We start from the raw sequence: 70710 nt of genomic DNA, 5'->3' as shown, positions 1-70710 counted from the left end.
GGCAACTGCTGTCATCTCCCTGTACTTGTGGAAGGCTTTTGACATGTTCCCACATTGCGTCCTTCTCTCTGAGTTGGAGAGAGATGGATTTGAAGGCTGAATCATTCTGTGGGTAAATAATTGGTCTGATGGTCACAGCCAGAGGTTGTTATCACCGGTTCTGAGTCCGGGTGGAGGCCAGTCGTGAGTGGTGTCCCCTAAGGGTCCATCCTGGGACTGGTGCTCTTCAGCATTTTCATCAATGTCATAGGCAGTGGAAACAACACACGGAGGGTGGTGAGGCACTGGAACAGGTTGCCCAAGGAGGCTGTGGATGCCCCATCCCTGCAGGCATGCAAGGCCAGGCTGGATGTGGCTCTGGGCAGCCTGGGCTGCTGGTTGTGACTGCACACAGCAGGGGGATTAAAACTATGTGATCATGGTGTCCTTTTCAACCCAGGCCATTCCATGATTCTATGATTCCATGACACAAGTGTACCCTCAGCAAATTTGCTGATGATACCCAGTGAGGTGGTACAGCTGGCAGAGTAGAAGGGAGGGATGCGATCCAGAGGGACCTCCCGGCATGGAGTCCCCAGTCACTGAGACAGTGCCGGGCAGCGGTGCCCAGCAGCTGCTCCCTGGCAGGGGCTCTCCCTCAGCTGAGGTCATTCCCTGCTTGGAATTCCGCATGGAACCGGAACCCCAGAGCCGAGTGCATCACAGAACATGCTGCGTTTGGGGGCCTGCAGGGCTGCCCTGCGTGCTGCCTGGTCCCCAGCCATTCCCTGTGAGGTGACACTGCGCTGTGATGTCACAGTGGTACCTCGTGCGCCCTCGTGGCAGCGGTGGGAGCGGTGGCTCAGTCCGCTTGTGGGACCCGCAGGAAGCGGAACCAGAGAGAGCGTTGCGTCTACCTGGAGATTTCCTGCTGTCATGGAGCGGCTGAGAGCCCTTCGAGGTGAGTCCCTCCACCTCTCCGCACGCCGTGACGCCGCCCGAGCGCACGTGTGCCTCCAGAGTCAGTTCAGGCCGCGCCGGCAGCACCGTCCTCGCTCTGCTGAGCGCAGCTGCCCGCCGTGGTTTCCCCGGCACCCCAGCAAGGGGAAAGCTCCCTCCCCCGTCCCCGCCAACCGTGGGGCTGGAGGAGCGTTCCTCCCAGAGCCGGCCGGATGCTCGGCCCTGGCTCCGAGCGACACCGGCGGCAGCTGCTCCGCTCTTTGCTTCCAGGTCTCTTTGCCTGTGTGGGCTGCGTGCCCAGACGTACGCGTCGCAGGGAGAGAAGCAGGGTGCCGAGCCCTGTCCCTGTCTCCGCTGTGACTGTGCTGCAACAGCGCCTGCAAGACCGGGAGGTGAGCTGGGGACGTCCGGCCGTGAATCCTTGCCGTGGCGCAGTGCCGTGGTCCTGTGGGTGCCGGGCCGCGGCACCACACCGGCACGGTGATGGGTGGCAGTGGGCGGCTCCCCGAGAGCAAGGGCAAAGCAAAGCATGACTGGTCCCTGTCCCCAGGGTGATCGAGCACAGGTGTACCGCGAGCTGGAGGGCGCCCTGTGGGAAGACGACAGCCGCCCGCCGTGCGGAGTGGTGAACCGGCTGCTGGCAGAGGTGTCCCGGGACCTGACGGCAGCCCAGGTGAGGGGTTACAGCCAAAGGCAAAGGGAGCCGCTGCCCGTGCTGGTGTTGTGCTGGTGGACGGCGGTGGCTCAGCCCTTCCCAGGGTCTCAGGCAGTCTCCTGGACGGTGTGTCACCAGTGACTCCTTTTCAGGGTGTCAGGGACAACGTGAGGATGGCTGCCAGCAACGTCCTGGTGGCTCTGGCCCGGATGCATTTCAGCTTGGTGATGGCTGAGCTCCAGGGCCAGCTGAAGGCCATCGGGGAGGTATCCAAGGATTTTGTGCTCATCACCCTCAGCAAACTGTTCAGCATCTACGGTAGAGTGCTCTCAGCCACCCTACACCTATGACAACTGGGGAAAGGGGTCTTTCCTCTCTGGGGGATGCAGGGCTTCGCCCCCTCCTCTGTTGCTGCCAGGGCTCTGACTGTGGACCTCTCCTTCCTCTCTGCAGCTCCACAGTGCATCCCCTTCACGTGGCTGATGCTGGCTGGCCTGCGCAGTGTGGTGGGCCAGGTGAGGAGCGGCCGGACCCTGCGCCTCGCTTGTGCTGGTGAGTGCTGGCTCCAGAGCAGGGGGCCTCGGGACAGCCCTTGCACCTCGCCCTGCTGCAGGCTCTCACAGGCTGCCTTTTCTCTCACTCTCTTTAAACACAGAAAATAATAATTACTATTCATATGTGTTTCTTTAATTTTGTTTTTTCAGTTGTGAAACAGTGGCTGGATGGAGTGAAGTCTAACTTGTCCTCTGGATCCCAATGCCCCTGGCCTGCCATGGAGAAAGAGCGGATCTATGAGAACCTTCAGGAGCTGCTCTTCTCTGTGCTGAGGAACTGGCAGGACTGCCAGGAGGAGGAGGTGAGCCTTGCTGCGCTCCCAGCCCAGGGTGGCAGCGGGGGCACCCATGTGGCAGCTCTGTCTGTGCCCAGTGGGCTGGCAGCTGAGCAGTGATGGGAGGGAGTGGGCTGGCTCTGCAAAGGGCCCCGAAGTGGCTCTGTGGCAGGGAGCAGCTGCATGTCACAGCACTGTGGCAGGAAGAGCTGGGGATGAGGGTCTGGGGAAAACCTGCCTGCCCTCCAGAGCGAGCCCATCTCCTGCTGGGCGTGGGGGTTGGGGAAGGGGAAGGGAAAGAGAAAGCCTTCTCTGTAGGAAGGGCAGACCTTCGGTCTTTGATGCCGGGCCTCTGCCATCCCTCTCCAGGACAAACAGGCCGTCCTCGGGGCCGTGGCTGCCATGCTGGATGTTCTCCTGCAAGAGGAGCTGCACCAAGAGCACGTCTGGGAGCAGCTCCTCTGGCTTGTGCACCCGTGTCAGGAGATCCAAGACACCTGCAGGGTGGCCAAGGTGAGACGCTGTGCAGGGCTCAGGGTGGACGTGGGGCCAGTGCAAGTGCCACGAGGGGTCGGGGGGTGCAGGGAGGAGGTGGGGAGCCCTTGGAGAAAGGAGGAATGGGTGCCTGAGAGCCTGAGGAGCTCTGTGCTAGCAACTGGGGGTCAGTTGCATCTGACTGGAGGAGAAGAGGGCTGCTGGGTGGGAAATGCCTGCAAATGATGCCCAAACACAGCTTGTTTGAGAGCAGAGAGACTCTCGGTGCTGCTGGGAGGTTGGGAAAAATTTTTTCCACTCCCAAGTGGCTAGATGTGGCTTCATCCCTTTCTTCCTCTCCTTGTCTCTTGCAGAGCCTCACTGTCTTCCTGGAGGCCTTAGAGGGCATTGAGTCTGTCATCCAGAAGGACAGGTTTCTGGACGTCACGAGTGCCGTGTTCTACCAGGTAAGGGGAGCCTATCCCTGTGCCCACAGCAGTTTCCCTCTTGCCTAAGTCTCAGGAGGAGTGCAAAGGTCTGAGCTCCTGACTAATGCAGCTCAGCCTTGGCTCCTGCATGCTCATGGCTGTTCCAGAGCCGTGCCTGTCCCCCTGGGGATGCTGTGAGGCAGGCAGGGTTTTGTCTGCCTGTCCTCTTCCTGAGAGTGCCCAGGGAGACGAGAGCAGCAGCACAGTGTCTTTTCCATCCTCAGTGCTGATGTGATTTTCTCATATGGACTTTGTTCCCACAGTTCTATGACAACACCAAGCAGCACAGCGAGGCTGATCGTGCGGAGCTGACCCACTGCATCCTGCTGCAGGGTAAGGAGAGGAGCTTTGGCAATGCTTGGCGGTGCCCTGGCCAAAACCCCTCTCACAAACCTCAGGAATGGGCGTGAGTTTCTTGCTAACATAGCGTGGGATTTCCTCCCTGCAGCCCGGATCTGCCCAGAGGAAATGGTCCTGTTTCTGCAGTCACAGCTGGGCGAGGACTGGGAGGCTGGACGCGTGGCAGCACTGGGTCTGCTCGGTGCTCTGGCTCGCTCTGATGGTCAGTACCACAGGCTGGGACTTCCAGGGATCCCCTCTGCCATTGGGGTTGTGGCTCCGCTCATGCTTCTGTGCATCTCTTGCAGAGCCCGTGATGATGGAGAAGCTGCCCCAGGTGGTTGAGGCTGTGCAGTGTCTGTGCAGCGACCTCAGGATCCGGGTGAGCTGCTTTGGGAAAGGAAAGCTCTGTCAGGGTGGTGATGCTGCTGCCAACACGGGCAGGGCTGGGGTGACTAGAGAGGTGCTGGGGCATTGACCACACGGTCGCGATGGCTCCTGTGGGAGAGCAGGCAGAGTGGAGCGGGCAGGTCCCTGTGCTGTGCTTGGAAAGTGCACAGCCTGGTGCTAAGGCCTGGCCCTCACCTCAGGAGCCAAGGCTTCTCCTCTGCTCCTGTTGTCTCTGCTCGTGCCCAAAGGCTGCCCCGATGAGCAGGTGGCTTCCCTTTGCCTTCTGACCAGAAAAATCACACCCTCAATTGACCCCTGGCAGGTGAGGACAGCAGTTCTGCACTTCATCAAGGACCTGCTCAGTTCGAACACCCAGAGCTGCTCAGCCTGGGATGTGGTGGGGCACATCTTCACTGAGTTCAGCCGCACCGCTGGAAGAAGGGTAAGGACAGTGGGCAGCATCTTCTCTGGGAAGACCTGTGCTGCTCAGAGGGTGGCACAGAAGCACCGCTGGGGCCGCACCTGAGCCTCCTGAGAGGCTCCTGAGAACTGAGGTAACCGGGTTTCAACACCGTTGTTGTGCAGGCAGCTGGAGACCTTTCTGCCCGGGAAGCCCAGGAAGAAGGAGCTCTGCAGGAGCTGTGCATGGACATCCTGGGGTCTCTGGACGTCTCTGCGACAGGGATGTCCAAAGTAAGTCACATCTGCCCTGCTGCTGCTCCTTGCCTTCGCACCACCTGTTCCTCATCCCACCACCCCAGGTCTCTCCTCCAGCGTGCTCTGAAGCACGCAGGACTCAGGGAAATTCGCAGAGTCCTCTTCGTCTCTGAGCGGAGGCAGGAATGCTGACACGCTCAACTGCCTCGTTCCCGACAGCTCCTGTGGCCACGGCTGCTGCTGTTCGTGGTGCCAGCCCAGCACACCGGCATGCTGATCCCGGTCTCGCGCTGTGTCCGAGCCCTGGCCGAGAGAGAGGATCTGACAGGACGGCGAGTAGAGGAGCTGGATCCCCATTTCCTCAGCTCCATGTTTCAAGGTAGGAGCAGAAGCTCCGCCAGTGAGCTCTGCTGAACTGTGCTACCACCCAGAAGGGACAGCGGAGCTGCGCGTGGCTGGGCACGGAGCGTCTTGGAGTCTGACTCAGCACTTTTTTCTCCTCACAGGCCCACGACTGACTCCCCAGACACTGCTGGCGCGCCTGCTGGTGAGTAGATGCTCCAGAGCCCAGTGCCACCAGCCCCCGGGAGGAAGCAGCACGGCCACGGGCAGAGCTGTTGGCTGCTCCTTGCCCGCCAGGGCAGAGCCACGCTGCTTCCATCCTGGGGGGAAGCCGCTGCTCTTGCTGCAGAAGTGACCCTGCTTCTCCTTGCTCTCGCTCAGGTGCTGGCAGGGAGCCCTGTTGCAGGCAGCGAACTCCAGGCCGCTGCCTTGCAGCTGATGCAAAACCTCCACAGCAGGTTCCACAGAGCTGTGGGGGCCATGTGGGCCGCTGAGATCCCCCTGCTGCTGCAGTGTCTCCAAGGTAAAGTGCTGGTGGGGAGGGAGAGGCGGAGGCAGGGAAGGGCGGGAGTGAAAATGCAGCTCTCTCTGCAGGGTGGCAGAGGGGAAGCATTGCCTGCAGCCCAGTGCTTGCTCTGCTGCTGTTCCCATTCCAGGGAGACAGCGCTGAGGCCCGGGGATCTTTCCCCGCGGGGATCTGCCCCTTCCAGGACACGGATGGGCCCTTCACGTCCCCTCAGTTAGTTCTGTGTTCCTGCGGGGACAGTGTTTGTGGGGAGGGACAGGTCATGGTGGAGGGGGTGCGGGTCCCAGCTTGGCAGTGTCAAGTGCCCAGGCCAAGCCAGGTTTGCAGCAGCTCTTCTTCTGTGCCTTGATCCCAAGTAAGGGTCTTTTTCTTCCTGTTGCTGTGCAGGGAAAGATGAGAGCTTCCTGGACACTGCAGGGTGGGAGCGCCGTCTGCTGAAGGTACAGCACTGCTGGGTGCAGAGAAGTGCTTGCCTGCCCCAAGTAGCCCCGCTCCCATATGAGCCACCATGGGACAGGAACAGCCTCTCCAGTGCTGCTGGGGAGCCTTTGAGGCGCTGCCTCTTCCGCTCTGTCCCAAGCCCAAGGGGGGTCTTAGGAGAAGGGGGGCAGGCGGCTCTAATGGAGGGAATGCTGGGGAGCTGGGAGAGGAACTGTTCTTCCAGACACCTCTCCCCAGAGGGCTGCAGCAATTGGGAGTGAGGGAGGAGGCAAAGGGCGAGGGAACATCGTCTTCTCCTGTTCTCCAACAGTTCCTCGGGGCGTCAATGGACACCATACGGGATGAGGCCTGGATCGAGGCCCTGAGCTGTGAGCTGAGCCGCTGGCTGAGCAGCTCTGCCAGCAGCTCTGCAGAAAAGGTGAGTTCCCCCCGGCTCCACGCAGCGGTGCAGCTGCAGGTGTCCAACTGGGGCTGGGGCTGCGGCTGGTGCTCTGCCCACGCGGGATGCTGGTGCTGCTTCCCCAGTCTGTGCCCCCAGAGGGCCTTTCCCTGCAAGCTGCCCAGGGATGGATAAAGCTCAGCCCTGCAGCTGCTCTCAGCGACTCCCGGGGAGCGTGGGTCCTTCCCACCTGGCCCTCCCCCAACAGGTTAAGCTGCTGCCACATCTCAACTTCTTCCTTCCCTTCCCCTGCAGTCTTTCCTGTACAAGGCTCTGGGCACAGTGCTGGGAGCCTGTAAGGGAGTCCTCCACGTCCAGGAGAAGCTGCTGCAGCACCTGGAGGAAGCAAACGCGGAGGACCCATGTGAGGCCCAGGTGAGCCCTGCTCTCCTCCAGCTCCTGCGAGCATCCCCGCTCCGTCCCTGGGGCAGAGGGCTTCTCCTGGCCCTGCTCCGCGCCTTTCCATCTCCTCCCTGCTGCCCTTTTCCTCAGGAGAGGATCTGTAGATTCAGGCCTGTGCTAAATGCCCCTTGTTCTTTTGTGCAGGGAATGGTCTCTCTTCTCAGCCACGCGGCTGAGAGTAACTTCCAAGCAGTCCTGGCCACGCTCACCACGTTTGCGTCCAGGCTGTGCAAAGGCCGCAACGCGAGGATTTCCAGGCGCAAGAAGGTAAAGCGTTACGGGTTTCCATCTTGGCATTCTTCTGCCTTATTTTCTGCCCTGGAGCCCAGGTGCATCGCGGGGCACTGGGGGCCGTTGAGCGAGTGTCTCAAGGCATTTCTTCCCACACAGATGGAGCTGGACAGCACGAGAGCTCAGGCCACACGCAGCGCTCTCGTGCTCGCCCACGGCAGCTTGGCACTGCGTGCCTCCAAGGAACAGCTGCTCGCCCACCTGGAGGGAGACATCGTGGGCAACATCCTGATGCTCTACAGCTGCAGCTGCCGGGTGAGAGCTCAAAGCGTGCCAGGGTGTCTGAGCGCCCAGCTGCAGCCCCTCCACAAGGGGGGATGCTGAGAGGGGCCTTCCCTTTCCAACGGTCCCCCAGGGAATGGTTTGTGCCCAGATGAAGACCCAAGCCCTTCCCTTAGCGTTGCCCCCACGTGTCCCCCTTGCAGCCCTTGTCCCATCCCGCAGTTCACAGAATGTTCTTCTCTCTTGGGCCTCAGGACCTGCAGAACAACCTCGCGCTGGTGCAGAGCATCACCGACTTCAGCTCTGCCTTCCAAGCAGTCGTGGGTGATTCTGCATCCTTTAACCCCTCCTTGAAGGGAAAGCTTCTGGAGATCCTGATGGTGAGTGCCTAGAGGCAGGGCTGCCTGCAGAGTTCTGGGCTGTGCCACACGGCCCACTTCCCTGGGGGCACACAGGTCTCCATCAGCCACACGTCTCCAGCTGGTGGGGACTTTGGGTGCTGGAGGCAGCTGCTGGGCAGCGGGCTAGGTGCACCAGCTGTCGAGCTGCTGCATCCTGCAGTGCTTCCATGGGAAACATGGGAGTGATGGGGCTGGTGTGTGGCAGTTATGCCTGTCTCGGAGCCGGGTGGAACAGCTCTCGTGTGCCCCCTGCCCACCTTGACAGTGTCTCTCTGGGACTTGCAGGACCTGCTGAAGAAATATTATTCGGGCATCCCTGTCTCCCCAGTGCCCCTCAAGGTGGTCCTGGCCCTGGAGCAGTTGAGGTAAGGTCCCCATTTTGGGTAGCTCCTGAAGGCCTGCAGGGGGTAGGGGAAGAGGAGCCACATCTATAGGAGTGAATACTGGGCTGTTGTGCCCAGCAGAGCTGAGGTTCTGGGCAGGGAGAAAGGCCCTGGTGCTCCTGTCCCCTGGCAGGGAAGAGAAGGGAGAGTTGGGGTCTCCTTCCCTTCAGAGAGGGAGCTGGTTCAGTGCTGCCGGGGAGGAGGTGGGCGCTGCTAGAACTGAAGACAGTGCTCAGCAGCAGGAGCTGGGGGTATTGGCTTGGTAGCTGTCGATTAGGAGAAAGTCAGATGCTGTCTGAACCAGTCTGGAGAGCGCTGCTAAAGACCCTTTCTGATTTCTCTTCCTTTCTTCCTCCTGTCAGCAAGCTGAAGCCCTGTTTTGAAAGCAAGGACATGCGGGAGATGTTGGTCCTGTGCTGCAAGAACATCGTGACGCACCCTTCAGCAGAGATGATGCTGAAGATCAGGAAGTCACAGCACGCAGCGCAGTACCTGCAGGTAACCTGCCGTAACTTTCCCAGCCACCTCTCGGTCAAACCCGACCTCAGCACACACAGCCTATGCTCTGGCAGCAGCCGTGAAGCTAAACCTCACTGCCCTCTTCTGCTTTCAGCTTCAGCAAACGTCCCTGAAAGCTCTGGGCCGGCTCATGGCGGTTCTGCTCCAGACAGAGCCCAGCGGCGGCTTCTTTCAGAACATAGTGCATGTGAGTATGTGTGGGGCAAGGGAGAAAGCATGGTGCCTGTCGGTAGTGGGGGCAGATCTGGGGACTGAGAGGGTGATCAGAGGGGAGCAATCTCCTGCTGATGTGCCAGCTCACTGCAAGCTCAGAAATGGGCAGAGCGATGGGCCCTGCAGGGGAAAGGCAGGAGCCAGCCCCTGGCAGGCCACAGCCGAGGAAAAGCTCCCGGGTTAGCAGGCAGGATGACTGCAGAGAGCGGGGGCAGCAGTGCTGGTGCTCAGTGAGGCTGGAGGCCACGTGGAACCACAGGGCAGCCTTGGGGGAAAGTGCTGGGGAAGGAGGGACAGGGAGAGGGGCGGCAGGAGGGAAAGCAAAGACTCCTCAGTGAGACAGATGCTCTACCCCAGGTCCTGCAGAAATGCATGGTCTCAGAGAATGTGTGGGAGCGCAAGAGGGCCCTGCAGACCTGCTCCCAGCTGCTGGCTGTTTGCGAAGAGCTTCGAGTGAGTAAAGAGCCCCACCGCATGCCCCCTGCTCCCTCCCCAGAGCCCCTGAGCTGGAAGGCGAGCTCCGCCCAGCTGTGCATGCTGTGCCACGGCGTGAGGAAGGCACAGGCGGAGAAGCCAGGGAGAGCCGGGGCTGCCTACAGCTTTCTTCCTGCCTCTCACCCCTGCAGAGAGCAGATGCCTGCGAGCACTTTGGCTCCCTGGTGGGATTGCTGGCGCCTCTGACGTGCGACCCCATGCCCGCATCCCGCCAGTTGGCTGCCACGTGTCTGAGCTCCCTTCTCCGAATCCAAGGTGAGCAGAGCAGGTTGCACCAGCCCTCTGCCCTCCTCTGTAGCACTGCCAGACCCCATGGGCTGGGCCCTGTTTGCAGGAGGGAGAGGCACCGTGCACAGCTCTCTTCTCGTCCCCACCCTGTCCTCTGTCTCTGCCCCGTGGAGAGCGGTTCCATTTCCAGAAGCATGACTTCCCTTTTCTCCCGGGGCTCTTTCCAGCCAAAGCAGCCAACAGGGAGCCAAGAGACATCGGGAGCCTGTCTGAGGGACTGCATGCCTGCAGCACTGTCTCTCAGCTCCAGACCACGTCCAAAATGGCCATGGTAAGTGGACCCAGAAAGGGGTGGTGGGATCTCTGTGCGGAGGCTTCTGCACGACTCTGTGCTGCTCCCAGCCTTTCACACCGTTTCCAAAATGAGCTGTCACCCTGAGACCGCTGTTCTCAGCAAGCAGCAGGAGCCTCTGAGCTATGGCTGGCCTTCAGGCACGCAGTGCAAGGGGCTGACTCCATGATGTGCGTGTGTGTGTGTGTGTGTGTGTGTGTGTGCACTTGCGTGCATGTGTGACTGTGGCTGCTGGGAGGTAGGCTTTGCATGTCAGCAGACACCATGGGTGCAGAAGCTGAGCGAAGGCTCAGCCGCCTTCCGTGTAAATAGCAGGGTACGGACAGCAGGAGCGTTGTGAATGGCCGGCAAGCCACTGAGCTAAGAATGCCCTCCAGCCTGCTTTGTGCTCTGAAGAGCTGCGCAGAGCAGTGATGGGATCTCTCCTGCTTCTCATCTCTCTGCAGATCGTGTGCAGAAACTTCCCCGTCGAACGCACCGTCGACTTCATGATGGCCACCAAGGAGACCATCCGGAAAGCCACCGGAGTGCGCGTGCGTGCTGCTGGGAAGTGGGTGACCACCTTTCTGCAGATGCACGGGAAGGACATCTGTTGGAACGTAAGAGACTTTCCTTCTTCCACGTGTCTTGGTTTGTTTCTGGCTGTTGCACCATGCCCTGTGCCGTCTGCCTCTGGTACTAAAGCAGCACAGCTTGAGCGCAGAGCCAGGGCTTGGACAGGGGGGCTGGTTTGAAATTTAGGCTTAGGCGCTGGCAGCATGTCAAGGGAGCAGGCACTGCTCACGCGCTGAATGTCCATGGTTAGGCCCTGCAGAGTCCAGGATGCAGCAAGTCATTCCTTCTCCCCTTCTTCTTCCAGGTGCCACCCATCCTCTACATCCTGCGCAGCTGCGCGTCATCTACGCAGCAGAGCACGTTCGTGCCCTTCCTGTGCCAGGCGGTGGTCATCCTCACCCGCTGTCACACTGAGGCCGTGATGAACAACTTCTCCCGGCCGCCTGGACCCACAGACAGGTACTGGCACTCCTGCCTTTGCTGTAGTTGTAGCTTGCCTCTGCCAGAGGGATCCAGGGAGGAGGCAGCTTCTCTTTTTTCCTCTCAAAGTCTGTGTGAGGTGGAAATTACTCAGTCACAACTTGAGACTCTCCATTTTCTAGTGAGACGTGGAAGAGAATAAGAGAGTTCTGCCTTCAACGGTGGAGCCAGTAGAAGAAAAAGGAAGAAAAAGAAAAGGAAACGAAAGGAAAAAGAGAAAACGAAAGGAGAGAAGAGAAAAAAGAAAAAAAGAGAAGAAGGAGAGAAGGGGAGTAGAAGGGAGAGGAGGGAAAAGGGAAAGGAGAGGGAATGAGGAGGAAGGAGAGGAAAGGGGAGGGAAGAAAAAGGGAATGAAAAAGAGAAATTTAAAATGAGAGGAGAGGAGAGGAGAGGAGAGGAGAGGAGAGGAGAGGAGAGGAGAGGAGAGGAGAGGAGAGGAGAGGAGAGGAGAGGAGAGGAGAGGAGAGGAGAGGAGAGGAGAGGAGAGGAGAGGAGAGGAGAGGAGAGGAGAGGAGAGGAAAAAGGGAAGGAAAAAGGGAAGGAAAAAGAAGGAGGGGAAAGGAGGAGAGAAGAGAAAAGAGAAGAGGAGAGGAGAGGAGAGAAAAAAGGGAAAGAAAAAGGGAAGGAGGGGAAAGGAGGAGAGAAGAGAAGAGAAGAGAAGAGAAGAGAAGAGAAGAGAAGAGAAGAGAAGAGAAGAGAAGAGAAGAGAAGAGAAGAGAAGAGAAGAGAAGAGAAGAGAAGAGAAGAGAAGAGAAGAGAAGAGAAGAGAAGAGAAGAGAAGAGAAGAGAAGAGAAGAGAAGAGAAGGGAGGAGAAGAGAAGGGAGGAGAAGAGAAGGGAGGAGAAGAGAAGGGAGGAGAAGAGAAGGGAGGAGAAGAGAAGGGAGGAGAAGAGAAGGGAGGAGAAGAGAAGGGAGGAGAAGAGAAGGGAGGAGAAGAGAAGGGAGGAGAAGAGAAGGGAGGAGAAGAGAAGGGAGGAGAAGAGAAGGGAGGAGAAGAGAAGGGAGGAGAAGAGAAGGGAGGAGAAGGGAGGAGAAGGGAGGAGAGGGGAGGAGTGGGGAGGGGAGGAGAGGAGAGGAAAGAAAATGAAAAGAGAGAAGGGGAGGAGAAGGGAGAGGAGGGAAAAGGGAAAGGAGAGGGGATGAGGAGGAAACAGAGAGGGAAGGAAAAAGGGAATGAAAAAAAAATTAAAATGAGAGGAGTAGAAGAAAAAGGGAAGGGAAAATGGAAGGAGAAATGGAAGGAAAAGGGAAGGAAAAAGGGAAGGAGGGGAAAGGAGAAGTGAGGAGAAGAGAGGAGAAAGAAAGAGAAGAGAGGAGAAGAGAGGAGAAAGAAGAGAAGAGAGGAGAAAGAAGAGAAGAGAAGAGAAGAGAAGAGAAGAGAAGAGAAGAGAAGAGAAGAGAAGAGAAGAGAAGAGAAGAGAAGAGAACAGAAGAGAAGAGAAGAGAAGAGAAGAGAAGAGAAGAGAAGAGAAGAGAAGAGAAGAGAAGAGAAGAGAAGAGAAGAGAAGAGAAGAGAAGAGAAGAGAAGAGAAGAGAAGAAAGAGAAAATTGTATCATTTACTAAAAATAAATAAATGCGAGAATCCTGGCTGAGATGTGAAAAGGGTATTTTTTTAGCAGTCTTCCTATTTATAGCTGAAGGAACCTGGAAGCTCATCTAGTGCAATCCCCTGCCTTAGCAGAACTCCTAGATTAGGTCACTCAGGAACACATCCAGGCAGGTTTTGAGTAATGTCTCCAGAGAAGGAGACCCACAGCCTCTCTGGGCAACCTGCTCCAGTGCTCCATCACCCCTACTGAAGGGTCTGAAAGTCTGAATGGCCTTCAGAATTGAAAAACTAGTTGAGTTATGAACTGTAAAAGTTTACCTCAGCAGTCTAAGTGCATGTGTCTCTCCTGAAACTAGGACACATCTACACGTCTCTTTTTCCCCCTTAAATTCCTCACATCCCTAGCATCTATGACAAAATGTGTCATAATATGTTGGCAGACAGTGCTTGGTGGCAGGCTTTAATTTTAACAGTCTTTCAGACCAGAAGCTGTGTAGCTCAGCTCTAGATTCAGACACTTACATTTAGACACTCAAATGTAGTTGCTGCAGACGCCTTAAATTTGGAGGCTCCTCAGTTGTGCAGTCAGACATGAGTACCACTGAGAGAATCTGGTCCATGTTGGAGCTGTGGGTGGTTCCTCACTGAGTGGCTGACGCTCGTTCAAAGCTCAGCAATGTCTCTTGGCAACTCAGATGCCAAAGAGGTATTTATCTGCTAGCTCTGCTTATCTTGGCAGCAAATCTGGAAATATTCACACAATAATTTGCATTATTTTGGCAACAGCACGAAATGTGAACCAACAGTAATAGAAGCCACTCTCAGCAGTGGCAGATGGGCTGCACAGCTAAGGGTGGAATTAGGCTGCAAGTTCACACATCTCTCACAACTACGCTGTGCTCCTAGTTAGATTCAGTGGGTTTACAGACTTCCAGAAGCAAAAGCAGCTGTCAGCCACGCTCAATTAGACAGGTTGGCAGATGTTTGGCCTCACTAGAACATCGTGAGGACACAGAACAAACTCCAAGGTAGCCCAGCAATAGCATTTCTCACACTGGAGAAGAGTAAGGAGGCTGTGGATGCCCATCCCTGGAGGTATTCGAGGCCAGGCTGGATGTGGCTCTGGGCAGCCTGGTTGAGTGCTTGGTGCCCTGCACACAGCAGGGGCGTTGAAACTGTGTGATCATTGTTCCTTTCAACCCAGGCTATCCTGTGATTCTGTGATTCTATGATACATTTTATTCACAGACAAAGGTCGCATGTCTTAAAGCATCATAAAACTATGTTTTAATTTATGCACTAAAGAAACAACAGCAAAAATGAACAACTTGGTTTTGATTTTGATTTCTTTTTATTTTCATTTTTTTTTTTCTCTCCCTCTCCTTTTTAACCTTAGAATATCATATAGGGAAGAACCACTGGTGTCCCCACACAATATGACATAACCCCACTGACACAGCAGTACTAGTTAATGTCTTTTTTTTAAGGCTGCCAAATATGCAAACAGAAACAGGCTGGACTTCTAATGTGGCCGAATATTTCCCTTTCCAGGTAACAACTCCATTAATCACGTACCTTCATCTACCTGTCCAGCAGTTCATTGTTTTTCTGCTGAAAGAGACTTTGCAATTAAAATCGTACTGAAATGAGAGCCATAGTTTTCCAGCATGAAGACTCAGAATGCCCTCAGTGAAAAACAACCTATTTCTTTTAAAAAAGATTTCTCATTTGCACCATGGCTTATTATACATGTAGAAGTATGTTCATTTTGTGTGTGTCTCAAGTTTACCATCAACATGCAGCATAAGAAATGCACACATTTTTTATTCTAAATGAAGTTGAAACAAATTATTTTCAAAGATTTCTTAATACAATCCTTGTGAAATGTTCTGTATTTACGAATCTCTATTTTCTCACTGAAGGTGGTTCCATAGTGCTGCTCACTGGACAAGAGGAATAATTTATTGCTTTATTTGGTGGCTGTTTTTCACAGCCTGATGTTAAAACAGCTGGTCTTGTCCTACTGCCTCTTCCTCCCTGAAAAGCAAACTAAACAAATCAACAAATAAATAAAAGGGAATGTACAGAGAGAAACTTAATTCACACCATTAACTTATCCAGCTATCAAACTCCATTCAGACGAGGTGATTTTAAGAGTAGTTCCTCCCATGAACTACAACTCTGACTCTCAACAGAAATTATTTCTGTTCTCAACAATTTCAGTGCCTGTAAGTGCAGCCTTGCCTTACCTTATCGGAGAGTTCTAATGAAATCTTAGGAAAACTTGCCTCCCTCACTTTCAGGATCTCCAATCTTTAAGTCCGTGTCAGCATTCACTTTTTGCTACCGCCTATTCAGTGACAGAAAGCCAGCATGCATGTTTCAGTTTGTTTTCCAAGCTTGCCCTTTGACAACAGAATGATGAAAAGACACCACGTTTCTCCAGCCGGTTGCTGATTTGAACACAAGCTGAAGTGGTGTGAGCGGTTTCCCATGAAGTAACTTGGCAGTTTAATTATCAAATGCATTAGTTGTGTTTTCTAGTTTCTATTAGTAGGGGAGAGAAAGCTGAAACTTCAAGTAAGCTTCATGTGCTGTTAAGAAAGACACTGGATAATGGTGCTTCTCATTAGTACAAGGTGTCACCGCCTGGGAGTTAAGTTTTTGTGTAGCGAAAACCACCAGCAGAAAAGTCAGTCTGCCCTTCATATTCATTTCCTTTATTGCCACATTCCAGCATTTTTTCCTGTAAATACCACGGCCAAAAGAATATTTAGGGCAGTTTGGGCATATGTGGGGAGATTCAAGTCATCGTTCCATCAATCAGTGTCTCTTATTCTGCCAGCATCTGACAGGTGACAAACTGGTCTTCTGTTTTTCTAGGGTAGACATCACTGAGCAATGATAAAGAGGAATCAATCCTATACAATTAAGGAGGAAATTAAGAAGAAATTAAGAAGAAAAGAATTGAGAAGAAAGATGTATGAGATCTGCTCATTCTGGGAGTGAAGCAAGTCTTGTGGTCAGTAGATGAAAAGATGATTCAGAAACATGGAAGATATATTTTTGTATATCAGAAGTATAGTTAATGGGAAGATACATGAGTTAAGTGACAGGTAACCATAATTTCAGTGTTAAAATGTCCGTTTGGATCGTTGTTAATTTGTTTAATGTACTTAGCAGTGTATTAGCAGAAGATATTTTAGGGTACATATTTTAGTGTCTCTGTGGCAGATGCTTGGTTTTCATAAACCACACATATATTTTACTTTTAAAATAAAAGCAGGGTGCCTCATCCAGAGGCTAATTATACTGCAAAGCAAAACCAGCATGTTGCTCTACACAGGTTACCAAAGCCATCCTCCTTCAGCTAGATCTGGCTACTTAATAGCTTTCATTAGCTGGGAACAGTTTCCAAAGCACTCTGTTAAAGCCATTTCCAAACCATTCTGTCCTAGGGCAGGAAGAAAAATTAGCACGTGTCCAAACAAAAATTGCTACAACTTTTTTTGTTCCCAAAAGAGAGATGAAATGGACAAGTTTGTATTTTCTCATTCCTGACATGAGAATACAGTACAGCTAAAGAGAACAGGTAGTCAGAGCTTCACTGACCATAAACCATTCTGTAATGAATAAGTCCTTTATTTTTTTGTTCTATCAGATAGCAAACCCCAGAATAACAACTGTCCCACTGACTCTGTGTCAATGTGAGGATTAGAGGGAAGAGTGGAGAACAGTGGCTTAATTGTATTTGTATGAATGAAGAAGATTAAATCATTTCATCAGTATTTGTAACACAGTTTACTTGCTTTCAGGTAACATAAGCAATCTCCATTTTAAGCAGTACCTCTTGACCTGGGAAAGAACATCCAGCAGTTCTGGAGGCTAACATACACTATATAAGTGCTCTCACAAAAAGTACTGGTGCTGTGATGAGCTCAACCTTCCCCTCTTTCACGTCACCAGTGCTGTAGAGCAAGGGGCAAGTTCTCAGAGCAAACACGGTAAGAACAATCCATGCACTGAAAGGCACACTCATACAGTGCTATACAATGCAAAATAGTTTTCTTACTAACAGTGATGGTGAAGATAAGAGCCAACTTACCTACAATCTACAGAACATTTCTACCAACACATCCATGTGAACCTCCCTTCTCCACTCTTTGCCCTCTCCTTTCAGACACAGGACACTCACCTGAGACGCAGTGTAGACAGGAATCTTTCAAATAAGCACAGGACATCTAACACCAATTAAGCCTCCCCAGCTTTTCTCTTGGCCTGTAACTTTCTCTCCACAAGGATACAGATCTTCTGTAGGATCCATGGCATGTCTGCAGGCTTCTGAATGTTTCAGGTGTCCCAAAGCACCTAAAAATAGTTCTAGCCATTCATGCATAAGCACCTGAATTCTACTCAGCGATCTGCAAGGTGAAAATCTCAAGAGTAACATGAGCGTACTTTGTTTGCAAGAACATCATCTGCAGGTTTCTGTTCCTTCCGTTACTGTTTCCTACTTTCACACTGCCAAGAAAAAGCACAGCAACAGAAAAAGGGCACAGGAATATACATCCTTCATTTCTAAGCCCTTTGTGAACTGAATTTCCCACACTGTCTGGAGATGCCTCGGCAAACTTCTTTCTAAATCACACCCAGCTGCACAGTGCCAAAGGGCTGCCGTCCTGTAACCAAGTGCTGTCAGAACATGGAAGCATGACTTTCTACATCTACTACATGTACTTTCTTTCCATTGAGCCAGAAATGTCGTACCTTCCAAATCATGATGCTGGTAGAGACCACAGACAGTGCCAACAGCTTCCAGGAGAAGCCATGTAACAGCAACTTCAATCAAGGAGCAAAAATTACAAGAGATAGCAAGTGCAACTGATGGTTCCCTGATACTGTAAGTAAATCTCTAGAAATGGGAACAAAACACAGCTTTTAGCAGTATTAGATGTCGCTAAAGGAAAACTGTATTGAAATGTTTTTCAGAATTTGCTCTACAAATTTTGCTCCTTACAAAATCTGCAGATAGGACAACTCTTGTGCTGCCATTTTTTTTCCTGCAGATGAAGCTGCTAAAGAGAGAATTAATATATGCAGGAATTGCAGTCAGAGGTACATAAAAGTGTGAATAAATGATAGCCCAGAATCCACAAAACAGCATAATATCTTTTCAATACAGAAAAAAAAAAAAAAAAGTAAAATGTTTTTTAAACTTAAATAGACATTTTATTTAAAATACGTGCTCCAGTGACAACTGTAACATGCAATCTTACCTGTATCCTTCAATAAGCCAAAATGTAACAAAAGAAATGGACTATGTTTCTAGAGAACTGATTTTCTAGGTCACACCTGCACTATGTTCATCCTAAAATACTGAATTATGAAAACATTTAGCTTTGTACTTTGAAACTCATTTGCTCAAACTATGTACTGCTATGAATGCACATAATATCCATCAAGTATCCATGAAGCAGCAGACTGTCAAGAAAGAGGTAATCACAGTATTTTTTGCTAAACATACTCCTATGATTTCATCACAGTTTTCAAATTACGCTGGCTTTGACATTTGGAGTATTTGCTGGCTTTGAGTCATCAGTGTCAGAGCTCTCCTTCTTTCTATTTCATGCTGCTTTGTCAATTCTACCGTATCATTCTCTTTGGATTTGTTTGCCATCAGTAGGAAAATAATGTCCTTTGTTCACCCTTCTTTAATGGTTAACTCAAGTGAGAAGCAGAACATGCTGAAAGGCCAGCTAAGTTGTTTAGAAGTATGTTCTCTAAGAACATGGAGTGCACTACACTGGTAAGAGTAACCAGGGGCTTTGATGAGCAGTACTAAAATATCCTGTAGTCTGGAATAAAGTCCTGGCCCCAACTTTCATATACCCATGTTGTGAGGGCTGGTGGATCAAGTCGGACAGTCTGAAGATTCCTGCTTAAAGGCATGACTGAAAGGTCATTTCTCAAAATGCTTCTGGGCAGTGGGAAAATTGAGCAACGTTCAGTTCGGACTGGGAATTCCACCTGACACAGCCTGACCCTTCACACTGCACTTTGCACACTGTGCATGTGACACGGCAGAACAAACTTCCACAGCAACTTAAAATACAGAACTAATGGGGATTTGCAGAGGTTGAGTGCTCGCTCTCAAAGATCTAGCAGAAGGAATATTTTAATGATAGGTTTCAACTGTTCAGCCCAGAGAAGGCAATAAGATCCAGCCCAGGAGACACAAAAACTGAATAAAAAACAACAACCTGAACCAAACCAAATAGAAGGTGTTGGGAAAAGCAACTGTTCGTAAGATATTTCTTAGGGGTCGTCATCTATAATTATTTACATATTACATTAGAAGAAGTATTTTCCCATTCATACGTAAGGGCAGGCCATATTTCTGTCTACAGACTATTCCTGTGTCTCTTGTGTTCCCTTGAATTTCTTTCTTTCTTGAAAGTTGGCCTTTTTGTCAACATATTCACAAGTGCAAACACAACTTTGCTGTGAAGTATGGTTTTATGTTCTGTTGTTTTGAAAGATTCATCTCTAAGGTTCACGCTTGGGCAAGAAACACAGCTTGGATGCAGAAAGTAAGAAACAAACAAAAGCTGAAAACAACAACAATTTTTTTAAAAGGATGGAAGAGTTCTCTGCCACTCAGTGACACAGCATGGGAAGATGGGCCAGGGGCACCCTGTAAGACAAGAGTGTTGGGGGTCCCCATGGGGAGTTCAGGGATCAGGCAACCTGATCCCATCCTGTGTTCCCAAGCACAGGAAGGCGGTCAGGGACAGTGGTGCAGACCTTGGGTGTGGAGTCTCCTTGGGGGGGGACAGGCCCACAAGCTGGGGTGGGTTTGGGCCACAGGTGGGCTCAGCTGGGCAAAGGGCTGACCTGGCAGGGCTGTGAAGGGCCGAAGCCCAGCCTGCTGTTGTCTTGCTGGGAAAGGGACCACAGCCCCAGGATGGTGTGGGGGCCTGGGCTTGGGCAAGGGAAGGCCCAGGGGTGGGCATGGACAGGCAGAGTTGAATGAACCTGGTGGATATTTGCTGTACATTTTACAGATGTTACACAGGGAATGGGTAGATGTGCTGAAGGTGAGGTTGAGAGGTGTGGCTGACAAAGAGGCATTAGATAGTGGGGCATTACTGACCATGATGTAAATGGCATGGAAAAAGGGGCAGAGACTGAACTGAGTCCACCTAGGCTGGAATTTTTAATAGCTCCTTTGGGGCTTTACTTTAGATTGGTGGCCAAGAGAATGGTGATAACAAACTGGTGTTCCAGCTTTTGCTGAGCAGCGCTTGCACGGTATATAGGCCTTGTCTTTTTTTCCCTTTCTGGCCCCACTGAAAGTAGGCTGGAGAGAAGGGAAGGGGTTGGGAGGTGTCCTGGTCTCAGGTAGCACAGAGTTATTATAGCAGTTGGGGTGGTTCTGTGTTCTGAATTTGGGATGAAAATAATGTTGATAGCACAGCAGTGTTTTGATTGCTGCTGAGCAGTGCATACACCAAGTCATGGACTTTCAGCTTCCCATACTGCCCTGCCAGTGAGGATGCTGTGGCTGCAAAAGAAGCTGGGAGGGACAGCTGACTCCAGCTGAACAAAATTCCATATCATATGACGTCAAGCTCAACCATAAAAGCTGGGGATACAGACACTGTCTTTGTCTTGAACCATAACCTGTTCTTACTCTTGCTTTTCCAATTTTTTCTCCCAAGTACTGCAGGTAAGGAGTGAGAAACTGAGTGGGGACTTAGCTGCCACTTGGAGTCAACCCACCATAGCCATAAATTTAAAGGCTGTAAACAGAGAAAAAATATATATATTAAAAAAAAAAAAAAAAGAAAAAGAAAAATACAATCCTTCTTGTGATGTTTCTTGTGGTATTTAAATAATTGTCACAAATTTGAAGGGAGGAGCTGTGAGGCTCTTGTTTGCCTGTGTGATGTTAAAGATGCAGTGTACTGAAGAAATATTTCAACACTCTGCCCATGTTGAAAAGAAACTGCATTGGACAACAAAAGCCAATAATACCAGATCTGAACGTTCAAAACCCATCTGAGTCAGACACAGTGCCATCAGGTCACAAGCTACACAACTTCCTCTGGATAGACCACTGTTTGAGTAACCTTGTAAAGCTGTTCTTGGTAATTAGGACAAAAAGTAACCACCCTGAAGAATGCAATCTGCTCGAACGTCCCCAGGAAAGCATGGAAGGACAGCTCTCTCATCTGCAGGGACTGCTGTGTGCTTCAGAGGTGCCGCACAGGACACGTCAGAAGGCACCAGGGGATGTCTGGGGAGAAGTGTTCTGCCTCCCACTCAGCAAAGAGGGAGCAGAAAGAGAAGTGCATGAAGCCTTTCCCTGCTGGTTCCAGCAGGAAAATCTATGGTGGGTGCTCCCCCTGCTCCCTGCCCCAGGCTTCTCGCTTTCTCTAACTGAGGTTTCCCTTTTCTACTCTCAGCCAAGTATCACCACTTCCCTAGGGATGGCAACTGACAGAGGTTTTAGTAAGAGCATCTGCATCAAATAATAAAAGTTCCAGCAGTTACAAAACAGTAGAACAAGAATTCACAGTCAGATCTGTTTCCCATCTTTACAGGGACTGCATTCAGGAAACAGCCACTGCACTGGCAAGAGCCCTTCACACCGGGTCTCACTGTGGCAGCATATCTTCCCTGACACAACTCAAAAGCAGCACAAGTGTGGCAGTGGAGCAGCATTATTCCATCCTTTCCACGGGCCAAAATATGGCATAGAAAAAAACTTTACAACAATCTGTTTTCACTTGAACCTAGTCATCCTTTCCATGGAAAAGACCAATTGGAACAGTGAACATCTACACAGAAATACGTACTTTGCTGAAGACCAAGATTTGGGCCACGTACAACAGGAAATGCAGTGATCCTTTGGATCAGAGCAGGGAGAAAGCTTGGTAGAGTAAGTATATGGGAGGGGAGTAAGGTACTGCTAGCAAGTTAAGGAAAATGTCAGACATAGTGCCAAAGACCAGAGCTATGTCCCCCCATCAGAATGTATTACTAAACTGTTTGTTCAAAAAGTGTTGCAGAAGGCAAGTATGAACTAGCAAGACATTGACTGAGGCTTTCCTAAAACAGAATATCCAAAAACAGTTTAACTGGTGGTAGGTGAATGGTTGGACCAGATGATCTTAGTGGTCTTTTCCAACATTTTAACGATTATATGTTTCTATGATTCAGGCATAGCTCTTATCTTGCTTAACTGCTTTTATATCCACTGATGTGAATGTAGTGGAAAATCAGACAGTCTGGGGGTGATCCTTACCTTTAACCTGAGAAGAGTTGCAATGCAGTTAGCATTCAGATCCCAGTGCAGTCCCCACAGCTTCCTAGAGTTCAAACAGAATGAAAGGACTTACTGCTGGCACATACTCTTTTTGTTTATTCCTATATGATACTGATTTTCTCCCTCACTGTTACACAGCTTTTTGCTTCAGTGTAAGTGAGCACAGCACTCTCTACCTTTTTGTGACCGTGCTCCCTACAATGAAATTTTGCCTCTTGCAGATTGTTTTAGCAAATCAGATTTTGTATCTGATTTTATCACTTCAGTCCAGCAACTCCTTTTTTCTTTCACTGACTTTGATTAACATGCTTGTGCTAGACTTAATAAACCAGTACTGCAGTTCCATGTCTTGTCAGTCTGGATCACCACCTTGCCTGCATTCTCTCTGCTCCTGAAACAGGATTTGTGGCTGAGATTACTAGAGTATTTGTCCCCAACTTGACTCTGTTCTCATTTCTCAGGAATCATTTTCTTCCCACTGTGTTTACAAGCTTGAAATCCAGTTGAGGACTTTTAGGTCACCATGCAAATTTGAATGTAATTGTTTCATGAAATAGAGCTACTCTCTTGAGAAAACCTGGCTGAAACACTGCCTATGACATTAAACAAGGATTTGGTTGGAAGATTCAGAAACACGACTGCAGTATCATCTCAGCATTAATATAAATAATTGTTAGGCAAAGGAGGAAAAATACACTAACATCAAAGTCCAACCATTAAGCATGAGATGAGGTGAACTGTGTGTATGAAACCCTCTTTCATCAGCTGTCTGGAATTATCCATTTCTGAGTTGAGAATTCTTGCTTAAATTCCCCATTAATTCGCCTCATATGTTTTGCAGCCACCACTTTGAGCTGTACCACAGACCAAACTCAGCATCATTACAAGCAGCACTGCATGCGTTTTGTAAGACTCCTCACCCAGCTCTCCCTGTCTGGATGCTGTCCTTGGCACCACATCTAATTCTGAATGCTTCACCCACTGAGGAAGGAAATGTGATCCTTCCAGCTGTGAAGCATGCTGCACGCTTTCCTTTGCAGTGAAATCAAACTGTGTTTCGCAAAGCTTGAGAGGCCTCCCCATACATACCTGGATTATTTCCTGAAAGGTAAAGGGGTCCAGAAAAGCTGGTCCCTCCTCAAGAAGGAAGTCTGGAAGGTGCAAAAGCAGCCCATCCCCCTGAGCTGCAAGATGAGCCTGTGGGGGAGAGCACCGGTGTGGATGAACAGGGAGCTTTTCCTGAAGCTCCAAGAGAAAAGAAGAACCTTATTCCTGTGGAAGAAGGGATGGGAAATTCAGGGAGAGTACAGAGAAGTTCTTAGGATATGCAGGGAGAAAATTAGAAGGGTGAAAACCCAGCCTGAACTCAACTTGACCTCAGGGTAGACCCAGTGGCACAGGTGTCAACTGAACTGAAGGCTAGTAGGAGGGATGAGCTGTCTTTTGTTATAACCTCTAGCTTTTGTAGCTACAAAAGCTTTTCCAAGAGAACAAAAGATAACTTGATTTGTGATCAGTATTCATCCTTCACCTTAAAGGCCACTGTCAAGCACTCTGAAATTTTTGTTCTCTGGTTATTGTTAAAGCTGACTTCAGGGTTACTGCTTTAAACGTTTCTTGCTGGAAAATCTCCCACTTCCTCATCTCCTGACATTTCCACTGTGGTCTCCATTGATGAAGTGAATGCTTAATTAATGGAATCCTGAATTAACAGAAGTAGCTTTACTGGACTGAGCAGCACGTTTCTTGACAGCTAAAGATTTCATGATTAGCTGGGTTTTCCACAAAACATTATTTAAAGCTGGATTTTTCTGTGCAGTAACAGAAGTATCTTAGAAGCTTTACTTTGTGGGAAAAATGATACAATGAATCTTATGTATATATATACACGTAAGAAAGACTAATATGAAATATAAGCCAGTAGCTGAGGAAGTTAGCTAGATAAGTAAAAAAAGTTAAAAATCTACTGACGTGCACTTAATCTCACTGAGAAGAAAGAAATCTGACCCAAGAGAAGAGAAGTCAACAGGAAAGGGAAAATCATTAGTGACAGTGTGCAGAAAAGAAGACAGAAGAGCAAAGCAGGAATTTGGAGAAGAACTGCACGGGATACAACAAACCCAATGAAACTTTCTAGGTATTACAGAAGAAGGAAGTCAGAAGTGAATTAGTTATCTCCAAGCCCAAGACAACCACGAACTAAAAGACAACAAAAATGCAAATAAACTTAAAGAATTCTTTGAATAATCCCTTCCCACCATGTCACAACAAAAGTATTCATTCACCAATCCAGGATCAGTAATTTCAAGTAATGAAGATGGGCCTCAAACAGAGACTGAAGATGAAAAGTACAGCAAACGAGGCTGGCACAAACTGGCAAACAACAACTCACTAGGACTAGCTGGTACCTCTCCAAAGCTCTGCGGATGCTGAAGACAGAAAGGATTTAACAGCTATCAAAATATTCAATCTCTGGTTAAAATCAGCAGCTCCACTGGAGACCTGCAGGGTAACAACTGTTCCAGCTATTAAAAAAAAAAGAAAGGAAAAAAGAAAAGGTAGGGAACTGGAGAAACGCAGATCACAGAGTTTTATTTCAATATAAGTTAATCTTGTAAAATTTAAATAAAAATAGTCTTTTAAAACATCTCAGGGAACATGATAGGACCAACGTCTGATAGAACCCCATGTGTTTTATATGAGTACAATCACTGAGAAAAAAAAATGTGAACAGTGAGTCAGTCAATTAATTTTGCAGATGGTTGAAAATTATTTCATTTGGCAAGATCAGAGAAGATTGCAAGGGATTCTGAAGGAACCTAATGAAGATGTGTTAGTGAGAAGTAGAACTTCTAAAAATTGGTACTGGCTCATATTCAGGAACAACAATCGACAGGAACAGTTTCAGACCCATGAATTTGCTAACCCAGTTTACTCTTAGAGCCAAGAAATCTGCAGCATTTTTTATTTAATGGAAGTCTAGATACACTATCTATGAGGTTTGTAAGTTCTTATGCATAAAGAATACAATAATTGTTAACCACAGGAGCCCCAGGGCAAGAACATTTCAGCAGGTCTTCATCCAGCTTCAGGAATTGCAGGCGTAAGGATCCAGGTCACTTAAAGGCTGGTCAGTCTCAGTTCAGTCCCTGCGAAAACAACATAGCAAAATGTTGTGATCAGCGGTGCAAAGTCCAACTGGCAGCCAGAAACTACAGCACCCTTCAGGGGCTGACACTGAAGTTCATACTGTTTAATGTCCTCATTATTAACCCCAATGGCAGGACAATATGCATTCTCAGCAAGTCTGCAGACAACTCTAGATTAGGAGGAACAACCAAGTTGGTACCTGAACAGAAGACTCAGAGCAGGTGGAGCCAGGCTGAGCAAAATTCTTAATAGATGTGCAGAACAGCAGGGGGAAAAAAGGCTGTGGGCAGAGTTTGGAACACAGGAAATTCCAATTAGATATAAGGAAAATATTCTCATTATAAGGATAGTCAAACACTGGAACGTGTTCAGACAGCTTTTGGGATCTCCAGCCTTGGAGTTGTTGAACACTCAATTAGAAACCTCCCTGAGCAAACTGATATAATCAGACCCTCTCTGAGCAACAGATTGGATTAGATGGCATCCAAAGGTCTCCTTCAACCTAAATAATTCAATGATTCTATGATTCTAATTGATTTCAAAATTCTTCACCATTAGTATAGCCAGGAATCCTCCTTTGAAGCATCTAACCCCCAACTGCATAAGAGATGGGATACCAACTGCTTTACACATCTTTAGATCCCAAAGCCTGTTCTAAATGAGTGAGCAGAGCAGGACCCAGAGGCATGCTCGGAGTTTGCCTGCATGTCCCTGAAAGACTGATGTGTGACTGATGTGCCTGTGGCTGAGCGTGAGTGAGTCCATGTGGCATAGCACACTGGCTGTAAGGTTGCTTTAAGGCTTACCTCAAAAGACAATAAAGACTTAACCCTAAGGCATCTTCTGTCCAATCCAGTATGGCTGTTCCTGTCTGTCTAACAGAAAAACTCTTCTAGTGGGATTTTTAAACAAACAGCAAGGTATCTTGAAAAACAGGGAAAAGAAATAACCATGCACAAAGAAATGCAGTCATTCACTGTTTTGTCTGGATATCATTTGATGGCCCTTCTTAGGTCAATGTTCTCTTTTTACAGTCTCTTAATCTGAAAAGGTATTCATCATACTACAGAAAACCACCTACACTTTCTCAAAAGTATTCAGAGCAAAGACAGAAATGGCTGATCTTATTAACATAGTTTTATATATACGTGTATGCACATAGTAGAAGTTCTTTGAAGATGGTGTCTGCATATGCACAGACATTTTAAGTGGGATATAGCTGCATCAATCTGGCGAGGACATGTAATGCTTTAACATTGATTCCTAACTTCTTGGTAATATTTCCTTACACTTCTTTGAGCTCATTTCTACTGATATTCTCAATCTATATTGTAGGACACAGCTCGAAAAGTTTCCCTCTCTAAGAATACAGGTTAATAGTTTATTTGAAGAGTGAAATGTACTGCAGTTTGTTTTGCATGGAATGGCAGGTTAGAGCAGTAATGAACTCAGTGAAGGGCTATAAGCAGAGAGGAGCAATGCTGGCAGGATGTCACGATAGACCAGCACAGTGCAGAGGGATGTTCTTGTTGAGTACAGGAAAGACTGCCTAATTGACTTCTTCCATAACTTGATGAAAGAGTCAATAGTGTGCTGCAAGTTCTATTCAAATAGAAAAGATTGTAGTCTCTAATGAAATAGAGGGAAAAGGAATCTAGAAGATTGAGAAATGGAAAAAAAAAAAAAAAGAGGTTAGATTTTAAATATGTAGACTGATGTCTCTGGGGGGAATAACTCAAAACAGAAATATCATTTGTTTGGAATATTTTAAAATATGTAGGGTAAAAATATTCCAATTTGTGCCTGAAGATCAAAATAGCTATCTGCTTGCAGTGCAACATTGATACATAAAGCACTGTGACTGTGGGAACCTGGAAGATATGAACACATACCAGGAGACATGAAAATCTGTATTCCATTGGGCTGCACTGTGGCTGAAGAGCCCTTCTCTTTCCTACAGACTTTTAACAAATGAAAAATTAAACCTACACTCAACACATATTGACATTTTTAGCGTTCAGGATACAAGTTAATATCTGTTAAGGATATATCTGATCTAATATTGGGCAGCCCATCAGTGACCTTTCTCCCTTCTACCACATTTCCAAAATCCCTTTCTTTTATTTTTTATGCCATTGTCTACAGAAACATGTGGGAGAGGTTGACAGAACTGTGTTTGTTCAGTGTTGGGATGTGGAAGGGGGCCAGACCATATCTTCAACTGGCTAGTGGGAGGCTAGCAGAACAAGACTCATCACTTCTTGAAGATTCATAGAGAAAAAGACAAAGGACAAGAGACACTGCTTGCAAGAAGAGGAATTATGATTGGATGTTAGAAAAAAAATCTTGTAACAAAAATTGTAGTCAAAATCTAGAACAGGTTCTTTCATAAAGGTTGTGAGACCTCCATCCTTGAAGACACTCAGAGCTTGACTGGTTAAGCCTTCGGCACCCAGATCTAGCCTGTACCTGATTTTGAACAGGACATTAGATTAAATGACCTCCAGAGGTCCTTTACATCCTATATAATTTTGTGGTTCTAATAGACACCTGGAGGAGAAACCCACACATCTGATAGCTTTCCTAAACCAACAGTGCCCACGAGATGAAAATAGGAGACATATCTGGGGCCTAGTCCTGCAGGCAATTACATTAATCACTGCACGTAGTCATCAGACTCTGTTTTTTCCATAGCTTTCTCATGGCTAACAGTATTTGAAAATCAAAAGCTGAACTATCTCCACTGGAAAAGAAGAGTACTCTTCTTGCTGTTTGTCTTCAGGCTTATTTTGATTATTTTTCATAAAAACTTTTGAACATAGGGAAGAAAACCTAGTAATTTGCCAAATGTATGGTCTGTTTTCCTAGTGAGAAAAATTCCTATAATCTCATAGCACTTGCCTAAGAATATCCCTTTCTGATATTTCCTTTTATCTCCTACTGATCAACTTTGGATTTGCAAGGGCTCAGAGGCAAGAAAGTCTTATTAATAAGAATGCACAATGAACATCTAAAGTACAAAATAAATGTGACATTCATCTGGCACAGAAATAGCTTTGTCGCTGTTTTTTTTGCTTATTTTTTTTATCTTATGCAGCTATAACAGCTATATCCCTTGTTCCCATCGCTGCTGGCATACAGACAGGAGTTTTGCTGCGTGCCCTCCAAATCCAGTCTTCCAGTCCCATGGTTGCAGGAGAGGGAGCCTGGAAACCCTGGGCACATGTGACAAGAGCTTATAGTCACAAAACAGAAAGAGGAAGTTCTGCTGTAACACTTCCACTACTGGAAATCCCTGAATAGTAGAGATGATGGAAACTGGGAGCTGGAATTACAGAATCACTGAATGGTTTGGGTTGCAGGAGACCTCAAAGCCCACCCAGCCCCAGCCCCTGCCGTGGGCAGGGCTGCCCCCCCCAGCTCAGGCTGTGCAGGGCCCCATCTATTGCTCAGTTTTATCTTGATAACATCCTCAGTTTAATCTCCAGTTAGACCTTGTTCCTAAGGTGATGTTTCAAGCTGTATCACTACTCTTCTCTATAGGTTAGAGACTCAGAGGTAGGAAAATGTAGGCACAGAGACTTTCTGTTATTGGCTGATATTCTGACAGCAGATAAATTTGGATTACTTCCTTTTCCTTCAAGGATTCTTGAAATACTTAGAAATTCTTCCTGTATTCTTACATGTATTAAGAGCTAGACTACGTATAAAAGGCAACATTTTTCTATTTCCCCTTTGGAACCAGACTAACTCCATTTAGGCTCATGCAGAGCTCATTCCCAGAGAAGATAAAAAAGGTAGGAGAAGCCTCTCTGGAGAAGGAAACCCTACCAAAACGGCCCAGATTTTCAAAGACACCCTTATTACTCCTACCATGTCCAAACATCTGCTATTAAATGACAAATTTAGGTACCACTCTAAGGATCTGGGTCACTTTGTGGTGACCTGAGTTTAGCCTGGTGGTGCATGACTAAATAACATTTCTGCATCTCCAAATCCCCACAGTACTGGCATATAAGAAGCAAGGATAACACTACAAATGAGGCAGGGATCCTAGTCACTGGTCAGGAAAGACTCTGTAGACAACACTTCTGAAAGACACTAAGTCAGCAATGTCAGACTGTATTCTGTGTGACAGAAATCACTTCTGTTCCCTTTAGTAATTGTTCTGTTACAGAGCATTCACCCATGGACTGGAATGTGTATATACAAATTAAGAAGGTACTGCCCTGGCTCCCTGCAGCTCAAAGTTCAGGACAACCAAGAGATAAAGACTGGTTCCTTCCCAAGAGTATCAAAAGAAACAATACATAAGAAGTCTACACAACTGGTAACATAAAAAATCGCTGAAATACAATTTCAGTGCTTTTGAAAACTTACTATTACACAAAGTTTGATTTCCTAGAATAAAGACGTAGTGAATTATGCCTCTTATTTAAATAAATTGACAGAATTTTTTCCATCTGTGGGATCATAACATAGCAAATCTGGCTCCCCAGAGTCCTCATACCCTGTATAAGACAGCAATATCTGTAAGATTCAGCACAGTTTTGGATATAAACAGAACAGGTGCAATTCAGACAGAGACAAAGCCATAGAATGAACTTCCCACTCCTTTATCAGCTTCTTGGGGATTGGTGGCTTTTGCCCTTGACAAATTGCACGTGTGAAGTTGTTTGAAAACTCCAGTGCAGCCTTCCACTTTGCAGAACAGGTACAGATTCATTCTGAGGGCAGAACATAGCAAGGCCATGAGGTTTTTTTGGACAAGAATACTTGCTGAATACCTGAACACCCTACGTTGCCTGCTGCCAACAAGCATCTGAAGACAATCAGTTCTTCACAGAGACAAGTCTCCCTTTGTGCAGGAAAGGTAATCAGTAACCTTGTTACTAGTCATGAGACTTACAAAAGAAATAGTTTATTGTATTTTATTTTGACTGAAAGACTCTAATACGTGAGATACAGTTTAATAATATTATGCCATGACATTATTAAAAATTATTAAACTTCCCTAATGAAACTTTCTGCTGATGTGAATAAGCTAAACCAATTTCGTTGCTCCTAGAGGAAAAGACTCAGGAATGTTTGGGCGTTATGAAAAAGAACTGTACTTGATTTTTTCATTCTCCATGAACATCAAGTCTATGTTTTTTTATATGTTTCTCTCAGCTAGCAATGAAAGCCATTTTCAGGTTATCAGTGCAGTCAAAGGTTTTCTAAGAGTGAGGTTTTTCCCTATTTGTATCAGTACTTGCCTCCAGGCAGGCGCCTTCTTGCTTTATCAAAGATGCTAACATTTATGCTCAGCAAAGTAGAATGCACGCTATCCCAAGTAGACCAGATGATACTCCAGCCCACAGGTTGAGGGCCAGTGAGTTTTGAGAAGGGCAAGAAAATTCTCCCCAGCTTGCTACAAGAAGGGAAAATTCACAGAGAAGAGCTCACCAACTGATGCTTTCAGGGGGGAAAAAAAGAAACAACCCAAATAAAAATCAAACATATCCATCAAATAACTATCATCTAATTTGGGAACAGATGTTGGCAGGAATATGAAAACTAGGGAAAATAAGGGCCCAATGCTGAATGAAGAAGGAACCCTTTGCAGAACACTGAAAAGAATGAGGTATTCAGTGCCCTTCTTACCTCAGTCTTTCCTGGTAAGACTGGTCTTTAGGAATTCCTGACCCTTGAGAAAAGAGGGAAGGTCAGAAGCCAAATAAAGACCTATCCTGAGCAGAGGACAATCAGGTTAGGATGCATTTAAATAAAACAGGACATGAGCCCAAGGAACTTGATGGAATGCACCTAGTGAAGGGAGCTGCTCATGGTAAGGCCTCTTAATTATCCTGGAAAAGTGGAGCAGGTTGCCCTGACATGTGCTGGCATCACTATGCAAATGATATGGCTATGATGGCTTTAGATACTCAAATGAACAAAGCCCTGAGCACCTTGGTCTGACCCCAAAGCTTGTCCTACGGTGGGACAGAGACTTCCTGAAGCCCCTTTCCAATCAGATTACTGTGAGGTAGTAGCATCTCATGGTCACTTGCTCTCCATAGTCACTGGCATCACCTGGATAAAGAGAGGCAGGCAGTTGCATGGCTTTCGTGCTCTGCTTACCTACTTAGGTGTGGAATTTCGACCTACAGGCATCTTATTTCACTTATAATATCTGATATTTTCTGTAATTTATTCAGCCTCTGTTCCATGAGCCTCTGATCTCTGTCATTCCTATGTGATTTGTGCACTGTTAGTAGAGTCCTGAAAATTTCCCTTCCACCTACTTTCTAAGCTGTCCACAGTCTTTTTTAATCTTTATCCCACTTTACCTTATTCAAATTCAATTCCTCAAAAAAAAAAAAAAAAAGACATGTTTAAGCTCTAAGAAGTGATCCGTGTATTTCACAAGTGTCAAAGTAGCTCACTAATTTCCACATGAGCAGCAATTGGAAACAAATCCTTCAGACAATCTGCTAGGGCTTTAGGCATTCACAGTTGTTAGAACAAAGAAGAGAATCCCAGTCTGGAAGCCAAGCTGTAAACTTGGCACACAAATGGCATTAAGGAGATGAGCTTTAAAAGCCATATGCCTCAAAACTAAATACTGCAAGCATGGACTGTAAGACCTGTAAGACTTTATGAAGTGTTGCATAGTTTCTAGCTTTTAAAAAGGACACATGCAACATCACGTTCCAAAAATAGTTTTGCTCATCTAGAAATAAGATGATTTGTAAGTAGTCAATAAATAGACAGTATTCAAATATTCCTATAAATGAAAAGGGTTAATTTTATCACTTTGAAAAAGGGTATAATTATACCCTTTGTTTTAAATTTTAACTATATTACGTACTTATATTTTTAATATATAGTACTTAACAACAGGGCTTGTATAAAACTGGATTTTTTAGTAGGAACACAATTCTGAAAGAAAATTAGAGAAACATAGAAAATTACAGAAAAATAGGAAATATTTCAGTAGCAATTAGAGGCAATGCAGAATGCCTATGGGGTCCAGGAAAATGTGACAATAATGCTGATCAATATATTACTTCAATAACAAGCTGAACCAGATACCTCTAACTAAAAGCCTTCACCAAGATGTTTTTGGTTTGGTTTGGTTCAGTTCTGTTGTGTGAATTCCTTTCATCATATAGCTGTGTTGCCTGACCTGTACTTAGTGTAGGAATTCCAGCCTGCTGTGATTTTTGGTTTTGCTTTTGTCTTTGCTTATTTGTTCACTGAGTGGAAGAATGTACACTCACAGGAACTAATGAGATAATTTGTAAACCTGTCAGCAAAAGACATCAGAATTAATCTAGTGGTGGTCTGGTAAAAGAGGAGAAGATAATCTCACATGAAACTTCCACATCTGCTCTGCATATTTCCTCCTTTATGCCTCTTTGCCTGTAGCACTACGCAGTGTGTAAACTCTGAAGCACATGTGGTATTCCATCTCTAGCACTCCTATTCTTTGCATGAGTGTCTGCTTCAGAGCAGAGAGACTTTAGGAGACTTCTCAAGGATACAGCTGATCCAAAACCCATAGGGTCGATACGATTCTTAGCAACAATAGCATGTTTTTGAGAAAGCATTAAGTGGCAAAGTGGTACCCTATCACTAATGCTATATTTATATTTATATATTTTAAAGAGGAACTGAAGAACTGAAGAAAGCAACCCTTTGTCCAACTTCAAATCTCCTAGTTTTATTCTTCAGGGATAAGTAAGAGGGATTCTCTACACCTGTTGTTTCTCACAGGCAAGCAAGAAGTCTCATTGGCTTTATTGTTGCTGTATTTTTCCTACTGACATTCTCAGTAGAAGTATCTGGGAAGAAGACTGCACAAATGAGTGGAAACAGAGGGGATATGAAAGACAAGAAAAATGGTTTTATAATAATCCATGTGGACAGTTTCCCACTGGGAAGAAAATCATTGGAGGTAAACTACTATGTGAAATTGAGGTGACTGGGATGCTTGGATAGCTACTGTCTTATTTGTATTATGAGTTACCAGAAAATTAATGGCCTATTATGAGTAAGAGCAATCTACATCATTACCCTGTTAATTGGCACACCTTACTGGTATCTGCAGGGTTCCACACTGGATATTTGATGATTCATCAGTGGTGTGCACAACAACGGGCCTTCGGGATGGTAAGAGTTTTTTGCCTTGCACTGTTTGCAGGGCCCAGAGATGAGTGACCTTTGTTTCATCTTTTCTCGGGTCCTTCGTGTCTCGTGGTACAGCCATCATCTTTTCTAAAACAAAAAACAGAGAAAAATGAATATTTAGGAATCCTTACAGATACTGTACAGATGGCTGGTTTAGTGACAGCTGTTAGAAGAGAGTTTAAGCCACAGTTCTATGCCATGTTGTCATTTTCTCAATTCCTTGAAGACCGGCAAAATAATAAAGATGAAAAAGAAAAACATTAATCATTAGGATTTAAAGAGAATCTTCACAACTGGCTTACACGATAGAGAGGAGAAAGCCTTGTAGGGAATAGGGCAGGAGAAGCCCATGGCATCATACATACATATTACGTATGGATTACATAAATCCATTGACAGTAAGACAAAGCATGGCTTAAACTGAAGTACAGAAGAATCCTAGCAGACATGAGGAAGAATAAACAGAGCTAATTAAACAATGAGATGTACTGTTGGTTCAACAAACAGGATCTACGTCATCTGAGAGTTTCAATAACAAGTTAGACAGTGGTAAAGAATGACATACATCTGTGGTTGATCCTGTCTTTCTAGGCACTGATGGAGTAGACAGTACCTTAAGGCATCTCCTGACATTTCATACTTCATAACATGTATCTTCAGCTTTAAGTACTGGAAGTATCTGAGCTCTTTTTAACAGAATGGACTCCTCTTGAACATTTGTGAGCTGATGAAAAATACCTTATGAACTTTTTCCCCGAGAAAAGTTATTTAATTAATGTTGCATTACTGCATATTGTTATTTTGCTTTATTATAACCAACATTTTGGTTTTCAAGGGTTGGGTTCCTTCCACGTGAGGACTCATTACCCAGTAAGTAGTAAAGCTTTTAGAAAACATTCTGTGTAAAATTCTGACAGTAAAAAGCAACCTGATGTAGGAACCTGCGTGAACATTTACATCTGAGATGTCACTGATAAGAAAGATTTAGAGACCTTGGAAGTTATATTTTTTGCCACAAAGATTTCAGAGAGACCAGTGGCAATATAAGTTACTACCATATCATCCAGATGATTAAATGCCACTTAAATGTTTTAAGGACAAGGAATAGTTCTGCTGCTTTATCTGTTCTGTTCATTATCCTTCTCCTTAGCTCGTAAAGCAATAGGATAACAATTTCATTTGTATGACAGTGATAACTGTCATTGTTCATGTTCTTCTCATGTAAATTTGAAAGCGCAGTCTATGGCAGTTTGTAAGTGGAAAAAAAATTAAGATAGGACTACTTCTATTCTCTGAACATAGATTTGTGAACAGAACGTTATATCAACGTACTCACATTTATAGTGAAAGCCATTTGTGGGATTAATGAATCTCTGAACCAAGGAAAAGACATCAAACAGGTGATTTGGATTATTACACATTACAAATTAATAGAAAGGCTGATAGTCATAGTAACTAACTCAAAAGCAACTCGCAGATCGAGCATACACTGTGGCAAAGCCCACTTCCAGATGATTCATAAATAGAAGAGAGCAAACTGATCAATCTCTGTCCTGTGAAAAAAGTTTGCCAAACTCTCTTATTGTACTTCTTTTCAGCTCCATCATTCCCTTGCATCTCTATTCCCCTTTCTTCACAGCAAGGACCTCCGTTATCTCCAGTGCGTGGACCTGCAAGGAGGTACTGTTGGCTGTAGCTTAAATGCAGCTCATCTATGATAGATGAGAAAGAGTAAAGCTAAAAAGAAGCCTAAAGCTTGTGGTTATACTAACTTCGATGAGAACAGAGTATGGATGAATGGTGATTGTGTGAAGGTCAGCAATTTCTGCAAAAGGAAAAGACAGAAAACATGAAAGACAGCACACCAGTACTGAGAAATCAGTCGCACAGAGTGATCAAAGGGAATGAGAGGAAACTGAGCATGAGACATATTTGTGACTCACTGCAATATAACCAATAGAATGTATTACAATATTAAAAGTCATTCATTTGAATCATATATAGAAATTGACAATCATACAGTAAGAGAAGCATAAAAGATCTCAAAAATTCACATATGTAAAGCAGTTTATGTAAAACAACTAAAAAGATGTAGAAGTAAAGAATACTACAGTAAAATATCTGTTTGTCTTTTCAAGAAAGTACAACAGTCACATTAAATCTTCTAAAGTGAAAAAGATGACGTTGCTAACGAGTGAATCCCTCAAAGATGTATTCATGTACATGAACAGTCCCACTTTAACACATGGAAACACTTACGTGAGTAAAACTCTCAGCAAATGTTTCAGGACAACTTTGTGTCTTCTAACTTCCCATTTTTTCTTACATCTATTCATTTACCTCCATCAGCATTAGCAGCAGTACTAATATTGGTTGATGTGCTGTAGTATCATTTACTCACAATTTCCATGTACTTCTATGGACAGCAGAGGAGTTACTGAACTCAGGTAGTCCCTAAGTGAAAGCCCAGATCTTCCAGGAAGATCTTCCAGGTTGTGGATGCCCCATCCCTGGAGGTGTTCAAGGGCAGGTTGGATGGGGCCCTGGGCAGCCTGGTCTAGTACTAAATTTGGAGGATGGTGGCCCTGCCCGTGGCATGAGGGCTGGAGCTTCATGATCCTTGAGGCCCCTTCCAACCCAGGCCAGTCTATGATTCCATATTCTGTGATTCCAAGCCATGGTAGCATAAGCTGCTTTTCAGGGACAACTAGAAGGCCAGCTGTCTGCTCAGTTCCACCATTCTTCCCAAAAAAACTGCATACCCAAACTGACTGCTAGCAGACAGTCAGACATCATATATTCACCATTTTTTCGCTACTGAAATAGAGGTTCAGTGTGATCCCTGTTGAGCAGACAGCCAGGTGAGCTTTCTGACTGCCTCTCACCACTCACACCATGAAGCAGAGTTATGCAAAGAAAATACTGCTGCCAACATCCAAAATACACCTGCAATTTGGGGCATCATCACATCCACTCTTACAGACAACACTCCAACTCCTTTTCACCTTTTCCCAGAAGATTCTCTTAGTACTTTTGCCCCAGTGTTTCCCTTGTGGAGGATTCTTACCCCACTAGTCTTGACAGAGAGTGGAAAAAATGTGATGAAGCAATCATACTCACAGCGTTTGGTAGAAATTCATGGTGCTTTAGTCTGTAGGGGTAAAAAATCAATGATGTTTTTTCACTTAGCAGAGGCATCTCACACATGATATATAGAAATTTTTGGCTCCGTGTATGTGATCTGAACACTAAACTCTTCATTTCTTTCTCCTCTTCTCCACTGCGTTACATTTAATTTTTCCTTAACTGAGCAACATTGTGCAGTTGCAGTCATTACAACTGTTCTCAGTCTGGATTTACCTTTGGAGGTCAATATTAATTATTCTGCCATATCCCCCATTTCAGAACTGCAAGCAGCTTTCATGTCTTCTCTATTTTTTTCAGTTACTCCAGAAAAAGGTATTAACTCACCCTACAAGTCTTGCCATGGGGCTGTTCTGCCATTCATACAAAGAAAATTGTCTTTCTTCTCCGCAGAGTGCAATGAATTTTTCATCTTCTCACCTTACAATTATATCTTCTAAAGAATAAAGGTAAATACAAAATTAGCAAGGATTCAGTAACAGTAGGTCAGCTATAAATACTTGTAAATGGGAAACATATAGTGAACATCTTTGGAATTACAACATTACAGCGTTCTGATTTTAGGAAAGTTACAATTAAACTCCACTTCCATACAACCAGCTCTATATTACAAACTCAACAAAAACGTATGGTGGAGCAGAAGTCCTACTCAGTGCACCTCGTGCCTTTTACCCAGTTATTCAGATACAGCACTGTCACAGTTCTGGCCTGGTTCGACCTGGTTCCCTGACTAAATGGCACAGGGGGACCCTGTGATGGGTCTAAAAACAAAACAGCAGCAACGAGCTAAGGGAGAAAATTAATTCACTAAGTATTAGAGCACAGTGTGAGAGAATGCAATGTAACACAATACAATTGGAATTGTAGCTAATACATTAAATAAACAAGAGATTGTCCAAAACCAAAGGCCTTACTCTAACGTTAAAGGTGAGACAGATAGGGAGCATACACTGCAGAGCCAAGCAGAAAAAGAAGTCTCATGACTCCCAGTTTTCTCTTTCCCTTTAAACAGAAAATGGAAATGGAACAGTGAAGTATTCTGGGAGATACAGTTCATTCTTTCTCTTCTGTGAAATGTACCTGGAACTATCAACAGTCCATGGAACTGAAGCCTTAACTCTTTAACTCCCCGTGCATTACCTGATGCTATGATGTGGAATACCAATAGCAGAAATCTTGAAACCACAACAAGTATGCCAGGGGACAACATCAGGGCCAACATTGTCTATCTTCATTAATGACCTGAACGTCTGGACAAAGTGCACTCTCATCAAGTTTGCAGATGGTACAACATTGCTGCTGAGGCACTAGTTGAGTGTGCTGCCATTCAAAGGGAGCTGGATTGGCTGCAGTATTAGGCTGAAAAGAATCATGTGATATTCAACAAGAAGAAATGCAAAGTCCTGTGTCTGTCAAGGAATGACTCCTCAGTACATAACGACAGGATGAGGAGAAGCACTACAGAGAGGAATCTGGGTTCTGCAGGACAAAAAGCTGACCACAAGCCAACACTGTGCCTTCACAGCAGAGGAAGTCAGCGACCTCCAGAGTCACGTTAGGCAAGGCATTGACAGCAGGTCAGCAGAGGAATTCCCTCTCCTGTACTCAGTCCTGGTGCGATACATCTGGAGCTCTGGGGTTCCTGGTATGAGACAGGAAGCTACTGCAGCAGGTGCAGTGAAGGGGCACAAAAGTAACAAAGGAAGAGGATAATGTGACATGAAGAGAAGCTGAAAGAACTGAGACTGTTCAGCCTGGAAAAGAAGAGGCTTAGGGGGATCTTGTTGATGATATAAATTCTCGATAGGAAGGAATGAAGAAGAGGGAGCCAGATTCTGCCCAGTGACAGCATAACAAGTGATGAACACAAAGCGAACACCTGTGAAAGTCTGTATAAATAGGAAAAACAAAACAAAAAACACAACAGTTTTACTCCAGGAGAAGTCAAACACTGGAACAGATTGCCCAGAGAGGTGATGGAATTTCTGGAGATGCTCAAGCCCAATTGGACACGTCTGCGAGCAACACCCTGCCTGAGCAAGCAGTGGACTAGAAAATCTCCAAAGGTGCCCGTCCAGAATCTGTGATTCCAATTGAAATTCTCTGAAATTACTCTTCTTGTACCTTGGGTGCTCCCAGATGAAATCATTAGGAACCACACAACTTCTTTCCCTAATAGGATATAAGAATCTAACACCTAGAGACCTGTATTTTTCAAGACTGTCATGTTGTAAGCATTTACACAGCTTCATTTTTCATGTGAAGCTATATTCATTCAATCTGGAGTTTACTTTAAGTAGTTTAGACCACACTTCAGAACTTCATCACATCAGTGGTTCCTCACTCTAAAGGTAATGCTGCTTTTCCTGAATACTCTCTGATTTGGCCCTGAGAGCTCACAAGCTACACCTGCTCACTAACTGAAGATACAGCAGCAAAAATTATTTCCTGATTTGTTCGCTTGCATCAGCCCAAGACATTTCCAAACCAAACCCTCCAGGTGGGCTGAGAGGGTATGGTCTATCTCCTCTGGTTCCTGACTATTGAGTCCCACCACGTCAGAAAGTACAGCACGTCAAAAAGTCTGTGCAGCGCTCAAAAGTGAGATGGGGAGAAGCTAGGTTGGCACGATGAGATATTCTGCACAGCCCTTACTAAGCTGATGCTCAGATAAATCCCTGCTGTCTAGTGTAAACTCCTTTACCTTTTACCTCCAGTTACCTCACCTAATGATCCTCTAGTAAGATGAGGTATATCCATTATGCCCTATCCCCCATTCTTCAGGTGCCCTCTGTGCTCTGTCTGAAGTCAACTCAGGCTCTGCAGGTGGCAGTATGTCCTACCTGTTGCTAAGTCCACACGTTCTCCTTTCCCTACCATGACACTGCTACCCAAAGCTTGCACAGTCTTAGAAGAAAAACAAAAGGACAAAAATGTTCTCCAGAAAATAAGTCCACTTCTGTTAGCCTGGGCTCATGTAAGGGCCAGTCACTGAAGGAAGTTGTCGTAGTTTTGCCAGGTTTGGTGATAAGGAGCTAAGGGATCTATGGACTGGGAAGACAAAAGGGTGGGGGAAGAGGCAAGAAAACCAGCAGCAGTGAACTAAGGGAAAATCTTAATTTACAAAATATAGTGGCACAATGTGAGATAATAGAATATGATGGGATTTGGAGTTAACAACTCAAAATAGGAGAGAGTTTACAAAACTGCATTCCTTACTCTAATGCTATAGGAGAGACAGCCAGGAGCACAGAGAGCAAAGAGAGGCAGTCTTGAGACTCCGCCAGTTTTATCTTTTTGTTCGAATGGAAATGGAACAATGAAGTCTTCTGGGAGTTGTAGCTCACTCTTTTCTTGTGAGACCAGGAAACCAAAAATGCTGACAAGCCACTGAGCTGCAGTACTAACCCTTTAACTCCCAGTACAGTGTGATGTTATGATGTGGAATACTGACCAAAAATCATAAGACCACAACAAGAGAGGATCTCTTGGAGCTAGGCTGCTTCCTGGGAAGGAGTGCTGTGTAGCCATAGAGCCCCTTCACCAGTTGGGGGAGCACAATTTTTCTTGCTCTGATTACTGGTCTACCTGTGAATACTTTACCCGGTATCTCCAAGAATCTGTCAGAAACAATTTTGCTTCTTTGTGAGCAGGGCATCTACATTACCTTTATGTTGTGTGTTCAAACAGTGCTAGTCTGCAGCCATGTGCAAAGCCCTACGAAATCATTAGGGAAAAACTTGTGCCAAGGCATCTGAAGGCACTTCTCCAGAAAATACAGGTGGGCAAAACACTGTGCACCTTCTCTCTGCCTTTGATCTCTTACTCTGATTTCCTGAGAAGGAAAGTGCAGAGGCTGAAGGGGAACCACAGGGCACTTCGACAGCCTGTCCACCAGTAGGGATGCATGCGGGACCGTGGCTATGCAACATGCCCACAGAGCCACTTGTCTTCAGCTCTGACAGCTACCTGCAAGTCTTGGACTTCAGTGACTCTGAATAGGGTGCTCACTCTTAACTACTGATACACTACAAAACATTTCAGATAGTTACATTTAGTACTGTTGGAGCAAAGGTTTACTCCAGCTTGAATACATGGAAAACAGAATTTGCTTATAAGGCCTCCAAGGGTAGACATAATGGCTGCAATAAAATAAATCAGTGATCTACGTTTGCTGCTGTTTTCCATCCCAAACATTTCACTGTCGGAGGATAATCAGCTGAGACTACAGATGAGCCTTTAAGAAATTAGCTTAGGAGTTACTGTGCTGTGATCAAGTTACAAAACAACAAGAGGCTCTAATACTTGGATTCAGAGTGCATGAAATTGCTATTCAATGTGAAGAATGATCATTTAATAAACCAACATACTTGCCTTTCATCTGTCTTCACCATTTTCACCACAAGACTTACAGAAATGTCATTAGAAATTGACAGGCATCTCAGTTCATACGCAGCCTCCTTCTGTAAGATAACAAATACTTAATTGCCACCCAGGGAGTAGGGATATATTTAAGTTTCCCCCACAGCCTTATGGAGTTTGCATCCAGGTCACCTACGTTCCTATAGAGCATGCGAAGCACAAGGAACAGATGTAAAAGTATATACACACACTCAATTCACACCTCTCTACTTCTGTTCATTTTTTTCTCATGTGAACAAATGAAGAACCCATCTGGAGATCAACGGGAAAACAAACAAACCAAAAATGCACATAAATAGAAGGCATTCCTGGAGCCTGTATGGATTGTAAGCCTGTGTAGCTACTTCTACTATAAACAGTAACTGAATAAATTGTTGATATGGTTTTCAGACTAAGAATTAGAGCCACATTTAACCCTCTTTCAGGCAAAGTCCCTGATCACGAGGCTTTCAGCTTTGCTCTTGTTGATGTTTCCTCACTGGGGAGCAGGAGGCAACTCTATGCTGAGCAGTTCATCAGCAGGATCTGTCTGGGATGGAAGACCCTTTCCCAGTCCTGGGCCTGTTTGTAGCTGAATCTTATTTCTCCTCTCCTAAGTCTCAAGACAATACTGAATCCTGTGTTCTTGCACTGCCCTATACTGGTCAAGTGCTCTCATCACCTTATCCAACAGCATGGCCTTAAAAGTGCACATAACTGTGTTGCAGTTCAGCACATACAGGACTGCTGAACGTGACAGGCAGCTTCAGAGACACCCAGACTCGTCTGTGCCAGCAGCAGGAAACAAGGAGCACCCTAGAGCACCTCAACTTTCATCAGTGCCTGCATGTGGGGAACTGAGCCAAGTTCCTAGCTCCATGTGCACACCGACATGAGAACACCTACGTTCAGGAAAGCAATCAACTGGAAATTGAATCTCACTCCTCCTCTGAAATGTTGCAGTCTTCTTTACAACATTTTCAGATGATTTTGTAAGAACAGAAAAAAAATCCGTAGACATGATTTAATTAAAATTTGTCACCTTTGCTTGATCTTAAAAAGCACTTTCTCTATTAACAAATTTGATACATGAAGAAAGACAATTCAATCTCTACAATCTCCACTAGATCTATTTTTATCTCTCTCCATCAAAATATTTCTAATCCCTTTCTACATCTTTCGTATTCACCCAAAAGCTAATATTAAAATCCACCCCATCTTCATTCTTATTTCATCTTTATAGATCAAAAGTATTTAAGATAATCTGTGATCCTGAGCAGATCCCAAGCAGCAGCCCAAATACAAAGTGATGCAGAATAGAAAAAAAAGGATATGCAATAACTATTTCTCCTGCTATCATAGAATCACTGAGGTTGGAAAAGACCTGCAAGATCATCACCAATATTTCTCACTAAACCACGTCCCTCAACACAACATCTGAACGTTCCTTGAATGCCTCCTGGGTCGGTGACTCCACCACCTCCCTGGGCAGCCCATTCCAGTGCCTGCCCACTCTTTCAGAGAAGTACTATTTCCTAATGTCCAACCTGAAGCTCCCCTGGTGCAACTCGAGGCCATTTCCTCCAGTCGTGTCACTAGTTACATGGGAGAAGAGGCCAAGACCAGCTGGCTACAACTTCCCTTCAGGTAGGTAGAGAGAGCTATAACGTCTCTCCTGAGCTTCCTCTCCAGCAGATTGAACAATGCCAGCTCCCTCAGCCAAGTTGGTAACAGCCTACACCACTCTGTTAAAGAGAGGAGCTGCATAATATTGTGGCAGATTAAAATTACTCAAGTACCCCAATAGGCAGGAAGGTAAATATTAAAACTAAAGTCCAGTGGGATCAAAAGAACCAAACATATAATTTCCAATCGTGCAAGTTTTAATTTCATTATTAGGGAGTCCCAAACTTCATGGAAACCAGGAGGATTCACCTCTCAAATAGATTTTACTACGGGTGTTTTATCATAGAGTTCTGCACTGAGCTCTCAGGTTTCCTATAAAGCTGCAAGGAAATCTGCCCCTCCAGCAAGTCTGTTACCTTGAACACATCCCATGTCACAGTGCATTTGGGAAGAGTGACAACTGCTAACTCTCCTTGTACACTTGTGTGTGCATTTACCCTAGAGGGCTCCCTGTAAGCAGTAAGCAAAGGCTGTCATTGCTCCAGATGTGTGATAATACGAGATCAATGTCTGAAGCAGCCTGTCTGACAGTGAATCTCTGCTTTGAGGAAGATGAGGAAGAAGGTTAGATATCACATGGACTTCTTCATTATTCACATCTGTCACTTTTATCTCAAGCTGTGAGTAACTGTCTTATTTTGTAGGTTTTCTTCACAGCTGCAAAGCTCAAGTCTTTTGCTTCTGCCTTGCTACACATTCCACTGGAGCCACAGATAAGGTGCAAGATGGGCACCTTATCAGATGTTCCCCCAGACAACAGAGGAGATGCAGCCAGCACAGCTGCTGCTGCCACATGGCATTTCTTATCCCCCTGACATTTCAAAACCACAGGAACAGCTTCAGCTGTCAATGAAGTGCTTTCTGAGAAGGCATACTGCTTTGGAAAGAGTAAAGCCATACTGCCACATTATGCAGTACAGGAGATGAACCAAAGATACGCATACCCTACAATTCACAACAAGATTTACTTACATACTAAATAGAGATAGAGAGTTTTTTAGATGGCTTTCTTAAAGTGACTGCCAGCTCGAGGCAAGGCAAAAATAAGAGCTACATAAAATGAATACATAATAAGCAGTTAAGTTAAAAAAAGGAAAAAGAACAGGGCTCAGATAAGGTCAATTTGCAATAGCTTAATAGGTTTGGGATGAAAGATGGGATTTGTGACTGTGATCAATCTGTAATACTTAGAGTTAAGGTCTACATGAAAATCTTTCAAAATGGAAAGACTCATTGGTGTGCCCTTACCTTTGTCAGCTGCTCACTTCTTAACTGTATACTGATGATCTTAAAGACAACTGCCATAGTCTATTTCAGGCTATGAGTAAATACATGGAGAATACTCAGTTCTGCAGTGCTGGCTGTCTTGTTATCTTTTTGGCAAAAAAGGCCGGTGGCTGAATGGTGCCTTTAGAAAGACCTGACATTTCCCAAGCGAGCCTGGAAAGGAACACATTCTATCTTCTCTTCCCTACAAAGTTCCTTCTTAGCCCAGATTTTTGATTCAACAGAAGGGGAATGCAAGCTCATCAAATATGCCTGCAGCGTGTGGCTACAGCTCTCCTGAGCTCTAAAACATTACATCTTTTTCTGCGAAAGGTACATTTGGCATGCAGGTTTGCCCAGGGAATATCAGCTTCTATGTTCTCCTTCATAATTCCATTCCATTTAGTCAGAGCTGCAGCCAAACAGAGAATGCCATGACCATTGCTACAAACATCTCAAATGATCTCTAAAAAGTCAGAAAGAAGATCTGAACTTTGAGACTAACGATGACTGATGATGGTTACTGCCTGAGTTTGTAGCCCCATCATCTGGAAACAGTGATGAAGTGAGAACATACATGCACACACAGCTCCAGAAATTAGATTTCCTGCACCATAAATTGACCACTTTCAATGGTCATTTCTTTCTAATAACTTGCAACTTTCCATCCTGCAACAAAACATCATCCTTGAACCCAGTAGAGATCTGTATTGTTTCCTTTATGTTTTGAAAGTTACAGTTTTTATGAGATAAGAAGAGGCCAAGGGGAGAAGTTGGACATACTGCTCATTTTCTGCTGAGCCATACCTGTAACATACTCTGTGGGATCCTCTTACTTTCCACAGCATGTCATTTTTAATTGCCATATCATAAAATAGTTTTTAATGCATTGAACATTAAGGGATTTAAATCTCTTTAATGCTCCTGGATGGTAACCTCTCAAGGTTCATACTGAGGCCAGCTCCATATATTAAATAGAATGTGGGCAAAAAAGCAATAACATAAATTAATGACAAGTATTGTAGAGAATATTTGAAACACTTGAAATAAGATCTCTAGGAGTTCTGCATTTCCAACAATAAGCCAAAGCAGTAAGTGAGGGAGGAAGGAAGGAGGGAAGGAATATTTCTGTTCTTTCCGGGGTAAAGTCACTTATTACTCTCCAAGCAAAAGGTTTTATACAATTTAATACAGGTCAATACTGTCAAGATGTGTGAAATCAAACCTATACAAGGAAGAACCCACAAAAGCAATCAGATGTGCATAGGCTGGGGTAAAGCAATATGAAAGCCATGGTATCACTGTACTCAATAGAAGGTTAATCTTGAAGATATGAAAGTGCTGTCAGCAGAGGCATATGCAATGTTTCAAAAACAGTAATGTATACAATGCAATATGAGCCAGTCTGGGGAACTTAACAGCTGTCTTATCCTGACTAACTATGCAATTTACAGAAATCTGTGATTATTTAAGAAATGTGGATAGCAATACCTATACTAGCAGGAGCGAATGGGATCATTTTAGCTAACTTGAAGATTTTCCTATCAAATTATCTCCAAAGAATGAAGAGAAATCAAATTTACGTAATTGAGTTCAGCATATAGGTATTTGAAACCAATTAAGGTTATTTAGAACCTCTGTGTCATTAATGAGTGGTTTCAGATAAGGAAAAGCTCTCTCAACACACCATTAACAAGCTCAGCAACACTTCTGAAATGAGCTGCAGCTTGGACACACATCAGTGCATCAGGTCATACAGGAGGAAATTCCTTTTCACAAAACCAGTCAGAAAGCTCCCCATCTGTCTTCTCCAAAGGTATTTTTAGTATCTGAGACAAAGACTTGTTACAAAAGCCTATTAGAATCCTAACAGTTGATAATTGTGGGGTTATTTTATTTTATTAAGGTTATTCTTTTTTGCTAGTTTCAGTGTCTGAACTAAATGATCTTCATTAGTTTGCAAATATTAGGTCTTGTACCTAAGTGCATGTATTTGTAAGTATCCCAGTAGATATCTATGATACATGAGCACTGACAAGTTTCCATGAATGACAGTGCTTGGAATACCAAATTCATTCTTGCTTACATAAAGGATTTTTTCTAATTCTATTTGAATTATTCTAAATTATTCTAAATAATACACAATCTTTTCTGCTTGTTATATGGGTAAAAAGGCATGTCACTTGTAACCACTATGCTATTTTGCAATAGCATCTACGTCATCTCTGAAGTTTTGAAAACTTCAGATTCAAAAAGAAGCTTCATCTCATCTCACATTACTGACATGCCAACCGTAACTGTTAAGTTGTTCTGAGTATCCCATAGCCAAAGAAAATGCAAGTTTTGCATATTATTCCTTTTCATACATTCCTCCTCAATTCTGAAAGGCATTTTCCATAGAATAACAGAGACTTCTGCGTCTCAGGAAGTCCATCTGTTAAAAATTAGACAATTTAACAGATTCATCTTCTCAGGCTAAGTTTATACTCAGCAGCTTTCCAGGAGGAGTGCCCAAGTGATCATGACGGCCAAGTTCAAGGCTGGGCAAGCTGTAGTCAAGGTCTCTATCTACTGCAGTTTAACAGTCACATCAAGGCTGAATCAGTCCTTCATCCAGTGAATCAATATATTAAAGCTAGACTCAAACTACAGCAAATCTCAAACGCACAAATGCAGACTTCTGCTCTGACCTGCACAACATCTGAATGAATGCGACAGGGTAAGCGGGTTAGATACAAGTCCTACAAAACTCAAAAAATGGAAGACAACAGTCACAAATCACAGCAAATGAAGGGGATTTTAAAGGCTTAGCCTTCTTGCTGTTTGTTGTAGCATGTTTACTTAGCACTCTGAGCATGTCTTCAGTTGACAGATGAAAAACATTATTTTTACTCATAATGAATAGGCATACAAGAATTCTGAGAACCTTGATCTTGCCACAGTAAACTCAAGAGACTGGAAACTCTTAAAAAGCACAGTTGGGAAAGTTTTAACAATTCCATCAACAGCAAGACTGTTCCTGACTGCCTGATCAGATTGAAGCAGGGTGGCAATAAATCTCATCAGCTCAGGATGAAGAGGAGGTAGTACTGTCTGGACACCAAAGGAAAAAGAGGACTACATGGAAAAGTTTGCACTTCAATAAATGCCGGGGAAAAAAAAAAAAAAAAAAAAAGAGGAAACGACCAAATGTGAGAATAAGGCACAGAGAGGAGTGAATACAGCTGAGGTTCATCCAAGCAACAAACTTAGGAATGAATCGGTGACGCTGGGGAGATGAAGTTAGCTATGCCACCAGACATTAAAGATAGAGATGGTAAACAATACAGAAAACAGAATCAAATGAAACTAGACCTTGACTTCTAAAACGTCCCCACATAATCACTGCTAAGCTTTCTTTGAGCAAACCTAAAACCATACCTGCTTTCTTGTTAACTTAGTAAGAGATTAAAGCTCATCGTCCAGAATAAAGTTTCAAGCCAAACTGGATTACCAAGGCAAAAATCAAGTATCTGTAAACAGGGGTAGGAACATCAGATGAAAAGCCAGAAATGTAGTTAAAAGGCAGGCAGTGCCCAGGGATTTGAGATAAAGGGCACAGACTTCACCTACGGATCCAGTAAATTGACACTGCACATGCTACTGCAGCTGAAGAGCATGGGAAGCCTCCTCAGCCCTCTGATTGCTATTAAATCTTGGTAGAAGAGATGCTAATAGAAATTAGCTTCAAGCCAATTGCAAATGAAAATCCTTTCATTCAGCTGTGTTTCCTGTGTTGTACACTGATATTCTCTTCCAAATAATAATAATTTTTAAAAAAGTATGATTTCAAGCTTTATTTTCTTTTCTACTAAAAGCTTCTAATAGGAGAAGGGAAATTCTAATCTTGTCTGACCTTATCTGCAAGGCCCATAATATGACTTAATTGCATATTAGGACACAGATTTCCATTGCTCTGGCCCCACACCATCAGTTTGAGTAGTGTGTTAAATGCAGCATATTTCAGAACAAAAGCCAGATGCCTTGACCATGCAACCCCTACAGTGAGTCTTTTACTGAACTCCATGAATTCATGTATGACTGTAATGCACCCTGAGCCTTCTGAGTTCATAGGATGACACTGTTTAGGCATCTCATACTGCTGCTGAGACCTCCAGCTCCAATTCTATCTATCTGATCCATACTGAATCTTCTTCATTAATTTGTCAGTCCATCACCAAGAAAAAGCCCAGTCCCTCTGCACACGGATGCAATAAGGGAACCCCAGGTTATGAAGGCAATATTTACCAGATGATTTTTTATCCAGATGATTCTTCTCACTTTTACATAGGACCAGCCTGACTTCCTTGCAAGCATCGCAGACATCACACTGCCAAGGCCTGCCACCTCTTCTGGAAAACACAACTGCAGCAATGCTTCTTCCTTGACAGGGGGATAGGTAACAGAAGGAGGCCCTGGCCTTGCCCCATCATCAGTCACATCAGACCTCTACAGAGGAGTTGGGGCAGCTTTCTTGTCGGCTCTGTGGTGGTTGGAAACAGATCTAAACAGCTACAGTTAGAAATGTCTCAAGCTCTCAGGACGATTTCCTTCAAACTGCTCTCCCAAAAAAGCACTTCTACACAGTAAGCCTCAGTAACAGAAGAGGTCTATCTTTTCCAACAGAATTTCTGTTTCTTAGCTAAATGCCATAGCAGTACTCTTCAAAGCAGGAAATCTGCCATAATGATTGTCTCCAAGCCACAAATACGATCAGGTAGAATAATGCCCTCTGATCTTTAACTTGACACAAAACTATTTACTTGTTGAAGTAGATAGGTAGGAAAGGAGCATTTCAGAAGACCCAGAGCCAGTCACTCACAACCTTTAAACGTGCATCTGCATAATCTGGAGTGTGTGAGCCACAAAAGTGTCTTAAATGGAACCTGCCTTCCAGGAAGAGATGGCAGTTTGACTCAATAAGTCACGCTGCAACTCTCAGCAAAACAGAGCATACACAGCTCAGTGCTCAACTCCTTTCCTGACATTAAAGGCTACAAGTGAACAGAAACGAACGGCTAGAACTGCCGTGGATCTCTGCTCTAGGCATCATTCTCACCTGTTGATTCAGTACTGCAATCAAGTTTTAAGTTTCCTTCACAAAAACTCCAGCTCCCATTTAGTACCAGTGATTATGCCACTTGGGTTATCCTGCCTTTGTCTAGAAGTACAGCAAAAAGCTGGCATGTTGGGAAATTATCCAAATGGGAGTACCCCTTCAAATAAGGGGTCTGCATAGTGTTGAGCATGGATCAGATGCTTCTTCGGTGCTGCATAACTTGGGGTTCTTAGCATCTAAAGGGACAGCAGTTAGTTATTATTCTGTCCTTTTAGCATTCGATCTAATATCCAGCAGGTCAAATGGTACCTTACAGACTCTGAGTGCCTTTCATACCAGGATCCTAATGGACCAGTACTCCCCCAGCACAAAACAAATACACCAGGAGTACAGGACAGAGCAGTTAAATTGTTATCTTCCTCGAAGTACATAAGACACCACATCCCAGAAAGAACAGTACCGCATGGAAGGATTTGTGTGCCTCCTTAGAATAGAATTTCTGTTCTCTAGAATCAGCCATCCAAAAATTAGACATACTATCTTAAGTTAGTATTTACATTCCCTATATATTCAGCAAAGAGAAAGAAGTGATTAAGGATAGCAATCCATACCTTTTCAAGACAGCCATCTGGGATGGGAAAGATTAAGCTTCCTCTGTAGATGCACTTAGAACGTCCATAGCAGCCAAATCTGATCTTCAGCCAGCTTAACTTCACACCTAACGGTTACAGGTTTGATGTCAAGTGAGATGATTTGTACCCCAGCTGGTACTGACAAGGAAGTCAGAACAGGCTGGAATCAAAGTATTTGAAGTGCACTAAGGACAAGATAAGTAGAGCCATCTATACTGCTACATAAAAACATGGGAATTTTAAGAAATACATACATCATCTGGTACTGACGATCCATTATTTGGCTATGCCCTCAGTGCTCCACACAGTTCTGCTGGATTTTCTTCATCTTGTGATGAACAACCCATCTGTTGACTCAAGACCAGAGAAATGTATTGGTAAGGACTGGGAACCAAAAAAATCCATTTTTGACTAGCAACTACTTCTATAATATTTAAATTAAATATTTAATAAATAAAGAATTTAAAACATCCCTTTCTTGCTGTAACAGAGTGACTGAGTTACTGGCCCACCATTTTCTACTACCTGAGCATCTCCAAATACACTGCTATGCACACACAAGCATAAACAGAGATTATGTCAACCTCTTATTTAAATAAACTTCAATATAGGAACTCAAGAAAAACAATTTATGATTAATGTGGAATTGTAAGTATTTACAGACTCCTTCTCTAGCTTACTTTTAGAACGGAAATTCTTGCTGATGTTTTCATGATGTCCATTCTTACTTCTTGACTTCCATTTTGCCTTCTTGCTCTCAAGAAAACAAACAATAAAAAAATACTATTAAGCAATTAGTTCTCTGCTTAGACGCCTCTGCTTGCAAGTTGTTCTACTGCAGGATTTCTCTTTATTCCACAATGCTACAGTTTGCCAGGTTTTCGTGTTTGCCCTAGATAATTCCCAATTGCAGTGAACACATGCTAGAAAACCTTAGTTATACTGTATAATCAATGAATACACAGACATTATAATTACGAAACACAAGAGAGTTTGGCTAAGCAGATTATTACATACACCAAAGAAAGAACAGATAGAGTGCTTACGCTTACCTGGGCTTGCTGTAAAACCCCAAAGAAGGGATCTCCAGAAAAAAATCCTTCCCCCCTGGTAGTCAGCTCTTAAATGGGACTAGGAGAGGTGCAGCCAGGCTCCACTCCTTCCAGCAGCACAGCTGAATTGCCTTCACCTGTGCTCCCAGGGCTGACTCATTGCTCGCCTCAGGTGATCAATCAGAGGTTCAGGCCATTCTTCCCATACATATATACACCATAAAAATCAAACTACAGCTTCAGAAATACATCTAAGCACACTGCTTACACATCCTTGCTTCTCGGCCAGGATGCTGGGTTTTACCCAACCTGAGCTATTGCTCCCCTCTACTCTGGCCTTGTGAGGCCCCATCTGGAGTACTGCATCCCAGTACAGTAAGGATGTGGAGCTGCTGAAGCAGGTCCAGAGGTGGCCATGGAGATGATGAGAGGGCTGGAGAACATTTCCTGTGAAGAAAGGCTGAGGGAGCTGGGCTTGTGTAGCTTGGAGAAGAGAAGGCTCTGGGGAGGCCTTATTGCAGCCTCCCAGTACTTGAAGGGAGCTTACAAGTTTTTACACAGTCTGCTAGCAATAGGACAGGGGGAAATGATTTTAAATTAAAAAGGGGGCAATTTAAGTTAGATGTTAGGAGGAAATGCTGTACCCAGAGGTTGGTGAGGCGCTGGCACAGCTGCCCAGAGAAGCTGTGGTGCCCCATCCCTGGAGGCGCTCGAGGCCAGGCTGGATGGGGCCCTGGGCAGCTGAGCTGGTGGGGGGCAGCCCTGCACATGGCAGGGGTTGGGGCTGGGGGGGCCTGTAAAGTCCTTTCCAATCTAAGCCATTATATGATTCTATGATCTTCCAAAGGTATGTGAAGGTTGACGTGTTTTTGCACCTTTTTAATCACTATAAATTAAACCATTTCACAATGTTAGATTAAAGATGATACTTACTACAATGGTTATGCAAGAAGTGCAGATAAGAGATCAGCCAGGGGCTTTTATCCCTCACCAACTCTTGATTAAGGCGAATGCCAGGAAGTCCATGGAAAGCAGTGACTTCATAAGGTGACAGCCAAAAGCTAGACCCTCAAATAGGAAGGATCTGCATAATTCCTACAAAAGACACAACAGTCTAGCTGAAGTTTTGGCCCTGAAAGCATTGCCCCAGCAATCCTTGTATTCAGATCTGCAGCAGTGAATTATGGCATCAAGTTAATTAAAGGCGATAGAATTTAGTGTGTTATCATGTACAAATAAAAAATCCCAGTTGTTATATTCTTCCAGACAAAGATTTTTCACATGCTTTGAACCATTAAAACAAGGACATCCAGGGGTTCTAAGGACAAGAATAGCATACACTACTGAGGGATATTTAGAAAGTGTATAGGTTATTAAACCTTGTTCAAAGCATGCAATTAAACTTAGTGCTATTTTCTTTTCTACTCGGAACTTAATATTCAGATGAAAAACTAACTACTAAATGGGATTATTACATTTCTAGTATTTCTAATGAACAAGCAACTTTCTTTCCAACAACCAACACAGAAGTCTGTTTTTATATATTATCTCTCTGAGTTACATTATCCAGTTAAAAATACCCCAGATGTAAGGGAATCTATTCCTTTGAACACAGAAAATAGGCAGTTACAACAATTCAAACAACAAAATGTTCCCTCATGTTACATAAGAAGACTTGAGAAACCAGCAGACCATCTAGCAAAAAAAAAAAAGTGTACTCTACTAACTGTGAACTTGTGGAGGCTTTTTTTCTTAGCATAAAACCAGCCAGCATTCCTTTACCCATTAACTATTTTGAACATGCACTGGAAATCAAGGGCTGGCACTGAAGATAAACATGTCATTTTTCTACAAGGGAGACTTTCTAACTTCTGAAGAAAACACAATGGCTCAGCTGTGAAAAGTTTCCTGGACTGTCAAGTAATTGGAAGGGAAAAAAAAACAACAATGAAGACTGATAATGCTCTGTTTTACCTAACATAGTAATTATAACCTCATATGCTGTTTTATTCCCTCACAATTACTTGGCCCCGTGCAAATGTTTTCAATATATTGATATTACAGTGAAAAACAAGTAGATAAAACAAGGTTTTACCAACACACCTCTTTTACAAGCCCTATTTATTAGTGTGCCATTTTCAAATTTAGTGATAACATACTTTAAGCTAGGAAGAGAGTCATTATCATGCTAATATCTATTAATCATTGTAATTACAAAAAAACAATTAGATACATGTTGCATCACCTGACTGAATATCCCTATGATGCATCTGTAGTTTACATCTACTGACTTTCTGATTAGCAAAAATAAACCAAATCTAGTAAGACCTCTCATCTGTGGCTTGGTTTCCAAATTATATTCAACACCTAGCACGTACATCTTCTGTTACTGCTGGTCTGTATTTGTGCTGTCTATTTTCATGTCACATCACCAAAACCTTTTTTCCTTGAGCTTGTTTTTTTAAGTGTTAAAGATGATGCCTCAGTTAGATGGAGAGCCAGCTCCAGGCACAAGAGATGTACCAGCAGAACCAGAGATACTAGGGTAGCAAAGTACAGGATCCAGACCTCTTTTATGCCAAACAACAGAAACTGCTGTAGAGCACTGAATTCAGGCCATGCAGCACGCACACAAATGCTGAACAACCGAGTCAAATACTTAGTTTTTAGTGACAGTAAATCTTCATGTAGGTGTTCTTCAAGGTACTGTGACACTCGTTTCAAAACTGACTTGTTTCTACCTAATTCAACTCTGTGGCCATTTGTTATTCTGGTTGTCACACTGCTGCAGCACTCTAGTCACAGGCCATAACCTCAGTGACTAAGGACTGAACAAACAGGTCACAAAGCTGCCAGGTGGCCTAGAGAAAATGAGTTTTCCTCTAGTCACAGCTAAATAGAGTGGATTGCTGAATGTTTGGAAGAGAGCGCCAAAGAGAGAAAACCAAGTTTTAATCTGCTTCTCTGTCTCAGAATTTGGAACTGACTTTGTTTTCTGACAAAATTATCCACAGACAGCGTGGATAGAGACAAAAAATTTATCCAAAACCCATAGGAAGTTAAAGGTGTTGTCTTGCTCCCACCCCACCCCCCCCCCAAAACAAAACTGAAAAAAAAAGTTGGAGAATAATGAGAGAAGCTCAGAGAGGATACAGTCCCTGAGGAAGGGCAAGAATTCAGTAAGAAAAGCCTGGTTAAATGTGAGGCAGGTGTCTGATAATTTGAAAAAGATACTGATGTGGATCTGAGATTCAGCTGCAGTCAAAGGATTTAGTGAGAGAAATTCTAGAGAGATGTCAAGGATGGAGGATGGATTGTTGCCATGATGAAATCAGAGGAGAGTTCAGAATACCAATAAGTTTAGGAATGGAATGCCTGGAAAGAAGTTAGAAGGGTGGGGGGAGGGAGGGGTCACGGGTGGGTTTCCTTTGTGTAGGAAACAAAGAAACTGAGTGCAAGAAAGGCATCTGAAGACACTAGAAGATTACATGGAAACAACATAGAGAAAAGCAAATGAAATGTTTGTATTAGTGACAGGAGGAAAGGAAGAGTAAGTGCCAAGAGACAGAAATCAACGCCAAGAGAGTGTGTATAGCGTCTTTTATCATAGAATCCTTAGGGTTGGAACAGACCTTTAGAAGTCACCTAGTCCAACTCCTCTGCAATGAACAGGGACATTTACATCTACATCAGGTTCCCCAGGGTCTGATCCAGCACACTGCCTTGAAAGTCACTAGGGACACAGCATCCACCACATCTCTGGGCATCTGTTCCACTGCCTTACCACCTTCACTGTAAAAAACTTTTTCCTAATATCTAACCTAAATCCATCCTTTTTAAGCTTGAAACCATTTCCCCTGGTCCTATCACAACAGAGCCTGATAAAGAGTCTATCACCTTTGTTCCTGTAGCTCCCATTGAGATCCTGAAATGCCACAATCACCTCAGAGCCTTCTCTTCTCCAGGCTGAGCAGCCCCAGCTCTTTCAGCCTGTCCTCATAGGAGAGGTGCTTCACCCCTTGGATAATTTTTATGGCCCTCCACTCAATACAATCCAACGGGTCTACGTCTCTCCTGTACTGAGGGCTCCACATCTGGACACAGGACTCCAGGTAAGGCCTCACCAGCGCAAAGTAGAGGAAGGATCCCCTCCTTCACCCTGCTGGCCACACTGCTTTTGATGCAGCCCAGCATACAGTTGGCTTTCCGGGCTGACTCATGTCCAGCTTCCCATCCACCAGCACTCCCGGGTCTTTTTCAGCAGGGCTGCGCTCAATCCTTTCATCCCCCAGTCTGTACTGCTAATGGGTGTTGCCTCAGCCCAGGTGCAAGACCTTGCACTTGAATTTGCTGAGGCTCTCCCAGGCCGAGTGCTCAAGCCCGTCCAGGTCCATTTGGTGGCACCCCATCCCTCCGGTGTGCTGACCACAGCCCACAGCTCGGTGTCATCTACAGACCTGCTGAGGGAACACTCAGCCCCACTGCCAATCTCACGGACACAAAAGAACATCAGTCCCAGCAACGTGCGACACCACTTGCCTCCGATCTCCAGCGAGACGTCGAGCCACTGAGCACCAGCCTCTGGGCACCGTCCTGCAGCCACTTCTTCGTCCAGGCTTCTCCTCACAGAAACCACCAAAGCCCTGCGCAGAGAGGGATGTGGGAGCAGGAGAAGCAACGCGGGAGCAGGAGAACACTCACACTGCAGAGGTGGATCTCTAGCACCTCATTTTCCCAGCAGAACCACCCACAGAAGACACAGCCTGGACTAACTGAGACAGCAGCCAGGTTCACACGAAGCGCCGCCATTTCACACAGCGGCCGCCGAGCACAGCAACGACGGAACAGCAGCCCTGCCTGCGTGTGGCAGCTGAGGCGCTTTCGCCGACACAACCCGCAGCTTCCATCTCCACAAGCCGCCCGGTCTGCCGGCGCCCAGCAGCACCCGGGGCTCCGCAGCTGCGGCGTCAGCCTTCCGCCGGGCGCGGCCGCGGCCACTCGGCGCCTCCGGAGCTGCGGCCGCCGGGCCGTCAACGGGAGCCGCGCACTCACCGCTCGCCCGGCGGCGCCGACGGCCGCCCTCGCCGCGCGGTCCCGCGTCCGAGCGGCTCGCGGCTTCTCCTCGTTAAAGCGGCCCGGGCGATCCTCGCGCCCCGCCGCCTCCGCTCCGCCCCCGAGGCTTTTTCCAGGCGAGCCCCGGCGACGTCCCCGCCGCGTCGGCCGCTCTCGCGAGAGCCGCCCGGCCGAGAGCCGCGCGGCCGCTCCGTCGCCTCGGGGAGCCGTGAGTGAGGGAAGCGGCCGGAACCGCGCCGCGCCTCGCGGGCCGTCGCTGCGCTTCTGGCGGGAACGGCTCCGAAGCGGCGAACCTCGGCGGTCGAGGCGTCCGCACTTGGCGGTGATGCCGGAGGACGTGCCGCAGTGTGGGAAGTCTCCACATAACGCTCTGGGACGGCGTCTCGGATAAAGCAGACGTTCTTCGCGGTTGCGGTGGCGGCCTCCTGCAAGCAGGAGAGCCCGAGAAAGCAGGGTTCCATCTTTCATCCCCTCTGCCCGACGCTGCTCTCTTTCTGCCCCGGTTCCTCACAAATGCAGGCAAACACAGGAAAAATGTATTTCTGCAGAGTTTAATGTCGCTACAGAAGAAGGCAGTACGTGACAAGTGGTTCATTTGTTCACATCTCACTCTTTCACTAACACTGCAAAATCCAGTGCTTTGTTTTCCAACTGCCGACTGCTCAACCCTGCCAAATACAGAAATGATGCACCGATCTGTAACATAAAGCTTGGCTGGCAGTTATCCTGGTCAGCTTTTATCATTTCCACGTAGACTTCATGGGTTTCCTCATTGCTGCAGGTTAATCGTAGGCCTTGTCAGCAATCTGTGTCAGTGGCCGTACGTTCAGGTGTTGTGATGACAGATAATGATGAATGCCCGTGATATCAGAGGTGACTGTTGGTGGTACGGCAGCAGAGGCTGAACCTTCCTACAAATACTCCATTACGTTTTGTTGTCGTGCCAGCAGATGGCAGCAGAGCTGCAGTTTCCATCGAAATCAACAGCAGGCATTACTTTTGGAGCGACCTACATCGGAGTGTCCAAGTATCCGTATGCACTTGTGTACAGCAATGAAAAAGTCATGGAAAAAGCCCCCTGCAAGGAATGCAGGGAGCATTGCCTTTGCCAACCCCTGAACAAAAGACTGCAGTGTTTTTCTCAGTAATGTCCCAGACGTTTCCAATGGGAGAGAAGGAATCTGTGGGACTGACGGTGGGAAATTCAGCCTCTTTTTTCATCCCCAACAGAGCTGAAATCTGGGTGACCAAAATTACCATGAGGTATCTTGGCAATATAGAAGCCAGTATCCTACACTAGGGTAACCCGTGAGTTCTGCCAAAACCCCAAAGCATTGACTGCAAAATGCTACAGTGGAGGAGTGGAAAAGTGGAGAAAATCTTGTTCCTGTGTCCTGGGAAACTCTAGCAGCTTTGTGCCATGGTGAGAGGCCCTTTCTCTAGTAAGATAAGGGCACACCAATGTTGCTGGAGAAGTGAGATCGTGCTTTCTTGGCAAGTAGAAGAAATACAGAAATAAATTTAAAAATTCCTCAGAAATACTTTTGGCTGAGACTTTTTCAGTCCACATCTTTAACCTTTTGGAACACTTTTAATTCTTCTATTTTTGTTGTTGTTGTTGTTTTGACATGGCTTTTTTTTTCATTCCCATTCAGCATTTTGGTCTCTTATCTACTTATCTGTTGGTAAAACGTGTGAGTGTTTCAAAAACATGTCTAAAGACAGAATTAGTTATGCCAAGGATGAATACACAGCAAGAAAGCTGGCTAAATTCCCAGCAGAATTAACTTTCTGTTTCTAATGATCAGTGAGAAATTAGCTGGTAACACATCTGAGGAGCTGCCAATCTGGGTTTGTCCAGCTAGCTCAGCACAGGTGATACCAGCAAGCAAGCAATGACATAAAAATACTCAGCATGAAGTGCCTTTTGCAAAGAGTTGCCAGAGCATTTCAGATCAGCACAGACTGTTGGGAAGTTTCTATCAGTGCTGTACTATTTCATCAAGGATTAATGTAAGTGCAGTGCCATCATTGCCCTCCATTTACTGAAGGTGCCTCCACACATTCTGGTTGTTGGCAGACACTCAAAGATGTGGAAGGTTTGATAGGTAAAAGAGCAGCTCCCTCCTTTTCCGTGACAGCTCTTTGTTCATTAAACATTTGTATGTGATGTGTTATACTTTTCAGACAGTCAAGAGAAAGTCAAAAGGGTTTTTTTTCATTTTCAGAATATAGAGGTTGTTGGTGGTTTTTTTTGTTGTTTTGTTTTGCTTTGTTTTATTTTCCCATAACTGAATGTCTTAAAGAAACACAAATAGTTTGAAGACCATTCTTCCCAGAATACATCTTCCAGTTGAGAGGAATAACATTTCTTACTTAGCCTGGAGCTTGAAAGGATGGATAAGGGAACTGGCAGCTCTACACTTTCTTATTTAAAAAAAAAAACATATAGCTGAAAGGAATCATGTAGTACATAATGTAGCTATCAATGTATCTCGGTTTTTGCTTTTGTTTTTGTTTTCCGTTGGTTTTTTTTTGGTCATTTATTGATCTTTCTTGTATTTCAGATTGATCTAGCAATCCACCAGCTTTGCAGAATTATGCCTACCCCGCAAGCCAGAAATGCTTCAAACCCATCAGAAGACATCTGTAAATACCTTGGCACAGCCCTTCTCCAGATCAGCCCAGTGAGGGCTGAAATAACTCATGATTCCAGCTGACAACGTGCTGCTTTCTAACAGACGTTTTGCAGGAAGGGTTCATTCCTTTGTCATTTGGCACAAACCTTTTCCTGCAGAGAATTAAAAATAAATTTCACTGCCGGAAAGATGTGGAGATCATCAACACTGCGTTGCCATGCAGCTTTTGTTGCAGCTTGGCAATGTTCTAGCTCTGACATCAACAGTTCCCTCGTAGATCTAACAGCTAGATGGGTGTGAAGTTGTGAACTACTGACTGAGCTGCTCTTGAAGTCATGCCAAGAGAGATCTCTGAAGACACACATTCATTCTGCAGGGCAGTGCTGTAAGGTCACAGGAAGAACGAGGTCAGAAGTGCCTTGTCTGATGTTTCTGGGGTGTGCATTGGCTCGACTGGCTGCCCACAGTCACTGAGCTGCAAACAGAAGAGGTGGGGATAATCATTCATAACAGCTCAGTTATCCATTGGGTTTTTGCATCTCTTTATGTTTGCAAATGGTCCACGAACAGACCCTGGTTTTACTGAATGCATTAGTTACTCAGAGTTATTGCTGACACAGGACACAAAGCACAGAAATGCTGGCTGGGGTCACCTTTCTCTGAGGCTGAGCAGGACTGCCATCAGCTAGGCACTTCACATGAGGGCTGGTGAAAGAAAGGGAGCATAAGAAAAAAATCTGATACACAGCTCCTTCTCAGACATTGTATGGGTAATGTGAAGGTGAAAATACATTCATAATTTGAGCTCTTAAGCCATTCTGAACCACAGTGTACAATTTTTTCCCACACTGCTGTTTCTATCCAGCAATGTGCATATGTGCAGTGGTACAGAGGTTGGTGGCCCTGCCTGTGGCAGGGGGTTGCAGATTCCTGATCCTTGAGGTCCCTTCCAACCCGGGCCCTTCTGTGTGTGTGTGTGTGTGACTGGCTAAACACAAATTGTTGCTAGTTCAGCAGCTGACAGCTGCTTATCAACACTTGGGCACTATTTCTGGACAGCTGCCCATCCCTGAATAGAGAGAAGTGTGGAAGGAAGACAGAGGGGAGTCCCTTGATGCCTGCCTGTTGCATCCCAACCTGCCCACAGAGTGAGTCAATTCGGCCTTGTGTGGAGGCCCTGGCTTCTTTGGAGTCTGTTTTTCTTTTGCTGAGCTTCTCCTATCCAAACAGAATGGCCTTACAACATGCTTTCTGGTCCTTAATGCTATACCCATACTATTTGTAACTATTCCAGTTCTGTAAGTGAGAATTGATCACATGATGGAACAACTGTATTTCTAAAATATGTTATGAAATAACTTCTTTTTACTAATACTAATAAAGTCTTTCTACTTTTTCAAACTGTTTCTAAGGGCAAATTACAAAACACATCGTGCTGTACTACTTCAGAGCAATCCCACATTTGATAGCCAGTGCAGAAACAACATTCCATCCTACAGCATTAGCTAGTTCAGAGGTACCAGCCGTGTATCTGGATGTGGCTGTTGTGCATAACTGGGGCTGAGGGATCAGAAATGACAGCTCCACTCTTGGAGACCACAGAACTAAAATGGAAAGATAAAATAGTTGCAGGGCAATTGTTCTCTATGCCTGAAGCAGGGACCGATTTATGGGGGAGAGATTTAACAGTTAAATGAGGATTACAGCTGCAAGTCTGTGAAACAGGTATCAGGTGTCAATGAATGTGTTAACAGCTCTGATGAAGAAGAAATGAATCCAAAGGTGTGGGCAGGGGAAGGAAATCGGGGTGGACTCACAATTTTCCCTTACAAAGAACTGCCCAAGGAGGGAGTGGAGCTGTGAAACAGCAACAATATCCCATAGCCTTAGAAGGGAGAGTGGGTCTAAAAGCTGTAACACAGACAGTGGTTAAGGATGGTCTTCTGGAACCTTGTCTGTGGCCTTATAACACCCCAATCCTGTCGGCACGGAAGGCAGACGGCACGTATCGGCTGGTGCAAGATGTAAGGAAATGACTGAACCCGTTCTCAAAAGACAGCCTGTGGTTCCTAACCCCTATCCCCTAATGAGTCAGATCCCACACGGACAGCAGTGGTTTGGTGTGAGAGACCTCAAAGATGCTTTCCGGACAGCCTTTGGACTCAGAGAGAAATGGCTGCGTTTGTATGAGGACACATTGTAATCCTATCGTGATTCGTGATGATACTGTAGATACTGGAACTCGTGCTAATCCTTGTCTTTGCAACATGTGAAGCAAGCAACTGGTGCTGCTGTCATGCAGAAAGCTCCCTTCCAACCACTCAGCAAGCATTTGGATGAGACAGCTTCCTGCTGGGGAGCCCTCCGACATCACTGCTGCCTCCTCCAGAACCATACCTGCAGATGCTTCAGAGCTCTTCAGCATGGACTTCCTTCCTCCCATCAGCAGCTGCTCCTGCACTGACCTTCATTCACACTGGGATACCATCTGCTTCCAGCAGGAGCTGACCTGCGAGACAGAGAAAGGAAACGTGGGATGAGCACCAATGCAGAAGCACAAGGCTGTGTCACCACCACGTCTTGCAGCCTTGGGAAGTCAGCTGCAACTGCAGCCTTCGTCAGAATTCTTTTGCTTTGGGGAACAGATGGACTCGGAATGGAAGGACACGAGAAAAATGACATCTGTTTGAGCTCAGCAGACTTGAGAGGTGGGCCTGGGTGAACCTGATGAGGTTCAGCACAGCCAAGTGCAAGGTTTGGCATTTGGGCCGGAGGAATCCCAGGCATTCTTTTGTCATCGTGGTGGTTTCCAATAGACCCCAACAATGAGACATCAGGTCGCCGTGTGGGCTCCTGGGTGACACTGCCATTTCCCAGCCATTGCAGCCTAGGGGCAAATAAAGTAAAATACTTCAGAAAGATCTCACACTGATTGCATATTTTACTGTTCTTTTACACAAAACAGAAGGGGAGGGCAGCAGGTGCATGCAGCTGCATCAACACCCAGGCTGCTAAAGGAATGGAAAGACAGAAACATCAAATATCAATGCCTTATTCTAATGCAAGGAGGGAAGCTTTTTTCAGTGTTACTTTTTATCACTTAAAATAAGCAGTTGGCACTCTTAAAGGAAAATCCTAGGCCCCAGGTTCTGACAGTGTGGCAATCTGGCACGGACTCAGCTGTGAATGATCCAAACAGTCTGTTCCAGATTTTAACATCCCTTCTATGCATTCACAAGTTTTCTCTCTTGACTTCCCCTTACAGCCGTTAGATGCCAGCAAAACATCCCACAAACACTCCTTACCTCTGTGCACACAGGCACCCATCCAACCAGAGCCATCAGTCATTCCCAGCCATGCGCTCTTCCTCCAATCATGGTCAGCATCACACGGCCGTCACGCAGCTCACTTGACTCAGTTTTTCTCTTCTTTCTGGAGGTGTCCTTGCTTCTCAGCCTTACCTTCTCGTGATGTTTATCTCGCTCTGCAGCTCCTGCTCTGAATAGGCTTTCTTGGATTCCCGCATGACAGGCACAAAATGCAGCCACAGCCCCTGCCACCAAGGTCAGCTCTTCAGCACACATTACCTGAGGAGCACTTGGCAACTCCTGCAACCTGAGCAGTGCCAGGAAGACTGTTTCACTTCTGCTTCTCCTGGCTCAGAAATTCATTTTCCTACCTAGAAAACGGGAAAAGAAAAGAAAGAAAAAAAATCCTGACATAAAGCAGACACAATTGATACTATGGAATTCTGGAAGGCAAGGGATTTGCCTTCTATGATGAGAAGTTGAGTGCAAAGAACTAAGAAGAGCCATGAGCAGGTTGTGAACTTGTGGGTAAAATTAGGAAGTGCAGCAGTGCAGGGCTTCTGGAGGTGAGGGTCTGCTACAGCCGCCTGGAAAGAGAGCCTGTTGGTGGGAGCTGCTTACTGCAGCCAGCAGAAGCATCGCACTCACTGACTCTCATCCTGATGGGGGATTCCAGTCAGTCTGGGAAATCAGCATGGCTGGCTGCAAGCAATCTGGCAGACTCCTGGAGTGCAGTGAGAATCACTCTGTGGTGCAGGCATTGGGCACAGCAAGCAGAAGGGAAGCATTGCTGGACATGGTGCACACCAGGGGTTACGACAGGAGGCGGTCAGGGCTGCAGTGACCATGCCCTCCTTGAGTTGGTGATCTCAAGGAATGCGGGCCTGGCAGGAAGCAAAGGCAGGAGCCTGAACTTCAGGAGAGCCAGCTGCAGGCTGTTCCAGGAATTCTTGGACGAGATGCTCTGGACAACTCTTTGTAGGGGCAAAGGGATGGAAAAGAGCTGGTCACTTTCTCAGAAAAAAACTTGCTCAGAGCTGAAGAGCTCTCCATCCCTGCCACATGAAATCAAGCAGAGGAGGCAGAAAACCTGTTTACTTTTTCTTGGGAGGGTGGGAAGGAGCTTTGGGTTAGGGGCACATCCTGTGCCAGAGCATCCCGATGGGACGCGTGGGATCAGCAGGTCTGTCAGAGAAGCGGGTGAGGTTGCAGGAGAGGAAGGGGAGGAGGTGCCAGCACGGTTCTGCACGATGCTCTGCCACACTGGGCAGCTTGATCATGGCTCAGCAGTGGGATCCGATGTGGAGAAGGGGAGACGGAAATCAAGGATGGGAGGGAACCATCAGACACAGTCGGTGAGTGTCTGTGAAGTCTTGCAGACCCAGAGATTCCCAGGTTGTTTCTGCTTTCGTAGCATTTGTGTGGTGCAGGGTGAGCAAAAGGTTCTGCTGCTTGATTCTTCTGCAGGAGCCGCCTAAAAGGGAAATGGCCACTGAGCTGCAGACCAAGCAGTACTGCCTGACGTTGGCCAGGGGAGCTTCTTCTGCCGCAGTGTGCTGATGACAGGTCTGGAGATGATCTGCAGGGCCAGTTCGTAGATGGGAGCCAGGAAAGGACATGATGGGAGGAGGGAGGTGTTAAGCAACATCCAAGGCATGAAAATGCATCAGAAGGCCCTGAAAAGCATCACAAAGCCACAGCCAGGAAGCTTGGGAGTATCATGAGCAGCATCCAGGATGCGAGAGATTATTTGCTACCATGCCAAATGGTTGCAGAGCTCCCCCTGCAGACATCCCAAAGCCAGACAAAACAGGAACAAACCCGGAGCTGTGCTGCACGCACCCCACAGCCACAGCATTGCAAGCTGGGGTGCCTTGCTGTGTGCTGCATTCATCCCAGTCCGTGTGAATGAAGACTCTGGAGGCAGTCAAGGCGTTGATTGAGCACAAGTGTGCTTTTATTATTATATAAAGGACAGGAGGGTGTGAGAGGTCCACGGTGAAGATGGGACTCATCCTGTCTTGTCATGGAGAGAGTGGCTCAGAGCTCTCAGTGCTGCTCTCTGATGCCTGGGACTGGAGGCCTGATTGAAAGTCCTCCTGCAAGAGGCTCTGCTCCTCCTCACTGACACTGACCTGCTCCTGCATGGAGGTGCTGCTGTTGGGGCACTCACACTGCTCTTGGGATGGCCTGCACTGCAGAGACTCCTGGTTACAATCCAGGCTGGTGACTGTGGTTTCTGGCAGGCCCAGGTCAGCATTTTCAGCAGAGCCAGGTGTAATGAGGGCATGAACTTCGATGAGCTCCTTCTCTCCATTAATGTTGTCAGACGGAAGGCTGCTGTTGGAACTGCAGCAATTTGTGCTTCCTAAGAGCTCTCCACTGATGGAAGCACAGAGAGCATCCTCGCTACTTGCCCTGGATCTTGTGGGTTGGCAAGGGCTCGATTCACCTAGAAAGGATACACAGGGGTTAGTGTCAAACTTTCACAAGCTGAATTACGACAGTGGTTCTTGATCAGGGGTGAACTGAAGATGTTGGGCAGGGGCTGGAACGCCAGAAAGAGATACAAGTGCAGAGCAAGCTTGAATTCTATGCTCCTGAAAAGCAGGGATTTGGAAGCTGCATTTGCACCCTTACCTGCCAGGACTACCACTGCTGTTTCAGAGGGCTGCCTGGCATTGCGCTGCAGTTGGCGTTTGCTGCCAGAGGATGGCTTCCTGAGGCTGAAGCAGCAACACCAACTGCTAGCTGGTGATTCCTCCTTCTTGCTGGGTGGATTTTGCCTGGAGAGAGAAAACAGCCAATGCTGTGAGTCGTGCGTGGTGCAGGGTGAGGGAAGAGCTGCACTGAGCTCTTGGCAGCAGTTGCTTGTTCCTAGCACTGCCTGGTTTCTGCAGGAAAACACAAAAACCCACCCAAACAATGATGCTAGGTGCTGGAAAAGAAAGTCCTCTTTACCTGTCAGATGGAAAGTCGATGACAGTGTGGAATTTGCCCTGCCCAGCTGCAGGGCTTTCTTCCACTTCAATGTCCCTGCTGCTCTCTGTTACCACAGAAGAGGTGCTGTGGCCTCGCCTCTGTGCCTGTGCCTCCTCCAGGCTGAGCAGCTTTGTGGCAGCAGAAGAGACCCCCACAGACTTGGGCCCTGGGAGAGAATTGTGCCCTGTCAGGGAAAAGCACAGGTAAGAGTGAGGATCAGAAAGCAGCAGCACAGCCACCACAGTTCTGGGGGAGGTGCTGTATTTTTCTCAGGCTTGCTTATCCGAGCCACTGGAAGAAGAGGAGCTCAAACTAACCATGTGGGCAGAGGTCTGTTTATGGCAAAGGACATGGTCATCATTAAGAGAGCTCACCCCTAGATAAAAGGGGCAGGGAACTGAGAAAGCTTCGCTGCAACGCTTGCATCAAGCTTCTCCTGCGTGCAAACATAATAATGACAGTTTCCTCCTTGTGAAGTTTGGGCTTGGACATTCTCAGCATCCAGCAACAGGATGCCATACCCTAATGGAAGCCCAGATGTCTGCTGTCCCCTTGATGGTAAAAGAGTATCTCAAACATCCTGGAGAAGGCCTGCATTTGATCAAGGTGTCAGGTCAAGATCAAGCTAATGGAGGAAGACACTCACCTGCTGCATCTGCAATGTCTGCTCCGGATTTGGAGCAGAAGAGGACGTCTGTGTGGTTGATGATGAATTCCACCACATCCGACTGCGTCTGCAGCTCCATGCAGGCAGCTCTTCCGCTGGCGCAGGCAGACTCGTTCTGCTGTGATCTGTAGAAAAGGCAGATTTTAGAAGTCATTTCTCCAAGACCGTTTCCCCGAGTCTGAATTGTTGCAGCCAAAAGCTGTCAGCTGAGGCTCTGGAGACTTCCGCAGTGGGCAATCAGTGATGCCACTGCAGAAATTCCCCTGGATGATCAAGGACACGTCAGTCCCATCTCAACAAGACTGCAGAAATTGTCACCTAGACATTGTGCCCATGGGGATGGAGAACAGCCCAGGCTCCTGCACTTCTGTCAGCCACAGATTTTACAGAAGAGCACATTTGATGGAGAAAAAGGGAAGACTGCTTTTCTTAACTGGAGAACAGAGGAAGTGTTGAAACAGAACCAGAAGTTTACCTTAAGAGGTTTGGAGCCCACACAATGGCTAGGTTCTTGGCATGCATGTTTGTTACCGTGGAGCTCCCAGCCAGACACGCCAAGTGTCTCATCAGGTACTCCAGTGTCCTGGAAAACAAGAGAAGCAAACATTCAGCACCAACGAGCATGCCGTGCTGCAATTCAGAAAGCAAACCTCCATTCATGCTACTTCTTGTGATTGCTACTGTCACCGAAGGTAAAGTAGATCCAACTTGACTGAGTGCCACGCTGCAGCACCAAGCCCCAGCACAGCACAGCCGCAGCCATCAGCTGCACCAAGCGTGCCCCCGTGCCCAGGAACTGACCCCATAAAGTAAGCCCATGGAGCCTTCAACCCTTCAGCATACACAGGCATCGTGTTGCCGGCGTGAGACAGAGCCTGGAACCGCATCGTTGCCCTCTGCAATGCAGCAGGGCTGAGCTCAGCAGGCTGAGGGCAGCACTGACCTGTAGTGAGGAGCGGGCAGCTGCTGGATGACGTCCTGCATTCTGAGCAGCCGCTCCTCCTCTGTAGCGGCACCAACAGCATCCTGGAGTAGTGCAGAAAGGGAGCGAGACACCAATCAGGCTAGTACACCACTGCGAGTAAACCTCGTGGGGCTGACAGCAAAAGGGCCTCCGAGCTGGGGCACTGCTGCAGCCATCTGCCAAGAGGCCCAGGAAGAGGGAAATGAAAGACGTGGCCTTGTGCTTACCGAGAACTTGCCGTACAGCTGGTGGGTGAGCAGAGGGTTCGGGAGCTCCCTGAAGTACATCTTGCAGAGGGAGCTCACGCTGTGAATGTCCCGGACGGTGAGCTCAGGAATCTGCTCCGACTCAAATTCCTGCCTGGAGAGAGGGACGCAAACCCGGTTGAGCGAGAGGAAGGCAAGCCCAAAGCCACACCAGATGCACTCAGGCTGTGTCAGTCGCAGCACTCTTACCGCAGTCTCTGGATGTTGGACGCGACGCCGGACAGGCGGTATATCCCCTGCACCACGCCGTGCTGCTCAATGAACTCAGCGCAGCTCTGGAGGACCTGGGGGACTGAAGAACACGTGCCAGCCGTCAGTGGAGCTCCTGATTCAATCGTGCTGCAGGCTGTGCTTCACATCCCATCCACTAAGCCCAGCCAGGCTTGGCTGAAGCAAATACAGATGTGCTTGTCTCTTAGGAGCATCCGCCTCACTTTATCCTTCAGCCATCAACTCCCATTACACGTGTCTCCACTGCTATCAGCCTGCCCCCTGCTAGATATGAGCTCCCTTTCATCCTCTTTAGATGCCCAGCAGAGGAAGATCTCAGGAATGGGCAGCTCCTTACCATCACGACCGGAGTGGAGAAGATGCTCTCCCAGGTCACCGCCAAACACCCTTTCCTTCTCCACCTCCCGCTCGGTCGGTTTCTTTGGGCGGGCCTTCACCAAGGAACGAAGGAAGGTGAGGATCTTGCTGCGTTTCTTGGGCACTGCACAACAAAAGGAAGAAACCAGGTCATTTCAGGTCTGGCTCCGTTGGACGAGGCCGAGCACAGCACATTCTACAGAGCACGTCAGAACGGGAAGAACATTACCAAACAGTACATACAAAAAGGGATTTTCCCCATCTCTGGAGGAGCCCAAGGCCAGGTTGGATGGGGCCCTGGGCAGCCTGATCTAGTCTCACATTAAATGTGGGGGCTGGGAGACCATCCTGAGGCGGGAGGGTTGGAGCATGATGATCTCCGAAATCCCTTCCATCCCAAGCCATTCTGTGAAGATTCTATAGTTTCCCCAAGTCCAATCATAAACACAGGAGGATTGGGCCAAATCCCTGCCCCATGGTGTGCATGAAGAATCATCAACCCAGAGGACAATGTGGCATGGATAAAGGAGGTACTAAACATGGAACACACCCCAAAAAAGACTTCATTTTGCTTCCCCACACCATGAAATGTAACATCCGTACCTGGCTTTGGCACAGAGTTGATGAGTGCCTCAGGAATGTTCTTATTAATGAGTTCCACACACTCCCCTGGGAAAAATCCCACCTGTAACAAGAAGAAAAGAGAGGCCAACTATTGCATGCAGCACTTCTCAGATCTGAACTGTTAAACCTAAAGCCACATAACATTTCCCTCGGAACGTGCTTGCCTGACGTTCCATAAGACTATCCAGCAGAAAATGGCCATAGTTCACAGCATAAAGGTAATAATTTTTCAACATTTGCAGCCAAAGACAAGGTCCTCTGACACCGACACAGGGAAACTGTTTATGTCCACTAGGCATCCTATGCAGGCAGAGCAGCTCTAAGCTGAGATTCCTGCCTCTACTGAAGTTGCACTCTCCAGTCTGAAGCTTGTGCCTACCTGGAAGCCGAGCTTGCCTCTCCACCAGGGGGTCAGCTCCTTTGGTGGCATGTCGATGACACAGATGATGTCTCCCACCTGCAAGAGATTGCAACGTCAATCCCAGCTTCAGCACAGCTGGGAGGAAAGCACAGCTCAAATGTCTGCATTCTTCTGCACTGCCAAACATCGCTGAGCATTAAAGCACTTGCACCAGTGCAGCTCTGAAGGCATTTGCCATTGTAAAACTGAACAACAAGGAACGCCTTGAACTGCTTACCTCAAAGGAGAGTTCATCCGCTGCCTGGGCAACGTATCTCTTAATAGCATGGGCAGCAGCAATAGCTGGAACATTCACAGGTGCCACCTCATGGTCCAGCAGGGGCTTCCCCTTGTTCTCAGTCTGAAACAGAGAGCACAGGCCACAGTGAGGAGCAGAGAACAAGCGAGGAGGATTTCAAGGTGAGGAGCACATCTGCAGAGAAAGCTGCAGGAAATGCACTCGGTCCTTATCATGGGCACTTGAGAAGGAACTGCAAGTCTAATAACGGCTGTTTCTCTCCCTGGTGTGCAGCAGGCACACGCCAGGCAATGCTGCATCTCTCCCCACCCAGACTAATCAGCAATGGCACTGACGCAGACAGGTGGCCTTGTCCATTTTGCCCCCTCCTTTCCTGCGCTCTTTGTGCAGGAAGGCTGACTGTTTCAGATGCTAGGAGACCGTGAAGAGGGAAACCAAAGCTACGGCTGCAGTTACAAGGTGCAAACAGTGCCATTGCAAGCACCAAGCAGCTCTCTTGAGCAGTCCAACCAACAGCGAGGCCAAACAGAGCAGAGAACGATTGTTGTTTCTGCAGCCATTTCAAGGGAAAAGTCAGTAGAGGACAAACACCAAAGCCGAGATGGCTCTGGTACTTTTATAAACTTGCCACGCTTGCACTACTGTCTTGCCACAGAGGAGCTCTCTTGGAAAGCAGGAGAGCACATCTGCGGCTCACTCTGCTGGCTGCAGTCAGGGAACAAAGACCAATCAGAGCTTCATACTCTACCTCTGTCCATGCCAGGTCAGGCCCACAGCTGATCTCGCTGCACGCCACGGCCATCAGCGTAGGTGTGACAAGCTGGAACTGAAAAGAAACACACTTTTATGTTCTCTGTTCACATCTCTGCTGTGCTCCCTACAGCTGTCGGGCACACTCACACAGCCCAAGCACGCCTGCTGGTGTCCCTGGTGATGCTGTGCAGCTCTGCACAAGCTGGGGCTGGGACTCTTTGCCTAAGGGATTGGTTTCCTTAAGACCAGCTGGTCACAGGACCACAGACAGCATCCTTCTGAGGGCTGAGCTGCAGAGCACGTGGAGAAAACCCACACGTGACCAGCGTCCCATCAAAGCTGGATGAGGCTGTGTTACTAAACACGGGGTGTCACGGGCTGCTAAAGCATGTGGGGGGACAAAGCATGGCAGGTACCTGGCAAGAGATCAGAACGAGGGAGAGAAATCTCTCGAATCCGCAGCCGTTCCTTGTCACTTTGCTCTGATCTTCCACGAGCAAAAGCTGCAGCAGGGAAGCAGGCAGAGGGTGGAGAGAGGAGAGAGAAAGAGCAGGTCAGTTTGCTTCCACGGTTTAGCAAAGACTACGAGGGAAAAACCAAAATCTGCCCTCCCTCAACTTAAAAACTTAAGTTTTCAACTTAAAACCATTTCCCCTTGTCCTGCTGTTATCTACCCTTTCAAAGAGTTGGTTTCCTCCTTTTTTTAGGCTCCCTTTAGGTACTGAAGGCTGCCATGAGGTCACCCCACAGCCTTCTTTTCTCCAGGCTGAACAAGCCCAGCTCCCTCAGCCTGTCTTGGCAGGGGAGGTGCTCCTGTCCCCTGATCATCTCTGTGGCTCGCCTCTGGACCCTCTCCAGCAGCTCCCTGTCTTTCTGGACACTGTACTGCAGCTGGGGCCTCACAAGAGCAGAGCAGGGGGGGACGATCACCTCCCTGTCCCTCATGGCCACCCCTCTGCTGATGGAGATAATGTGATCCTATGAGCTCCGCCAGCCAGCAGTTCTCAGCACTCACTGTCCCCCCGTCTCTCCCACACTGTCTCAGCTTACCTACAAGGTGCTGCACAGGACGGTGTGAAGACAAAGGGACGCAGTCGGTGCACAAGTGCAACAAGCGAGCTGCTCAGTCAGAGCTCCAGCGCTCCAATGAAGGGACGCAGCACGCACTGCTCCTCCCCTCATTCTAGCCCTTATGACATCACTGAGGGCCACCAGGCTGCTCCACCACGACGGACAGGCTGGGGAGGCAAGACCAGTCACAAGGGCAGAAGATTCCAACAGCCCAGCCCAACGTTCTGGAATCAGGGGCTGCTTGGAATTCTACCCCAGCCAAATCCTGGAGAAGCTGGCACGGGGTCGTCATGACCAAAGCGCAGCACCTGGCGCTTGCTCTTGTTGAGCCTCACACAACTGGCCTCAGTGCATCCCTCTGGAGGGCCTTCCTGCCCTCAGCCAGATGGACGCTTCCTCCCAGCAGCGTACCTTGCAGTGCTGGGCCCATGTCAAATCCACACTAGAGTGGCTTTTGTTACATTCAAGGGCATGTTGCAGCACCCATCTATTTCACCTGGAAGGAAATAAAGCAGGAGATGGGAGAAACACAGAACTACTGCCAGACTGCTTTATCCCTTTCTCAGCCCAA

The 70710-nt window shown here is 46.4% G+C and overlaps 2 protein-coding genes and 2 long non-coding RNA genes across 4 annotated transcripts; all 4 read right to left on the bottom strand.

Annotated features, from left to right (window-relative positions):
• Positions 1–24783: 24783 nt before the first annotated feature.
• Positions 24784–49667, bottom strand: LOC149912306 (uncharacterized). The gene is made up of 4 exons (XR_016461917.1): positions 49473–49667; positions 36738–36846; positions 33170–33353; positions 24784–25371 (listed from the first exon to the last, which is right to left on the bottom strand). It is a non-coding gene; the product is annotated as an uncharacterized LOC149912306 (long non-coding RNA).
• A 4126-nt stretch (positions 49668–53793) lies between these two features.
• Positions 53794–56503, bottom strand: LOC149912305 (uncharacterized). The gene is made up of 2 exons (XM_090131766.1): positions 55598–56503; positions 53794–55188 (listed from the first exon to the last, which is right to left on the bottom strand). The coding sequence occupies exons 1-2, from the start codon at positions 56077–56079 to the stop codon at positions 54762–54764; spliced, it is 909 nt and encodes a 302-aa protein (XP_089987892.1). The 5' UTR covers positions 56080–56503; the 3' UTR covers positions 53794–54761.
• Positions 56504–66526: 10023 nt separating this feature from the next.
• LOC149912304 (rho GTPase-activating protein 32-like) lies at positions 66527–68170 on the bottom strand. The gene is made up of 4 exons (XM_090130767.1): positions 68036–68170; positions 67636–67717; positions 67013–67156; positions 66527–66534 (listed from the first exon to the last, which is right to left on the bottom strand). The coding sequence occupies exons 1-4, from the start codon at positions 68084–68086 to the stop codon at positions 66527–66529; spliced, it is 285 nt and encodes a 94-aa protein (XP_089986893.1). The 5' UTR covers positions 68087–68170.
• Positions 68171–69063: 893 nt separating this feature from the next.
• LOC149912303 (uncharacterized) lies at positions 69064–70460 on the bottom strand. Its single transcript, XR_016462106.1, has 3 exons — positions 70119–70460; positions 69485–69571; positions 69064–69141 (listed from the first exon to the last, which is right to left on the bottom strand). It is a non-coding gene; the product is annotated as an uncharacterized LOC149912303 (long non-coding RNA).
• Positions 70461–70710: the final 250 nt, after the last annotated feature.

This window comes from Phasianus colchicus, chromosome Z, assembly GCF_987193195.1.
Source record: "Phasianus colchicus chromosome Z, bPhaCol1.hap1.1, whole genome shotgun sequence".
Taxonomy (NCBI): domain Eukaryota; kingdom Metazoa; phylum Chordata; class Aves; order Galliformes; family Phasianidae; genus Phasianus; species Phasianus colchicus.
This window is presented reverse-complemented; position numbering and strand designations above follow the sequence as displayed.

What these genes read in the sequence shown, in the direction of transcription:
- LOC149912304 (XM_090130767.1), bottom strand. Translation starts at nt 68,086, where the DNA reads ATGCCACCAAAGGAGCTGACCCCCTGGTGGAGAGGCAAGCTCGGCTTC. An exon ending in GAGGCAAGCTCGGCTTCCAG is followed by an intron (nt 67,718 to 68,035) that starts GTAGGCACAAGC and finishes TTCTTGTTACAG; the next exon opens with GTGGGATTTTTCCCAGGGGA. An exon ending in CAACTCTGTGCCAAAGCCAG is followed by an intron (nt 67,157 to 67,635) that starts GTACGGATGTTA and finishes TTTGTTGTGCAG; the next exon opens with TGCCCAAGAAACGCAGCAAG.
- LOC149912305 (XM_090131766.1), bottom strand. Translation starts at nt 56,079, where the DNA reads ATGGAACCCTGCTTTCTCGGGCTCTCCTGCTTGCAGGAGGCCGCCACC. An exon ending in TCGGCGCCGCCGGGCGAGCG is followed by an intron (nt 55,189 to 55,597) that starts GTGAGTGCGCGG and finishes CTCTCTGCGCAG; the next exon opens with GGCTTTGGTGGTTTCTGTGA.